This window comes from Rhinatrema bivittatum, chromosome 2 (genome assembly GCF_901001135.1).
Source record: "Rhinatrema bivittatum chromosome 2, aRhiBiv1.1, whole genome shotgun sequence".
Taxonomy (NCBI): domain Eukaryota; kingdom Metazoa; phylum Chordata; class Amphibia; order Gymnophiona; family Rhinatrematidae; genus Rhinatrema; species Rhinatrema bivittatum.
Genome location: NC_042616.1, coordinates 246,822,799 through 246,894,887, shown reverse-complemented (window position 1 = coordinate 246,894,887; position 72,089 = coordinate 246,822,799). Strand labels below are relative to the sequence as shown.

Genomic DNA, 72,089 nt, shown 5'->3' with positions numbered 1-72,089 from the left:
GGCACCTAATAGTGCCCTCAACATGCAAATGCAAATGCATGTTGAGGGCCCTATTAGGTATGTGCGCGGGATACAGAAAGTAAAATGTGCAGCAAAGCTGCACATTTTACTTTCAGAAATTAGCACAGAGCCAAAGGTCGGTCCTAATTTCTTCCGGCACCAGGAAAGTGCACAGAAAAGCAGTAAAAACTGCTTTTCTGTGCACCCTCCGACTTAATATCATGGCCCAAAGAGTAAAAAAAGTTAAAAACAAAAAAAGAAATTTGAATTTGGCCCGTGGTTGTCAGGCCGAAAACCGGATGCTCAATTTTGCCGGCGTCCGGTTTCCGAGCCCGTGGCTGTCAGCGGGCTCGAGAACCGACGCCGGCAAAATTGAGCGTCGGCTGTCAAACCTGCTGACAGCCGCGCACCGGCGAGTGGCCGGTGCGCGCGCCGGGAGAGCGGGCATTCGCCCGCTCTCTCGCGGACTTTACTGTATTGGCCTGTTTGAGAGTTGTTCTTATACCTGTTGAACAGCGAGGTGTTTATTTACTGGAGATTAGCTAGACTGAAAATTTTTATCAGGCTGTGTTTTACTTGACCTATTTTGCTTTTTTTTGTTGCAATTATATATATTGTTATAGAATGTTGTTTTATTAATGTGTTGTTTGCTGTTGTACATCCCATTGATTATTAAATAATATTGTTGTTGAATTGTACGCTGCTTTGTATAGAAAGACAATATGTAAATTGAAGAAAGAAAGAAAGAACCTAATATGCAGCAGATGCAGTGGCGTGTGGCAAGTGTCCTATGCATGCTTAAAGCTTTCCTACAAAGCTCTGGAAGAATTCTCAAATTCGATACAAGAGGTATGGCTCACTATTCATCTGCTTTCAATTAGGGATGTGAATCGTTTTTGAACGATTAAAATTATCGTCAGATAATTTTAAAATCGTCCTAAATCGTTAGAGTGCACGATACAATACAAATGCCCCCGATTTATCATCAGGGGCATTTGTATTGTATCGTTAAATAGGGCACGAGAATTATTTGGGGGAGGGTGGGAAAACCGGCACACCAAAACAACCACTAAACCCACCCCGACCCTTTAAAACCAATTCCTTACCCTCCCCCACCCTCCCGAACCCCTCCAAAATGTTGTTACCTGGTGGTCCAGTGGGGGGGGGGGTCCCGGCGCGATCTCCCGCTCTCAGGCCATCGACGCTATTTTGGCTGCCACTAATTAAAATGGCGCCGATGGCCCGATAAAAAAAAAAACCCACCCGACCCTTTAAATCGACCCCCCTTAGCCTCCCCCACCCTCCCGACCCGACCCATTGCTAATTGTTTTTTAGGGAGGCCCGTGCCGCTAAAAAAAAAAAACCCACCCGACCCTTTAAATCGACCCCCCCTCCCAACCCCTCCCGACCCCCCCAAAACCTTTTAAAGTTACCTGGTGGTCCAGGGGGGCCTCGGGGAGAGATCCAGGGGGGCCTCGGGGACAGGAGAGATCCAGAGGGGCCTCAGGGAGAGATTTCCCGTTCCCAGGCATCAGCTGTTCTAAAAAAAAAAAATGGCGCCGATGCCCCTTTGCCCTTACCATGTGACAGGGTATCCGTGCCATTGGCCGGCCCCTGTCACATGGTAGGAGCACTGGATGGCCAGCGCCATCTTTAAAGATGGCGCCTGCCATCTTTACTCATCAGCCCCTATTATACTATACTTTATAATAGGGGCTGATGAGTAAAGATGGCCAGCGCCATGGTAGGAGCACTGGATGGCCAGCGCCATCTTTAAAGATGGCGCCGGCCATCTTTACTCATCAGCCCCTATTATACTATACTTTATAATAGGGGCTGATGAGTAAAGATGGCCAGCGCCATGGTAGGAGCACTGGATGGCCAGCGCCATCTTTAAAGATGGCGCCGGCCATCTTTACTCATCAGCCCCTATTATACTATATAATAGGGGCTGATGAGTAAAGATGGCCGGCGCCATCTTTAAAGATGGCGACAGCCATCCAGTGCTCCTACCATGTGACAGGGGCCGGCCAATGGCACGGATACCCTGTCATATGGTAAGGGCAAAGGGGCATCGGCGCCATTTTTTTTTTTTAGAACAGCTGATGCCTGGGAACGGGAAATCTCTCCCCAAGGCCCCCCTGGATCTCTCCTCTCCCCGAGGCCCACCTGGATCTCTCCCCGAGGCCCCCCGAGGCCCCCCTGGACCACCAGGTAACTTTAAAAGGTTTTGGGCGGGTCGGGAGGGGGGGGGTCGATTTAAAGGGTCGGGTGGAGTTTTTTTCTTAGCGGCGCGGGCCTCCCTAAAAAAAAAATTAGCTATGTGAATTGGAATCGGAAACGATTCCAATTCACATATCTTAACGATCAGATTCCCCCCCCCCCCCCCCCAGCCGTATCTGATCGTTAAGACGATCTGGCACATGAATCACATCTCTACTTTCAATTACACTTTCTTTTATTATATTGATTTTAGCTGCTCCTTACATCTTTGTCCATTACTTTGTGGTGAAAGCATCAGTCAAATGTTTTCAATTCCAGTCATATCTTCTTTAGTTTTATAATATTTTTCAAATTTGCTTTGTGTCTTTATGGAAACAAGAAAGCAGCAGTGTGGGCCAACAGCTTCAGTGACTGCTCCTGGTACTATATATGACGTATTTCTTGGACTCACAAAGGGAACCAGAGGATGACAATGCCTTCCATAGAGACAGAGAAAGAAGGAAGAGGGGAAGTGACTTTGGGGAAAAAGACAAGAAATGTCATCTTTGACCATGTTAAATTTAAGGAGGTAGTGGGACATCCAATCCAACAATGTCAGGCTGAGATTTGGGACTGGATTCTTGGAGACATTTCTGGTGTAATGAGGTAGAGCTGGGAGTCATCAGCATACATGTGGTACTGAAAGCCAGGGCCAGAGATCATTCTACCAAGGGAAGAAGCATAGATAAGAGAAGAGGTCCCAGGCCAGAGCCTTGAAGCACACTGACCAATAGTGGAATAGCGGTGGATGAAAAAACCATCAGAGGATAGAGTAAAAGTATGATGGAAGAGGTAAGAAGAAAACCAGGACACTGAAGAGTCCTGAATTCTACTGGAGTACAGTCTCAATGAGTAGACGGTGATCAACTATGTCAAAAGTAGCAGATAGGTCAAGGAGGATGAGAACTGAGTAAAAGCCCTTGGCCTTGGCCACGAAAAGTGAACTGGACAAAGCTATACCCAGGCCATTATTACCTGCGGGGTAGTTTTTATAAGGCACTTTCTGTGTTTAGACAGTTCTTTACTCCATGAATTTGCCAGTAGACAGATAATATTGTTAATCAGTAAACTGCATCCACAAACCCTTTTCTCTGCTTGTCCCCTCCCCTCACCCCAATTTAAGATTGCCAGCTGGCTCTTTTGTATCAGAAAAACTGCAGTAGAATAAAATCAGGATTGGATCAGCCTGTTGGTAAAATAAATAAACAAATAAAAATGGAACTAACCTTACACTTTCAGGCTTACATTTTAGAGAAAAATGTGTTAATTTTGGAATCCAGACTGAGACAGAAAAAAGGTGCCATCATGACCTGTTCAGCATATTGCAGGGCTAAAAGATGTAACTTTTAGACCTCTTTGTAATTAGGGTTTAAACCCCAATTCTGTAAGTTTGCCTAATCCTATAAACTCAGTTTAATGCCACCGTTTGAATAATTTGTTTTGTAGAATGCTTGTATTTGACTGATTCAAAGTGTGTTTATAAAGGATTAAAATTAGTAATGGGCATGTTTACAGCAGATAATGACAATGATTGATGCATAACCTTTCAGAGTCTTTGTTACTGTCAGAATGGGTAATACTAGCTTTTGAAAAGAGAAGACAGCAAATGCAGGTGGCATGAATATCCAAGAGAAAGGGAAGATGTGTATGTTTTTGTGCTAATTGAGATACTGGAAATCATTCAATTCTAATCAATGTTTGTAAGCAGGTCCGCGGTACGTCAACACTAAAGATACCTGCCTGGGCTCAAAAGCCATATCCTGGGAAAAGAAAACAAAATGTGAGACAGTTCTGTTTTCCTTCTTCTAAGAGAAGGATCAAAGACTGCAAAACAATTAGGCCTGGAGACAAACCCAAATCCTGATACAGTTTCAGGTGTTGCTCTCTTCATCCCTGTGGTATAATAATTGTAACTAACTAACTAACTAACTAACTATATCAGAGTTCTGTTTTAGATTACCTCCTAGTTAATCCTCACTCTTTTTAGTCTCTGAAAGAAGTAAAATATTGCAGATCAGCAACCAAGGCATCGTGCCATCTATAGGCAGGAGTGGCCAACTCTGGTCCTCAAGAGACGCACACAGTTCTAGTTTTCAGGATATCCTCAATGAATGTGCATGAGATAGATTTTTATGCACTGCCTTAATTGCATTCTATAGCGTATTGAAAATACTGATGCTGAAAACCAAGAGGAAGATGACTAGTTTGGAGCATCACCAGCTTGCCAATTTAGGTAATCAATAATACTTTTTTTTTTTTTTTTTTTAAGAAGTCCCTCACATTTACTCTTCCAACCGTGCAAAGGGAGTCAGAGTTGAGCTCCTCAGCTGGTCAGGATGAACAAGACATTCTTGGGAACTTCTCTCCCTGCTCCATTACTACACTAAAACAGGCTTCTCCATAAAATAGCTTTGAGCCTTCAGCATCTACAGTTTGTGATTCTCAGGCCTGTGGCTTCTTCCTCTGACTTGCTCACAAACACACAGGCTGCTAAACAGTGTGTTTCTGACTCTGCTCTTGGCCATGTTCAATGGGGAAGAGGGGGAACGTTTGAAAACTGCACAGTGTGTTGCAAAAAGCAGATGTGGACAGGATAAGAAAATAATGTTTTACCTGCTTTCTGTTGAGGCCCGCATGCCCTTGGCAGTGCCCTGGCAGTGCCTGCTGGAGAGGATGAGGAAGCCATTAGCAGCCATGGGAGGGCTTCCCCCGCCTCCTGCAGCTCAAGTAGAGCCCCAAAGGAGCAGCTGCAAGTAGCCACGGGAGCATTACCTTCACTCCCACGGCACAGAAGAAGGGCCAGCAGCCACAGGGAGGTCTTCCTTTACCTCCCACAGTCTCCTCATTGGTGGGGGGGGGGGGGGGGGGGGGGGGGGGGGGGGAGAGAGAAGGGGCTGAACGAGCTCTGCTGCCGTGGCTCTTCCCACTAGCTGTGGCAGAAACAGCTCCAGCAGCCACGTGGAAGCCTTCCTTTGCCTCCCGTGGTCTCTACATTGCCTCAGGGAGGGGGGACCGAGTAAGTGCTGTTGCTGCTGTGGCATTCGCTCAAGCCCGTGTTGGTGCAGTAACAGTGCAAGGCCGGCTTCAGAGTGGCAGAAGAAGCGGTGGAGGGCAGTGGGGGAGCTCCTACCACAATGGAGAGGCTTTGGCTGGGCCTTCTGAAAATCCAAATACACTAAATCAACTGGCTCACCTTAATCTACATGTTTATTCACACTTTAAAAAATTCTAACAAATTGGTAAGACAAGACTTCCCCTTGTTAAAACCATGCTAGCTATATGGGCAGACATCTTGTTTTTAAGAATGGCTTCTATCATTTTTCCAGGCACCAATGTCAGGCTCACCTGACCAAGACTCCTTAACATTTAAATATATTACTGGCATGCAAAAGACTAAATTAGAATGAATAAATAAATGAAGACTTAGCACTCTGCTTTTGAAAGGTTGTCTGAACTAAAAGGGATAGAATTTATACAGTAGGGATAGTTTGTATTCATTCAGAAAAGGAACTACAGTCCTTAACTATAGATTCCAATTCTGCTTGGACTGCCATTTAAACTATGCGAGGGAGGAAGCACACAGACTGCTCTCCCCCACAAGCAAAAGCATTTGCGGTAAATGAGCTAAGCCCTGAAGGAAGAAAATGGCAAAAATCCCCCATGCAACAGCACCTGGAAGTCAAATATCCGAACTAAAGGAGGATTAGGTAATAAAAGGATTCATGGGAAAAAGTGGTAAAGAACAACAAAAATCAAGAGAGAACGGCAGAGCATCATCATTATTTTTATTATTTGAGTGCAAAGACTCAAAATCATAACAAAATTGCTGACCTGAAGTTACTATGACAGAATGGAATTCTGAGAGGGGAGTGACCATCCCTGGGTATAATCTCTTCAGAAGAGACCAGACCAAGGAAAAAGGGAGAGGAGAAGCTTTTTACAATAGGGACACAATACTGGCTAAGAGGAATCTGAACTACTGTGTTGGTTCTGCCCTGCAAAATCCAAGGAAGACTTCCGACTACACAGCAGTAATATACAACTTCCAGCACAGGGAAAAGACCTACAATCAGACACAAGGGAGAGGTGGCAGCTTGTAAGGTGACTTCAGCCTACCAGAAATGGCTTGGAGCCTACCTGCTGCAGCTTTAACTAAGAGAGGAGAAATTTTGCATGCCTTACAAGGAGCATTGCTCTGGTAACTACTTGAAAAGCCTACCTGCGAGGAGGCTATGTTGGATCTGATACTGACTAGGGATGTGAATCGTTTGTCCAACGAATTGAAATATTGTATATTTTAAATTTGTTAATATATCGGGTAAAAAAAGAAACGATCGCTTTTCCCACCGAATTTTCATAAAAATCATTTTTCAGGTTAGTGTGCACTAACTCCTGTTAGTGCGCGCTAACAAAAAAACGTTTATTTTTATTTTTTTGTTACTTTTTGCTATTTTTGTTAGCGCGCACTAACCTGAAAAACAATTTTTCACTAAAAAAAATATGGGGATCCGCGGGAAAACGAGATTTTCCCACGGCCAGACGATCCTGAAAGCAGGAACGATCGGGCACCTGATTCACATCCCTAATACTGACAGAAGAAGGGAGCAGACAGCGTAACTAACAGCAGCGGTGGAAGGAAGATAAGTGGACAGCAGTGGCAGCAGCAGTGGGATGTAGCACCATCAGGCAAGAGGGTGAGAAGGAGGAAGTCAGTGGCAGCATTGGGTGGGAGGGAGTTGGTCAGCAATGGCGGTGGCAGCTTTTGGAGGGACAAAAGGAGAGATGGCAGTGGTACCAGGAGGTGGGGATTTTCTCGAGCATGGAGGTTGCTTGTAATCCTGGTAGTTTTTCCTCCTCCCTGTTGCTTTCAGTTTAGAGAGGAAATGCCTGCTAGAGAGAAGCACTTGAGTACTGTGTTCAGTTCTGGAGGTTGTATCTTCACAGGAACATTGACAGGATGGTGACAGACAAAGGCTACCACAATAGTACAGGGCCTGCAACACAAACCATACACAGAGAACCTTAAGGAACTCAAAATGAACTTGATAGAAGTGAGAAAGAAGAGGGGGAATATGATAAATATCTGAATGTTTCTAAGAGGCTCAAAAGATAGGAGGCATTTTCCATACAAAAATGAAATTCAATGACTAGGTGTTACGATATGAAATTGGAGAGAAGGAGGCTCTGAGGAAATTCCAAGACGAGGAAGGATGCCTAATGTAGCCCACCAGGAAATGTAATAGTAACGAAAACTGTGAGAACATTTGAGTTCACTTGGGACAGATACAAAAGGCTGCAGTAAGAGCGATGAATTTTTGGATGTTCTTCTGTACAGTAAATGCATGCTCCACCCGCAGTTGGGAGCGCACCAAGATCCTGAAGAAAATTTCACACGCAACCGGATTTTCTCTGGCCCACCTTGCCTCTCTGGTCCATCTGATGGTATTCTTGGCTTCCACCAGAAGGTAGCTAATAAGGCAGGCCTGGTTACGTGCAACTGGGGGTCTGGATATGGTGTGCCCATAGATTTAAGTGGTGGGGGGGAGGCAACCAAAAACATAAAAACAAATTTTTTAAAAAGTGAGGAAGGGGGTTAGGCAAGGACAAAACCAACAAATATGGGCCATGGACTCCCTCACTTGGCAAAAGAGGCATGCTATGAAGCCCGTGAGGGTTTGTAGAATACTCCCTGTAAATATGGCCCCGTGTGCTACCCTCCACACTAGGTCTCTGCTTCTTTTGGAGGTGGGGTAGGTATAATATGCTCTCCAACATGGTCCTCTATTCCACCCCCCTCGTGCTTCTCTATACAGTGTCTGGGCGGGAGGCAAATGCCAGGAAATGGATGGTGTGCACATTGTCTTCCTGTTCATAGCCTCAAAATTGGCTGCGGATAGGGAACTCAGCTGGCTGAGGCTTTTGGCTGGAGGGGGGTCTCTTATGATGGGGCCTATTCTCAAATTTGGAGGAAAAGGGGTGGAAAACTGGCAGGGACCTCCAGCCTGCAGACACATCCCTGACAGAGTGGAAAAGCAACTGGGTGCCTTAGCCTGGATGGACTTGAGGACTGTGGTGGCAGGCGCGGGGTTTCTTATGCCCATCCACTGCGCCAGCATGCATGGCAGCACCCATGTAGATAGGTCCTCTAACAGAAGGTGACCAATCTTCGTGGTTTTGGCCAAGGCCAGCCGACGGCATTCCACGGAGGACTCCAAAATCCCCACACCCAGAGCGGGGTTGTGGAGAAGAGGTTCTTCTAGGTAGTCCTCCATGGGGATCGACGGCCTCCACATCACAAAAACAATCTCCAAGACTTAAAAATGTCTCACTAGAAAGATGGCAGTGATAAGAGGCCACGTTCGTACCCTCTTGTTCAAATTACAAATAGCTGCCAGTTGAACTGTAACCTGCTCACCTGGCAAAAGAAAAAAGCTAATACAAAGAAAAGTGCATACCAATTTTCAAAACCTTATTTTAAAAAGTAGGACCATCATACCACCCTGCGGCATTTGAACTTGGCTTTAGTTCAATACTAATATCTGTCCAGGGTCACTTATAATCATCAGTCCTAAGAAAGTTAGTGTCCATGGAAAACATTTTTTAATACATTTTTAGAAATGCTTATCACTCTTATCTACGGCAGAGCAATTCAAGAAATCCCAATAGGAAGAAACCCAAGTGTATACTTCCTTTTAAACAGTCCAACAAGAAAACGCCTGATATTATATCATGTTTCACGGTAAACTGCTTCAGGGGCTCCCAATGTGAACTCTTTTATCAATATCCAGAATGACGATCATAACTTTTTAAACGCCAGAATGTTTCAAACGTATCACTTTTACTCGACCCTCTTCTCTCAGCAATCAGTCGACCCAAACACCTGCAGGATCTTGTGGGAGGGCCTTCCCATCAGTCAGGGCAGCAGAAACAAGCTACATATGCCTTTGAGTCTAGTGGAGCTTTCTGAGGCCCTGAACCAGATGCCCAACAACAAAACTCTGGGCATCGACGGTAGGAGGACTCAGACACCTCTGGCATAACCATGACGGAACCGTTTGAGCTGCATTTTCCCCACATCCTACCACTGGCTCCGTGAGGCAAAGTCCAACTCAGAGGTGCACCATTCTACCCAGAACTCCCGGATCGCCGCCTTGAGGCCCTCCTCTTCCAATAAGGAGTTGTTGAAATGCCAATGGGTGGCCTGAGGCCTGGCCAAGTCGAGCCTCACATTCTCGTACACCAGATGGTGGTCCGAGAAGGCCGCCACCTCAATGGCACTCAAAAGGGTCCATGACTTTAAGTAGCCCATGACATAGAGCCAGTCGATCCGAGAGCAGCTGACTCGTCCCTCCCACACCCAGTCATAAGTGTAGGAGGGGGAGTTAAGTCATTCCTGAGGACCACCTCCTTCGCTACATTCATAGTCTGCAATAGGACTGACAACTGATGAAAGAATGCCAACCTGGCGGACCCAGAGGTTGAGGCATACACGTTCATCAAACTGATCATGCAGCCCTCGACAAAAATCTGCGAGAGTAGCATCCGGCCTGGCATAACAGATCAGACTTCCAGCACTCTGCCTGCAGGAATTCTGCGAGCAGGTCAACCACTCCCCCAGCATGTCTGGAGTAGCTGAAGAACACCCTGCCGTGCCATTCCTGGAGCCAGTTGGCTTCAATCTCTGGAATGGAGTGGGTCTCCTGCAGGAGACCTACGGAGTATCCTCCCTTCCGGAGAAAGGAGAGCACCCAGCTCCTACACAGATCCTCCCTGCAGCCGTTGACATTCAGAGTGCTGATCATCAAAGCCATCCTCTGTCGGGATAAAGCTACATCAAATCTGACACCCCTTCAAGGCGTCATTCAGCATAGAACCTTCGGGCTCTCCTGATATTCCTGGAGCCCAAAGGTTTGCTCTTTTCGAGGTGACCCACAAGAGCTCCCACTACCTTGCGGAGTCATTCTGCAGTGGGCCACCTTTCAAGAGCCTTGTCCACTCTGTATTTCCAGCTTCTATTCCCCCACAGTATCCGTTCCATGATGGAATTATGAGAGGGCTGGAGCAACTGGGCCTCACTCTTCCCTGGGCTGAAAAGGACTAGAAGACCTCTGGGTGCGCTGGAGGAAAACACAACTTCTGTGGGTAATGTATCTTCACTGAATGACCCACTATTGTCCGTAGTACATACCCCCCCCCCCCCCCCCTCCCAGGTCTGGCTGTGTTGATGTTCCGGCCGGCGGTTCTCTGATTTGTGACACCAGGTCCACCGGCTCTTGTTGAGGCAGGTGGACAACCAATCCCGAGTCAGCGATAGACTCACCGGTGCCCATGTTGCCCTCCTCCCTGCCATTCAACTGGGTCAGACTCCCCTCCCCCCCCCCCACCAGGGCAGTTAAGCCCTGGGGTCAAGCCTGGCTCTCCGCCTTTACCAGGCTTCTCTCCCAAAGGGGTCCCCCCTCCTCTTCAGATGCCGCAAAAAAGGGTTGCTCCATGTCAGGTGGTGACGAGAGGAAGGGGGAGGGGAGTCCCTTGGGAGGTCGGTTAGGGGTTCGAACAGGAAGGGTGTAGCTATATCCCCGATTGCAGGATCCAGGATCAAGCCAAAATTCAAATCTGGGGGGATCTGTTCATCCCATCTCAGAGACACCGGTAACGGGGGGTCTTGCCCCAAAATAAAGGGTGTGTCCCTCTTGGCTTTTTGCTGGGTTTCGGCCGGCTGGTCTTCTTCGCTGGCCTTCACCTTTTTTTTGGTTTGGAGTTCATCTATAGTTTTCTGATGCCTTTTGCCTAGGCCTAGTAATTCGGCTCCCAGGGTGTCATCAGTGGAAGGTGCTGAGATGACTCGATCCTGCAATTTTTAAAGTTTGCATTGACTTGTGTTTCTTTGCCAGTACTTCTTGTAATACTTGTTCTTCAGCCTCTGCTTTCTTCTCCCCACCCTCTCCCTGCCTTTCCGAGATGGCCTGGGTTTCTTCAGGGGTGATGCCACCTCCACGGTCAGAATCCTGAGGTCGGTGGGGTTTGGGTGTCTGTGGGGTTAACTACCCCAGGCAAGTTCTGTACAGTAGGCTCGCTTTTGCTATCAAGGAGAGGGAAATCCCCTGACTCAGCCTGTATGATAGTCTTAGGGGGTTTTCTTGAAGAGGCTTTAGCAGGTTTGTTCCTGGGAGTCTTCCCTCCCTTAGATGTTATAATTCCCGAGTCTTGCACATTGGGGCTCTTGGCCCGGGATCTTGGGTCTTTCTTCGAGGATTCTGCTTGGGCATGGGAAGGGTCCTCCTGATCCTGGCGTTAGCGATGAAGGATTCGGTAGGCCCTGATCTCCTTTTGCGCTGTTGGGCGCTCTCAGCTGTCAAAGCCAGGGTTGGTATTGTGCAGATGGTGGATGGGTTGGGATACTTTCTTCCAGATGAAACGCTGGACTCCTGACCGCGCCTGGAGGGATCTAGGGCTTTCTGTTGAGGGGCTGAGTGAGCCATCGTGGCTGAGGCATGCAGCGCTGTGGCCGCAGAGGGAGTAGCCTTGATGGTATTTTTGGTCAGGGGGCACCTTGCGGGTGTGCCCTACTCCCTTACAGGAATAGCACCTTGCCTCCCCTGCTGCATAGTACACGCGGTACGCAAATCCGTCATTGGGGATGATGAAACACCCCTCAGCCTCCTCTTGCCTGTTTTTTTTTAGTTTCACAACAGTTTCCCTCCTATACGATTCGATGTGCTTCAGGGCGCAGTTAGTGTATCCCATTGGGATTGTCAAGACTTGAGTCTTCAGTTCCCAGAGGAAGCTGAGGTGTGACGCCAGAGTTTCATCAGGAAGAAAAGGAGCGACATTAGTTGGAATAACTTTGGTCCTGCCTCTGTCCAGGGGTTCCAACAGGTGAAAACCCCTTTTACCACCAGCCCCTCCACGAACGCCTTGTGTGTAATGGCAAGGTTCACCAAAATGATAACAGCCTTCCTGTACATTTTCCCGCAGGAGATGATGTTTCTGGGACCTACCAACTCCTATGAGCTTTGGGCACTTGACCCCATGCTTACGGCCTATACTGGCCCTAGGCAGTGGGTTGGTCCTTGCGGGGGGGGGAGGGGGGGGCTAATAGTAAAGTTAAACTTGCCCCTGCCACTATTGCTGCGAAAGATGGCTTAGCGGACGAGGCATGGTGTTCCACTGGGGTTTCACCTCCAGAACTGTCACTGGCATATACTTTTGTTTTTTCTTCTCCCCGATTTTTGGGGCTCTTCCCTCAATGGAAGGGACTCCAGCCACTTTGGTGGCTTCACCTCCCGATGTAATGAGTGGGGTAGTGGCAGCGGGGAGTAGTAGGGTCCGAGGGTTGCGTTGATAGTCAGGCAGGAAGGTTCCCTCCCATGTCAAGCACGATGGGTGGATTCCCCTCCTGGTTACTATCCAATTGAGGTGGTATTATTGTAATCCATGAATTTATCCCTTCTTGGGTGGTAGTTGCTGATAAGGGAGTATTTGTCACTCCCTTCGCAGTCCCTCCCTGTACTGTGCTCAAAAGTGGTGTAAAATATCACTGTGGGATGATGGTGTTGCTGTCTTTAGTGGGCACTAAGTTAAGTGTCGTGGCTCCCAGGGTGGCAAAAGTGAAGCAACCTGGCCTAGTGTAGGTAGCAATTAGCTTAGTGGTAGTCACCTTAGTCACCAGGTCTGCCATCTTGGTGGTAGGAAATGAAAAAGGGCCCAGATGTTTGAGGGCCTGTGGGTTGCACCAAGACCGTGGCTATTGTAGAGGCAGGGGTGGTTGTCATGTCTCCTAATCCCTAAGCTGGTTGAAAAAAGGCTCCCTGCAGTGGAATACTCGGCAGTAGAGGGAATATATGGGATTAGGGTTCCCTGCCATTGCTGGGTTGGTATTGGGCATGGCTGGCAATATGTGTTCTGTGGCCCTTAGGACATCATGTAGGGCAGCTCCCAGGAAACCTTGCCACAACATTAAGGATTTGAAGGGGCACATCACATACAAGTTGCACATTCAACTTCAGGGTCAATGCAATATGGGTGCAGTCTATGGCACCCAACACATTCAGCATCCCAGCAATTGCCATGAAACCACTGCAGACCTCCTGCAGTTGCACTGGGTCCTCAGGAAAGGCGATATACTTCTTCATCCGTCTCATCATCGCCTTCAAGACCTGTGCAAAATGCCACGAGAATGAGCCCCGAGTCATCCCCACAACGATACCAACTGGATTTTGAAAACTTCCTGTGGCAAAAAAATGTAAAGCGCCAAGATGTTTTGACAACCCAGGCACAGCATGGTTGTGATTGCTCACAGGATCAAGGTCACTGTGCAGGTCTTCATAAAAGGTCAGAACTGCCCACAAGCTGAGCCAGTATCTTTGCACCACATTGTGCTCGGGCAGCCCAAAGAGAGTTGTCTGTGGGTGACAAAAAACAAAAGAACATAAGACATACCATACTGGGTTCAACCAAGGGTCCATCAAGTACAGCCTTGGCCTATCAAATTTCAAGTAACTTGCATTATTAATTTGTATTTGTTATTATTTTGCAGTATTATTATTAGTAGTAGTATTTTGCAGAATCAGCCTGTATGTAGGAATAGCTACTGTCCATTAATCCTTGGAAGGATAAAGGAAGAGGCCATAGCCAGCATAAATTGATTGGACAGTACATGTACAGGCCTTCCTTCATGAACGTCCCAGATTTCTCATTGTCGCATGGACACCTTGGAAAGATCAAGCTCTTTGTGCCCTTCCAGCCCTTCGGCGTCCATTTCTGACTGGTTAAAGCGTCCAGAATAGGCATCTGTAATCTAGGCCATGGATGCTGGATGCCTCCAAAAGTCCGGATGCACGGACGCCTTTCGGTGTCTGTTGTGAGCCCCTTATAGAAGTCCATCGACTACCTCTTTAGGTAGTGGCACCAGGTTTTCTCGTCTTTCATTGTTCTGAGCAATTGCTCTCCTTCGCCTGGCATTCTTTATTCTTGCTTTCATGTGCAAGAGAAAGGCCAGCAAGGCAAAAAATGTACAGAAAATCCATCTTGGATGTAGTCGGAATCACAAGCTTTCCCAATGCGCTTGCCACTAATAGCGCTACTACACTAACGCCAGGGACAGGGTAGGCACTAAATTTTATGGACGTACTACTTTTGGGCGCATGTTACTGTTTCGAGGGTACTAGCTAATCAAGTCATTTACATGTGATGGGCACAACTATCCACGCTCTGGTTAGCATGCAGGTTATGCATGCTAACCATGCACTAATGCACATATTGGACGTCCATCTAGCGTGTCTAAAACACGCGTCTAAATCGCGCGCGGGCCTGAGCGCACTTTACTGTATCGGCCCTGTATGTGCTGGGCCAGGAACCAAGAGAGGGGCTGCAGTGAGCCTGCCAAGACAGTGGAGAAGGTAGAGAAACAGACAGACAGATGGAGGTACAGGGTGGGGAGAGGAGAGAGACATAGAGGGGACAGACAAAAAAGGAGGAAAGGGGAGATAAGACACATGGTGGGGAGCATGGAAAGGCTGAGATAGGGAATGGGGGGGGGGGGCATATAGGGAGGGAAAGGGTCACAAGGTCTCACACAGTCCAGGCGACAGCTGCAGCTGTCTGGGAAGTTGCTCTGTAGGTTGTCCATCCTCTCTCAGGTCTGACGCTGGACCAAAACCATATAGCATGCTGCAGTGACTCCCTTCCCCTTTCTGCCCATGCCTGTACCTCTGCCCCCTGATGAGCTGCGTTAGTGCCCCCCTCCCCCAGGCCCAACACCTTGGGCAGTTGGCTGACCCTCCTGACAGCCCTGGCTCCCCTCTTTCCCCCCCTTCCTGCCCAGCATGCTTCCGACCCTCTGAGATCATGTGTGTGAGAGAACGAATGTGTATGTATACGAGAGAGAGAGGAGAAAATATATGCCCTCCACCAACTCCTAATATTCCACAAAATAAGAAATTGGAAGCAGCTGAGTGGTAGGAGTCCTCTTGTTTTGCCCTGAGATACTGGAAGATAAACTGTGGCCTGTGTGCAGCCTGTCAACTCATTATTGACCTTAATATATACAAAGATACACTGTGTAGGCAGTTCACTGGCAGGATCTAAAATGTATGCAAATGAAGGGACGTCGGCCCCCTCCCGTGTCCAGTCCTGGTCTGTGGAAAAGTTGACAATCCTATCTGCCCAGTACCTTGCATGGGCCCCCCAAAAGAGTCAGGTGGTTAGATTCTTCTGGGGGTGTGTGTGTTATATTTTCTGTAAAAAAAAAAAAAAAAACAACAAAAAACCCAACCCTGGGATTTACAGAGAATTGCAAAAAAACCAGCTCTAAATACGATGCCAGCACAAAACTTCTGGTGGGGGGAGGGGAAATATATATATATATATTTTTTTTTTTTTGGGAGTATCTGCAACCACGTGGAGGAGCAAATCCTGAGGGCTGAAACGGAAGGAAAACCACAGCAGCAGTCAGAGAAACCGGAAACAAACAACCCCGGACACTACACAGGAAACCCCACGCGAACAGGGAGAGGGTCCTGCCCAGAGAGTGAGCGCGAACAATCTACTCCCCCCACCCCCTTCCAGAAAGGAAGGAGCCTGCAAGCAGATGAGAAATATCCCTCCCCCCGCAGCCCAGCTACTACGGCAGAGCTATCCGAGACAAGGCGGGGAGAAAACAGCGAGCTCCATGCGGCAGCCCCAGGAGCTCGCACCACCGCGTCCCTCAGCAAGGTGAGTAGCAGCCAACGCCAGCCGCTCGACTCCTCCTTACAGGTGCAAACTGAAACCGAAACCACGTGAGCCCGAGAGAGACTGCCCAGGAAACCTTAACCCTCTGATCACTGACTGCACGATCCCAAAACTGCTAGAACTGTCGTGAAAAAAACCCAACCACATTTAAGTTAAACGTTCTGGCTGTAATTAGATAGCCCCAGGAATCATGTTAAAAACCAACCCATGTGCTGAGTTCCCAGCTGCTCTGGGGTTTATAGTTTCCCGCAGGAGAGAGATTAAAGCAGCAAAACACGGAATCTTGGGATCTGTAGCCCCCGGCAAGGAATGTATATGCAAGCTGCAAACTACCAAATCCTCAAGGATTATGGGACCACTAACTGCTTGCAGGAAAGGTGTTAATTCAGTGCAGAAAGATGCAAATCCACAGGAACACTGGAGTCTCGTTTGCGGGGAGAGCGGCAAAAGTTAAAGGAATTAAATGTGACAAAAGCATTGAAATTCCACCAGCCCCCGTCCTCTTCTTTTCCTGCCCCCTTGAGTCAGTGCAGGCACTGAATCCCTCAAGAATGCTGGGATCTGTAGTCTCCTACAGGAGTCAGATTTAATAAAGTGAATCAATAGCTTTAGAACGCTTCAATTGGGGGGGGGGGAGAGGAAGCCTTTAGTGATGCACAAATGAAAGCATGAGCTCTGATGGGAAACTCAATGAAACTTGAGTGTATATAACACAGAAGAGTGACCACATACAGTACATCCAAAATGAGTAGTACAAAACCAATCTGTGGCTACCTGTCCAACAGGCCGATATTCAGTAAGGGGTAATAGTGCGTCGAAAACATGCGTCCAATCCCCCTGAAACTAATAGCACCCGCAACATGCAAATGCATGTTCATGGCCCAATAGTTATTCCCACGCGATACAGAAAGTAAAATGTGCAGCCAAGCCGCACATTTTACTTTCAGAAATTAACGCCTGTCGGCGCCAGGGAACTGTACAGAAAAGCAGAAAAAAACTGCTTTTCTGTACACCTTCCAACTTAATATCATAGCGATATTAAGTCGGAGGCCCCAAAATTAAAAAAAAAAAAAATTAAAAATCGGCCCGCGGGTCGGAAGACGGATGCTCAATTTTGCCGGCGTCCGTTTTCCGAACCCTTGGCTGTCAGCGGGTTTGAGAACCGATGCCAGCAAAATTGAGCCTCAGCTGTCAAACCCGCTGACAGCCGTCGCTCCTGTCAAAATGGAGGCGCTAGGGACGCGCTAGTGTCCTTGGCGCCTCCTTTTACCGCTGGCCCTAATTTGCATAGGCCACCCTCCTGAATCGCGCGCCCAGGAGAGCGGGCGCTCGCCAGCTCTCCCACGCGTTTTTCCTTATCGGCCTGTAAACAAGGAAGGTAGGCAGATCCACAGTAGTTCCAGACTGTAATGATCTATTCTGTAGAACCAAGAAATTGACCCACAGATGAGCAACAAGAACAAAGCGATCCAAGGGAAGAAGAACCTACCAGGGAAGAATCAGCCTGAGAGAGGAGGCAGAAGGGGAGAAGCATGTAACGCATGCAAAATAGATAGCTAGAGGATGGCAGGTTCACAGCAAAATAGAGCAAGCCAGAGAGAATGTAAAATAAGAGGTTATTAAGAAAGAAGAGCTTCTAATTGTGCTAAGATGAGAGAGGGAATAAATCTATAATATGTTACTGTGTGTCATAGATCTGTCCTGAACAATGATGACACTGTGTGGCTGATAATCAGAATGCATTGATCATGAAGGGGGTAACGGGATGCAAGAAGATAATGAAATTGCTACTGAGAGGAGAGACGTAAACTGGAAATGCTGTGGCGTAGGAGGATACGGGGGTCCAATCCAGATTTGGACACAGCCACGGGGGGGGGGGGGGGGGGATCCTTGCATGGCTGCAATGATTCTAATATAGCAGACCCATATAACTAGCAAGTATACCCTCACTCTATGAATAGAAAAATGAAAATGGGAAGGAAATTGGAGAATTAAAAGAGGGGCGAAGAACCTACAAAGTGAGAGAGAGAGAGATGGACTTAGACGAGGAAACAAACAAACAAAAAAAAGGGATCTGAGCATGGATAGAAACAGAAAAAGACCACAGGGCCTATCCAGTCTGCCCATCCTGTTCATCTACTCAGCTTTACCTCCCCTACCACTCCCTCAGAGATCCTCTGTACTTATCCCATGTTTTCTTGATTTCATATACTGTTCTGGTCTCCACCACCTCCATGAGGCCATTCATGCATCTGTAAAGAAATATTTCCTAAGATTACTCCTGAGCCTCTACCCTTTTTCACTCTCATCCCTTCTTTCCTTTGAAAGAGCCCTGCCTCCTGTGCCTGGAAACCTTGGAGCTATTTAAATGTTTTTTTTTCTCATTTCTCTCCTATCCCGCCTTTCCTCTAGTCTAGGGTGTACATGTTTAGATATCTAATCCCATCCCAGTCAATATTCCCTCTAATTTTTGACAGGCTATTGTGCGAAAACATTTTCTTTTGTGCAACATTTTATAAGCCGAGTTTGGATTTGTGTGCTACAGACTAATTGCCTGTGCAAGTATATTGTGAATATTGGGGGTTCTGAAAGAGTGAAGCAATTGTTCTAATGAAAATAATTCTACATTGTTGTTTCAGCATATCATTTGTTTTTAAATAGTAAACATCAAAATAAATTTGATTTCATTTTTTATTGTTAGCATATCCATCTTTACTATATAATTCTGCAGATCATGTCATTTTATGTGTGCGCTGTGTTTTGCCGTGTGTGCAGGGTTCACGACCTGTGTGAGCATAAACATGTGCGCAGCTTAGAAGGAACAGTGGTCCCCATATATTTTAGAATGTAGACCATGTACCCTTTTAATAGTCATCATCTGGACCAAAGCCTGCTGGTTTATATTCTTTTGAAGGTGTGCTCTACTGAATCGTATGCAGTATTCCAGACGAGGTATATCCAGAGACTTGTACAGGGGCAATATCACGTCCTCTTTTTTTATGCTGACCATTCTATCTTTCTAGCATTGCTGTCACCTTATCCACTTGTTTGGCCACCTTAAGATTGTCAGCTATGATCACCCCCAGATCCTGCTCTTTTTGTGGTTAGAGGAATTTCACCCCTATGCTCTCCCTTTCGGTTTCTGCAATCCAAATTCATGACTTCATTTGTTAGCATTAAATCTTAGCTGCCAGACTCTAGACCATTCCTCGAGTTTCATTAGATACCCTCCTCGTGTTTTCCACGTCTTCCAAGATATCTGTCCTGACGCAGAGTCACACTAAATCAAATCTGACAAGGCATGATCGTGTTCAATTAATAGATAAGGTTGGCTTTTTTTAAACTCTGCGTATTGTGCAAATTGAGGCATTGCTAAGCATTTCAGATTTTCGGGCCGTACTGCACACCCTGGTGTTCCCCAGTTTGGATTCCTGTAACATGGTTTATATTGGGATGCCAGTCGGTGCTCTCAGAGCCTTACAAATTCTGCAGAATTCAGCTGCTCGGAGTTTTGTTAGGGTTGGATATTGGAGTCCATACTACACCATTCATAAGAACATGCCATATTGGGTCAGACCAAGGGTCCATCAAGCCCAGCATCCTGTTTCCAACAGAGGCCAATCCAGGCCATAAGAACCTGGCAAGTACCCAAAAACTAAGTCTATTCCATGTTACCGTTGCTAGTAATAGTAGTGGCTATTTTCTAAGTCAACTTAATTAATAGCAGGTAATGGACTTCTCCAAAACTTATCCAATCCTTTTTTAAACACAGCTATACTAACTGCACTAACCACATCCTCTGGCAACAAATTTCAGAGTTTAATTGTGCGTTAAGTAAAAAAGAACTTTCTCCGATTAGTTTTAAATGTGCCACATGCTAACTTCATGGAATGCCCCCTAGTCTATTATCCGAAAGAGTAAAAAACCGATTCACATCTACCCGTTCTAGACCTCTCATGATTTTAAACACCTCTATCATATCCCCCCTCAGCCGTCTCTTCTCCAAGCTGAAAAGTCCTAACCTCTTCAGTCTCTCCTCATAGGGGAGCTGTTCCATTCCCCTTATCATTTTGGTGGCCCTTCTCTGTACCTTCTCCATCGCAATTATATCTTTTTTGAGATGCAGTGACCAGAATTGTACACAGTATTCAAGGTGCAGTCTCACCATGGAGCGATACAAAGGCATTATGACATTTTCCGTTTTATTCATCATTCCTTTTCTAATAATTCCCAACATTCTGTTTGCTTTTTTGACTGTCGCAGCACACTGAACCGACGATTTCAATGTGTTATCCACTATGACGCCTAGATCTCTTTCTTGGGTGGTAGCTCCTAATATGGAACCTAACATTGTATAACTATAACATGGGTTATTTTTCCCTATATGCCTCACCTTGCACTTATCCACATTAAATTTCATCTGCCATTTTGATGCCCAATTTTCCAGTCTCACAAGGTCTTCCTTCAATTTATCACAATCTGCTTGTGATTTAACTATGATGATTTCATATCATCTGCAAATTTGATTACCTCACTCGTCGTATTTCTTTCCAGATCATTTATAAATATATTGAAAAGCACCGGTCCAAGTACAGATCCCTGAGGCACTCCACTGCCCACTCCCTTCCACTGAGAAAATTGACCATTTACTCCTACTCTCTGTTTCCTGTCTTTTAGCCAGTTTGTAATCCACGATTACAAACTGCAGGCCTGCAGACCAGTCCAGGCAAATGGACTTCCCCTGCCTGCCAGTAGAACTTTTTCCACGTTTTCTTCTCTCACTCTTCTCTATATCTTCTGGGATAGCTGGGCAGCCCCTCAGTAGTTCTCTGCTTCCAGCTAGTGGTAGGTTAGGGATAGCTGGGGATTACCTCTTTTTTTTTTTTTTTTTTTTTTTTTGAAGAGACCTTTGGTGGTCTATTCTTTCTTTTGGGAAAAAAAATCTAGGTCCCGTTCAGAGCCTGTACTTCAGGGGAAAGAAACAGTGCTCTGAATAAGGCAGTTCAACTAAGCGGTGAGAGACTTGCTCTTAGGGAGCGAAGAGACAGGAAGCCGACAAAAGACCCCCTCCCCCCCCACTCCTTCTGCGGTCCCCTCCTTGGCCGAAAGGAGCCGGAAATATTTGTAGTGCAGGGGAAGGAGACTGAGCTCAATAGTGGGCTCTTTTTGTACTTGATACAATGGCCCCGAGTCCCAGGCGGGTACATCGGGGAGGGGCGGAGCCGAAGAGCAGCCGACTTCTGCTCAGCGGGGAGGGGTGGGAGCAGGCAGTGCGAGCAGAGGACTTGGGGGTGGGGAAGATGCTGCCGATGTTCCCTCGCAGGCCAGGGACAGTCAAAGCCAAGTGAGGACATGGATCTTTCAATAGAGTTTATTCTGTTAATGCATCAGGCCTACAGAAAAATAAAAACCAAGGCTGTAATTCTGAAAGGGGGACCCAGATCAGCGGACGCCAGGACCCAAAGAGGCTCAAAAGAGAAAATGGGTCCCTTCTATTGCCCCCTCTCCCTGATTAGGCTGGATAGTAGGGAAGGCAGCCCTTTGGGAGGCTCAGGGCCAGAAGAGGAGGTGGCGGAGGGGAATGATGCTACAGTTTAGGCTTTTCAGAAGGAAGGAAGGCTCCCTCACTGGGGAAAGTTATGCTAGGCCCCAAGCCTTCAAGAAAAAGGGAACAGGAGAGAGTCTCACAAGCAGACCTCATTTTCCAAGGTATTAGAAGGCTAACTAAAGCCTTCCCATAGCATCCGGCCGTTAGACAAGTTGATCAGGGTAGAAGGGCAGACACCAGATGAAGCCCTAAGGGCAAGGCAGGCAACTGGGCGCTCTTTATCTGCCACAGTGGACGGAGGTGGAAAAGCTGTTTTAAGGTGCCCAAAGTGGATGCACCGGTAGCGGCAGCAACAAGGAAGACCACTATTCCCGTAGAAGGAGAGAGGGGGGTGGGGGGAGGGGGCCTGCCCTCACAGATGCAGAGGACGGGGAAGTAGAGTCCTGTTACAGAAGGCCTTTGAGGGTGCGAGTCTCTCCCTGCAACCCAGGGCCGGCGGAAGCACTAGGCGAACTAGGCGATCGCCTAGGGCGCTGAGCATTAGGGCGCGCCGAGCCGCTGATGGCCAATGGCCGCCGGTGGACGTCATCCAAATGGCGGTGAACTACTGCTATGCTGTGTGCCGGATACACACAGCAAGAAGATCGGCAGGACCGTGGTACAGTCGCGTCTAAACATGCTGGTGCTCCTCCTCCTTCCTGCCCGCGCGGCCCCGGAAGAAAAATGTTGCCAGAGCCGCGCGGGCAGGAAAGAGGAGGAGCATCAGCCGCGTGCAGAAGAGGATCAGCGCGGCTCGAGAAGACCGGGGCCGCTGCAGAGCCCATCCTGCAGTGGCCCGAGAAGAGGAGGCCCAGAGGTGAGAGAGAGACTGAGGGTTTGTACAGTGTGTATGTGTGCGTGTATGATATGAGTTGAGAGACTGTGTGTGAGTGAAGACCTGAATGTTTGCAGAGACAGCATGGGAGAGCCTCTGTGTGTGTGAGAGACAGCATGTGACAGTGAGAGCCTGTGCTTGAGCAGGACAGCATGTGGGAGTGAGAGAGAGCCTGTGTGTGTGAGTCAGCATGTGACAGTGAGAGCCTGTGTGTAGGAATGATTGTATGAGAGAGAGCATGTGCCAGTGAGAACCTGTGCTTGAGCAAGACAGCATGTGGGAATGAGAGTTAGACAGGATGTGCAAGAGAGAGACTGTGTATAAATGATTGTATGAGGGACAGCATGTGAGAATGAGTGCCTGTGTATGTGAGAGAGAGAAAGCATGTGAGAATGAGAACCTGACTGTGTGTTTGAGGGAAGCAGACAGATGGAGAGAAAAGAAATATGTTATAAAAGGAATTGGCAAAAAAATAAGAAAGGGAAGGTGGAAAAAAAAAAAAGCCTGTGACCAACCGATTAGAAAACTAAGATCAGACAGCAAATGTAAAAAGAAATAAATTACTTTTTACTGATTGGAACATGTAATCTTTGGGAATGTGCAAGAGTAGCACTTTCTCTATGTGGATCTCACAATGTACGAGATCAGCATAGAGGAACTGGAAGCCCATGGGGCCTGCACAGAGGAGGCAGTAGAATGGGCTTCAGTGCCAATAGCAGCAATCAGCACCTCCGCAATAGCCATACAGCAGCAGTGACAATGGCAGCAGAGGGATGAGAGAGGCTCTGAGGTTGCTGGCAAAAGAAAGAGAGGGGGTCTCTGCCTTTAGTGTGTGCATGTGTATGAATGGGAGTCTGCCTGGCGGTGTATGTGTGAGAATGCATGGGTGCCTGCCTGAGGGTGTGTCTGTGAATGAGAATGTATGGGTGTCTTCCTGGGGTTTGTATGTGTGAGAATAGGTGCCTGCTTGTTTGTGGTGTATGTGTGTGTGTGAGAATAAATTGGTGCCTGCCTGGGGGTCTGTGTGTGTGAGAATGAATGTGTGCATGCCTGGGGGATGGGGAGGGAGTGGTGTGAAAATGAATGGGAGCCTGCCTGGGGTTCAGTGTGAGAATGACTAGGAGCTTGTCTGTGTGTGTGTGTGTCTGTGTGAGAACGAGTGGGAGCTTGCCTGGGAGTGTGTGTTTGTGTGTATGTGAGGGAGCCAGTGAGAGTGAGAGCATGAGTGTGTATGAGAAAATCCAGGGGAGTAAGAGTTTGTGTGGGGGTGTGTGTGGAGGGGGAGAGAGTGCCTTAGAGCCTGAGTGTGTCAGTGTCTGTGAGAGCGAGAGGTTATGGTGGGTATAAGAGCATGAATGTGTATGTATGTGACAGTGTATGTGTGAGAGAGAATGGACATGTGAGTATGTGTGAGAGAGAGAGGATAACCTCCTAATCCTCGACAATATCAGGGTGACTGGAAATCAAGAGCTCCCATGAATGGACAGCAGGGGCTTTTTAAAATCCTTATTAGTTTTAATTATTGTGTGTTATTTGATATATGTACTGTTTTGAAATATTTTATTGGTGTTTGGGAAATTGTAAAAAATGTATATGATTTTAATTAATAGAAATTCTATTTATCAGTAGTTTTAAAATATTTTATTAGTATGGTTTTACTATTATAACTGATGCTTTGTTTCTTGATTTTATTTGTTTTATGAGGAATGGTTGTTCTGTTTTTCCATTGCTAATACACAGAGTCTGGCTTCTTGGGGTTTCCATTTCAGTTTTTTCTAATTTGTGCTCCTTTATTTTATATTCTGTATTTGGTGAGGGTCTGTCTCTGCTCTGTGTGTGTGACCATGATGAGAGATTCTGCTATCATATAGTGTCTGTATAGAGAGCTATAGCAATTGGATTTGTTTTGTTTCCTCAGTAGGTGGTGTATTGGTATTCTAGGACCCAGTGTAATATTTACCCTTGCTTATTCACAGGTAGGGTTATTGTTGTTTGAGTCCTTGGTGTTATTACTGTTATGTTATGATGGGATTGCAGTATAGATTTTGGCTGTCTCTTTTGTGATGCTTTATGTTAGTTCACAATGTGTCTGGCAGTGGAAGGTGTTTGTGCTGCTGTTACTGTGAGGTGACACCAGAATTTGAAAATATCTTTTAGTATGATGAGCTGTAAGGGAAACATCCAAGCTCCATTGTTTGGGGGAATTTCAGTGGATGCACAGAGATACAGAACTGGAGGTGCAGGATTTGTATTGACATTCTGTCCCTTCCTATAAATTCCAGTCTTCACTCTCATAGCCATGTGGAATTAGTTGAATGAGGCTATCAAATAATTTTATAGTAGTTTTACTAGAAGTGTGAAACTGGCCAGCTTTTTAAAATTATGCAGAGGACCCTTTGGACTTTTTTTAACAACACTTTTTTTTATAACCAATTTTAAAGCAGGATCCATGCTATAGAGGTGGGTGTGATGAAGAAATGTCATTTTGGCTCCCCCCCCCCCCCACCTAAAACAAATTCTTCTGTCTAGAGATGCCACTGATTTTCTGTGGCACACAAATGCATTGGCCCCTGGGCGCTGGAGACCCTTGGTGCGCCACTGGGTGAGAGTCATATGGGGCCGCAAGTGGTGGCAAAGAGGAGTGGAGATTTGGCGGGCCGCAAGCAGTGCCCAATCTGCTCGCGACCCAGAAAACCCCAGTCAGCGGGCGTTATCGAGAATGAGGTAGGGGGGGGGGGGGGCGCAAGGAAGAAGGCTCGCCTAGGGCGCCAAATCCCCTTGCACCGGCCCTGCTGCAACCTGCACGTTTTGTACGGGGTATGTAGCTAGGGCACTAGTGAAGAGGTTAGGGAGGCACTTTATGGTCTGGCCGCACTACCACAAACCTTTACAAAGGTGATGGTGGAAGCCTCCCAGAGAAGGGAGTGCATTCTGGTCCATCTGTGTCTGGACGACTGGTTAATCAGGGCCATGTTGAGGGAGGAGTGCAAGAGATTTACTTAAGAGGGTAAGGTGTCACTTTTTGAATCCTTAGGATGGGTGGTGAATGAGACCAAGAGCCATCTGCAAGCTCCCTAAACATTATTAGGATAATTGCTTTGCTCCCCAGCTGCTCTGGTTGTCCAGGTCTCCTTACTTTTATTTAGACTGGAAAATGTCGACAAGCTGATCTTGATAAGCTGGTTAGCCTTGTTCAGGCTGGCCAAAGTTCTTATCTTGTTTCTTTCTGCTGAGACGGTCTTGGCTGGAACATAGGTATCGTCATCCATCTTTTACAGCCTGTGTCCCTCTGGGCTCCATATTCATAATGTTGTTACTTCTAGCGATAAAACATCGGGTATCTCCCGACAGTCCCCTGCAACAGCCTGCCAGACAGAACCGGCTACGTGAGCGCCTGCCTTTCTACTTTCAGAGCTTGCAGCCTGCCAGATAGGCCCAGCTGCTAGTAAGTTCTCCCATCCTAGCCTGCCAGACAAGCCCAGCCATGTGGTTGGCTGTGTTTCCACTAGGACCTCTAAAATTTCATATTAACTTCTTTGCCCTTCATTCTGGCAGCCCTAACACTTGCTGTTGAATCAAGTGAGTGTGGCGCTATGAGCACTTATCAGGAAGCCTGGCCGAGTGGCAATGTGTTTTTATTTCTTCACTTTTAGTAACCAAAGATCCTCTGCTGTTTAATCTTCGCAGCTTTACTGTCGGATGAGAGATTTGGTTTTGTTTTGTATTTTAAGATGGTGAATTCCTGAGATTTTTAGTGGTTCAGTCTGTGACCTCCTCTAGCCCATCACTGCGGCAGTATCATTTATTCCCAAAAACAAAGCAGGATATGCTTTGCAAATCTTCTGCCTAGAGAGTAGAAGCGTCTCCATTCTCAGAACAGTTCCACGGCTTCCTGGTTCTTTCCGGATGAATGCTTAAACTGAATTCCTCTGCTCTCATGATTTTCTCACTCGTAATCAGTTGTTATGACAGCGTTTTTCACGATTATGTCCAGCCTTTTCTTGCTGGATTTTTTTTTTTTTTCCTTTCATCTGGTGGTGACTTTCTATTTTAATTTTTAAAATTTTTTTTTTATGGGGAACATATGTACATACTAATGGGCCGATTCAGTAAAGTCCACGGGAGAGCAGGCGAACGCCTGCTCTCCCGGTGCGCGCACAAGCCACTCTTCCTGTGCGCGAGATTCTGTATTTAAATGAGGCCCGGTGGTAAAAACGGGCAAAAGGAGGTGCTAGGGACACTAGCGCGTCCTTAGCGCCTCCTTTTGGACCGGAGCGATGCTGTCAGCGGGTTTGACAGCCGACGCTCAATCTTTCCGGCGTTGGTTCTCGAGCCTGCTGACAGCTATGGGCTCGGAAACTGGACGCCAGCAAAATTGAGGGTCCGGTTTTCAACTCGACAGCCGCCTTCAAATTTTTTTTTTTTTTTTTTTTTTACTTTTGGAAAGTTTCGGGACCTCCGACTTAATATCACTGTGATATTAAGTCGGAGGCTGCACAGAAAAGCAGTTTTTACTGCTTTTCTGTGCACTTTCCCGGTGCCCGAAGAAATGAGTGCCTACCTTTTGGGTAGGCGCTAATTTCTGAAAGTAAAATGTGCGGCTTGGCTGCACATTTTGCTTTCTGTATCGCGCGGGAATACCTAATAGGGCCATCAAAATGCATTTGAATGTTGCGAGCGCTATTAGGTTCGGCAGATTGGACGCGTGTTTTCAGCCCCTTACTGAATAAGGGGTAAGGAAAAATGCGTGTCCAGTGGCGGGTTAACAGTGCGCTCCGTCGGAGTGCACTGTACTGTATCAGCCTGTAAGAGAGCCATTTTTGTTTTTCATAGAAATTTCTCATGCATTGCCAGCAGAGCCTAAACAGCTATTTTCTATTCTTTCTTTCTTTCAAAATGTTTGAGGGCAATTTTCAAAAGGTATTGACCCAGGTAAATTGGTCTAAGTTTAAAATTACCCTCCTCACCTGTGGCTAATAGAGGAGCATAAGGCTTCCGTATTGCATGTACTTCTAGCCATGGGGGTGGGGAAAGGCATTCCTCTTGGTGTATTTAGGTCTGGGGAGGGAAACAGAGCATGAATATTTTGATTTTCAAATACATGCATATTCATTTTTCTCCCCCTGCCCCATCCACACAAACAGAAAATGCTAGCTAGCCAAATGCTTTTAATGTGTGTGCTCAAAGGTAAACGCCCTGGTGGTGTTCCTTTGAAAAATGTTGGAAAGCATGCACCACATTAAAGCCACCCATGTGCTTTGCTACTGCGTGAGCTGTTTCAAAATTACTCCCTTAAAAAAAAAAAAAAAAAGTTGCTTCACTTATGGTGAGGAAGGACTGATAGCGGCTAACCTAAGAATCTAAGCAACGAGCAGCTGACCCCTGCTCAACCTCGCCATGGGACCATGACACTTTTTTGGGGGCCAGCGGCCCTTTAAGGCGGTGGCAGTTCTTTGAGGATGGGGCTACCATTGCGTTAAAGGGCCACTAGGCGTGTTCATTTGTCTCATGGTGTTTGGCTGCAAGAAAAAAAGGACGTGCCATAGAGCCGCAATATTTTTTTGGGAAAGGAGCTCCATTATCGTGGTGACCATAGTGGGACTAGACCCGCAAAAAAAAATCAAATGGCAGGCTTGATGCATCTAGGAGTTAGATTGTAAGCCCTACCCGAGTTTAATCTGCTTATTAAACTCTGATCGCACAAGAAATGATGTCCTCTCTGCGTATTCAGCCTCTTTGAGAGTCTGTATATTTTTTGATGTTTAATATTTTGACAGGTTAGTTTTTGTATAACGTATTTCATTTTATATGAGTGTTTTGCTGTACATCACTTAGGCCTCTTTAAGTGATCAATACATTTTAATAAATTAAATGAAATAAAATAGGGAAATACCTACAGCACTTGAATATAATCTACTTTGAAGTGTGGAAAAGTGGGGTATAAATAAAATCTGATTTTTATTTTATTTATTTTTTTATTTTCAGGGTTTTCTGGCCAAAAGCACTAAGAGCCCCAGTATATGGTATTCATGGGGGGGGTAGGTTAATTGAATGTGCCAGTTAATTGGATTATGCTGGTTATCGAATGCCCCCTGCTCTAGGCAACAGCCTACAGGGAGCAGGAGGGAACCGGGGGGGTGGTGATGCAGGAGTAGACAGAGTTGAGTTCCCTCTTGTTGATCAGTATTCGGTTTCAACCCTCTTGGCAGCAATACAAATAATAATAATAATTAAAAAAAAAAAAAAAGACTCTGCTGCTAGATACTGGTTAGTTGAACTTTCTGGTTGGCTGACTGCCAGATATTGTCGCTTTTATACTTCTTGTAACAAAAATCGGCAAACTTAATTAGCCTGCATGACTTTTTAAATTGATTGCAGGTCACAGGAGGGAAAGGTCTTAAAACCTGCTGCTCTTAACACAAAAAATCATTGCCAACACTTTTTTTTTTTTGTTATGGCAAAACGTACTTTTAAGGGGAGAGAGGGCAGACGGTCCTGGGGTTGATTCTCAGGTCTGATCTTCTGCTCCTCGCGTTGGCTTAGGCTAGGGATGCTGCAGAAGTAGTGCTTGCAGCTCTTGGGGTGGGGGGGGGGGGGAAGAGTTGTAATCGTGCATTAGCGACACCTAGTGGCTGGATTTGGGACTCATGATTGCAGGGTTCAGGAGGGAGCCCTGATGCCTGGTCCCCAGATGAGGACTGTCTCTGCAGTGACCCGGAAATGATATATAAAGAAGGGGAAAAACCTGAACAAAGGCTCATGGTCCCAGGATCCCAGCAGTGGTTCTGATTTGAGCTGGAAGCCGCAGGAGGAGGAGGAAACTCTCACTCTCTAGCTGAATAACCTGGGTGCCTCGTCTCCTTCCTGGAATCCTGTCTGGTTTGTCTCCTTTGAAGACTGTTCTTACTCAGACCTTATCATTCTGCTAGACCAATCATTACGTTTGGGATTTTCCTCCTCCACAGCCGACTCAGACAGAGTACATACCTTTTTCCTGACCTCATTCAGAGGCAAGGGCTGGCAATCTCTGCTTCAGCAGCTCTTAAAAAGTAAGGAGTAGATTTTCTAAAAGTACACACGCGCGTGATTTTATAACATGCTCTCGCTGGCGCATGCGTGTTATAAAATGCCAGGTCAGCACAAGCTAGGGGGGATATAATTTTGCAAAATCGCACGGTGACGCATCGGAGCCTTCCCCAGTTCTCTCCCAGTCTGCTCCAATTAAGGGGCAGACTGGGAGGGAACTTCCCAACCCCCTATCCCTAAGCCTAACTACTCCTGTTTTTTTTTGTTACACCTGCAAAAGAGCAGGAGCAAGTTGCAGCGCGCATCCCCTGGCACAGCAGCAAATGGCCGCTGTGCCAGGCGCCTCTAGCCCCGCCCCCAGACCGCCCCATTTTAAAGCCCCGGCACTTACACGCATCTTGGGGTTTACGCACGTGGCTGGGCCCGTTTGAAAATTGGCCCGGCGCACGTAAGGCCCAGCCACATGCGTAAACCCCGGGATTTTTGCGCGCCGGGGTTTTAAAATCTACCCCTAAGTGTACAATTCATAACCCTGCAGTGTCACAGGCTCAGGTCACATGTATTCAAATAAACTTGGAATACAGAGGGGAGCCAAGAATGCTCTGGTTTTGAAGTCAAGCAGGGTCATAGCCTTGCAGATGCCTTCTGCCCCCAAAGTTGTCCTAGTGGGGAATCTCTAAGGTGGAAAACCATCATTCGGACCCTCAAGCTAGGTAAAAGCTATTAAGAACAGAGCTGTTTGTCTGATCAGGGCAGACACAGCAGGACCATCCAGCCCTGGATTTGTCATTAGGCACCCATTATGTCTGTGCCTAGGTTGTGAGACATTTAGGGGCATTAGACTGGCTAAGATTTGCTGCTTTCCAGCTCTGTTTAATCTCATTCAGCGGAGATCCTTACAAGATATGTGCTTTTTTAAAAGCACCAAAAGTGCTTAGGGGCGGCAAAATCCTCAATCTGTCCCTGGGACATCCCCTTTTTTTTTTTTTACCCCCAAAAGACCCAGGAGGACTGTAAGGTTACCTGACAAGGAATCCTTGTCCGAGAGTTTGAGGTTAAGGCATAAAACTTACCTTGCAGTGCAGGAACCTACACATTCTAAGTATCTCTGATCCCTAAGGATTAATATTTGTCCCCAGGGCAGTCGCCAATGGAAAATCCAGAACTTCCTTCAAGCCCCAGGCCTCTGGCCACCCTGAAGGAAGAGGGAGCTAGCATTAGATCACTCCAATATAATATGGGTAGCCCTCGTTTCCAGGATGGTGGTCACTAGAACGATGTCTCTCACGCTTGCAAAATTTCCTCCCTTTCTCTCCAGCAGAAGGGGATTCTTCCCTCTCAGGTCACTGAGAAGCCATCAAGGATATCTCCCTCAGAAGCAGAGTACTCACTGAAGTGGATACCAAAAAACAGAGAGGGAAGAGTGGTAGGCAAAGCTATCCTCGGCCATAGGAGGAAAGGAATAGCCTACGCACAATCTCCCGAGCTGGTGCCTGGTCTTGGCAGGCACACTGAAGACCGGCATCATGGTAGAAGGGAGGGTCAGCACTGAAACTCAGAATATTGGAGGGGGAGCCCATAGCTATTCCTGGAAACGCAGTGCCTTATAACCCATGAGATGCAGGTTCAAGGCCGAACTGTGCCTGATGCTTGTTAAGCTCTACATGATGGATGGAATGAGTTTCCACTTGAGCCTCTTGAACTCAATGATTATAAGCTCTAAAGGCATCCCTGAAATAGGCCCTTTTAGGCAGAGGTTCTGCAAGCTACCTTTGCAGAGGCGACAAGGCCCAAGCCCCTCAGTATGGGGTTCAGTAGGTTCCTGTCAACCCAGATGGAAATAGCCATAGCATTCTGGGCAAGAAATAGGCACAACTTGGTGAGGATATCTTCAAGGACCTGATCTCAGAGGCCCCAAGAAGAGAACAGTCTTGGCAACTTGTTAATAACAGGGTATATTAAAATGAAAAATGGAGGTGTCAGCAGTTCCCTACATGTGTCCCACTTCTGGAGGGAGGCTGTTGTCAGGGATATAGTGAGCAGAAGCTCATTACCATATTCACATCCTGCAAGTATCACCAAGCCCAATCAGGCTCTGTCTATGGGGTGAGTATGCCCAGTCCCAAGAGTGACTTTCAACCTAACAACAAATACTGAACCTTCTCCAAGGCTGAGGTGGTGATGCCAGCAGCCCGGCATATGCAAGGCACCATGCCACACCTATACCTAGATGTTTGGCTTATAAATGCCAAGGTAGCTCAGGGAGCCATTATAACTCCAGAATAACACCCCACCTCCTTTGACAGTTCGGTTGGGAGGTGAATAGAAGGGAGGTGAATAGAATGGGGTATCTTTTGGATGCAAAAGTCCTTGGGCAGATGCCTTGTGGGCCATTAAAGTGGGCATCTATGAAGGGCCATTTCTGAAAGCAGTCTTACTCGAAGGGATTTACTTGGCTAAGAAGCATCTTAGAGTGGCAGGCTCAGTCCTGTAGAGATCTGCATCTAGGAATCTCTTAAGGGCAGGTTTCATCTTTACTACCTGAATTAGTATCAGCTTTCCATGGGAAGCAAAGGTTCATCCAACCCTCAGCATTGGATCTGCCAGAGAAACTTTTTTATTTTTTTTTTATCCTACGTTTATTAAACATAGTCGGATTCTCTTGTTTATACTTAACATTATAGAAGAACAGATGAGTTGTTCATGATAATTGGTGCCCAAAAAGGATTAGGTGGCCTGAAGGACTCCATAATAGGTGGATCAAGGAGGCAATAGCATTGGCCTAACTATTGTCAGGATAGCAGGTGCCGGTAGTGCTCCGGGCTGACTCTACAAGGGCACAAGTCTCATCCTGGGCAGAGGCACTTCAGCCTTGTTGGAAGAAACTGGATTTTCAGAAGGCATTTGACAAAGTTCCTAGGAAAAATAAAAAGTCATGGGATAGGTGGTGATGTCCTTTCGTGGATTACAAAGCTAAAAGACTAAAAGACAGGAAACAGAGAGTAGGATTAAATGGACAATTTTCTCAGTGGAAAGGAGTGGACAGTGGAGTGCCTCACGGATCTGTATTGGGACCCTTACTTTTCAATATATTTATAAATGATCTGGAAAGAAATACGACGAGTGAGGTAATCAAATTTGCAGATGATACAAAATTGTTCAGAGTAGTTAAATCACAAGCAGGTTGTGATAAATTGCAGGAAGACCTTGTGAGGCTGGAAAATTGGGCATCAAAATGGCAGATGAAATTTAATGTGGACAAGTGCAAGGTGAGGCATATAGGGAAAAAACCCCATGCTATAATTACACAATGTTAGGTTCCAGATTAGGTGCTACTACCCAAGAAAGAGATCTAGGCGTCATAGTGGATAACACATTGAAATCGTCGGTTCAGTGTGCTGCAGCAGTCAAAAAAGCAAACAGAATGTTGGGAATTATTAGAAAGGGAATGGTGAATAAAACGGAAAATGTCATAATGCCTCTGTATCGCTCCATGGTGAGACCGCACCTTGAATACTGTGTACAATTCTGGTCGCCACATCTCAAAAAAGATATAGTTGATATGGAGATGGTACAAAGAAGGGCAACCAAAATGATAAAGGGAATGGAACAGCTTCCCTATGAGGAAAGACTAAAGAGGCTAGGACTTTTCAGCTTGGAGAAGAGACAGCTGAGGGAGGATATGATAGAGATGTTTAAAATCATGAGAGGTCTGGAACGGGTAGATGTGAATCAGTTTTTTACTCTTTCGGATAATAGAAAGACTAGGGGGCACTCCATGAAGTTAGCATGTGGCACATTTAAAACTAATTGGAGAAAGTTCTTTTTCACTCAACGCACAATTAAGCTCTGGAATTTGTTGCCAGAGGATGTGGTTAGTGCAGTTGGTGTAGCTGGGTTTAAAAAAGGATTGGATAAGTTCTTGGAGGTGAAGTCCATTACCTGCTATTAATTAAATTGACTTAGATAATAACCACCGCTATTACTAGCAACTGTAACATGGAATAGACTTAGTTTTTGGGTACTTGCCAGGTTCTTATGGCCTGGATTGGCCACTGTTGGAAACAGGATGCTGGGCTTGATGGACCCTTGTTCTGACTCAATATGGTATACATTTATTTATTTATTTATTTATTTATTTATTTATTTGGCAGCAGGCACGATCATGTGGGCACCCTCTCGAACATTATAGATTGTTCACAGTACAAGACGGTCGCTGCCGTCAAAGCAAGGATTGGCAAAGGCAGCCCTGTCTTCCCCCGCTCCAGTAAGGGGAAGCTTTGGTAAATCCTGAATATGATGACTGGTCTAGCAGGATGTTAAGGAAGGTTAAATTATACTTGCCTGATAATTTTCTTTCCTTGAGTCCTGCTTAGACCAATCAAGATCCTGCCCTGGAAGACGGTGAGGGGGGATTAGAGAGACTAAGGGGCATTCTGTGAGGTGCGCCTGGCAGTGCCATCCTCTTTCTGCCTACATCCTTCCCTCATTTTAACTGTTTTGGCTTGTTCAGAATGGGTTCTGGTACCCCCTTAAAGTGTGTGTTTCAAAAATATGGCATAAAGGGGTTATCTAATGGTAGCATCGCTTTGGTAGTAGGCCACTGGTATTGGCCAGGGCTACACCACCTTTTTTGGCTCTGAGTGAGGTCATGAAAAAGGTGTGTGTCCTGTCCCAGTCACATGTGGAGGAGGGAAATCCCAAATGTAATTAAAGATTGGTCTAGCAGGACTCAAGGAAAAAAAATTATTATTTATTTATTTATTTAGAATTTTTATATACCGACATTCTCGATAGACATATCGAATCAGGTCGGTTTCCATAGAACAAAACAGTCGCTGATATCAGGTAAGTATAACAACAGTCTTCCTTACCTGAGTTGGTCAGGATTCCCTATAATGGCTGTCCTAACACTTCCCTCTTGGGCACATTGCCCTGGAGAGACATCCTCCATGTGAGAGCAGAATTCTTCACCTGGAGGGCAGGTCCTAGTTACAGGATCACTTCCTGCCACACCAAGATGATGATCTGCCAGGTGACCTTGCTCCATCAAAGCAGTACAAGAAATTGCTTAACTGGAATTGAGACTGCTCTACTGTGTCCCTGAAGGTCTCTTCAATATACCTCTCTGTCTGCCTCAGTTCCTCCAGGTCTGCCACTGTGGCCTCCAGAGATTGGACTCGTTATCTGAGAGCCAGGAGCTCTTTGCACTGGGAGCACACATACAACACCTTGCCAACAGGAAGATAATATATGTGACACTCGGTGTAAAAGACTGGATAGCCTCCAACTCACTGCTGGACTTCTATTAGCATCTTAATTTTATTACATTTCTAAAGTTGTTTTTTTTTTTTTAAACTAATTATGGAGTAGATATGTCTCTCAGTTTTTAAATTATTTGGTGTCTTAAAATCTAAGTTTTGGGTTTTTTTTAATTAATAATAAGCTAACTTATGCTAGTTTGTGAATGACCAGCAACAAGACTAAAATTAGTCAATCACCTAAATCAGGGTTAATTGTATATTCAAAATTGCTAAGAGACTCCTATTTTGAAGATTTTCCTCCTAACTTGGGGGGGGGGGGGGGGTGTTAGTTATCAGTATTGGGTTAAGGTAAGCAGAAAATCGTGTGTATTATTTAGAAAGTGTGCTGTTACTTGAAAACAATCTCTTGCTAGGAATGTTAAGCTGTTGATTTAGTGATGCAAACATTTTATTCAAAAATAATCAACTTGTCTCTAGGGGAAACGATCCGACTCTTGATAACAATGCTCCATGTTATGTCACATTCTAAGTTTTATCAAAATTTTATCAAGCAGCTTGTTTATGTAATTCCTAAAAGCAGGGCAGGCAACATTATTTTTCAAACTTGGCTGTTTATTAATTTAATTTTAGTTATCTGTCTTGATTGACCGCTATTTTACAATAAATCACAGCAGGCTACAAATCAGATGTCAGGTTGGGAGCCCTCTGCAGTGCAACCACACAGATATTGGTTAATCAGTGATGATTTATTATTGACAAGGCAAAAACAGGAACGACAGTACACTGCAGGCAACTCACAGTTTTGGATAAGGCTTACTTCTACTTCAATCCAGAGCAGGCCCCTTTCAGTATCTATGCATGAAGTCTCTGGTGGATTTTCTACTTGTGTGCTAGAGTCAGATTCTCCTCGGAGCTTCTCCACATCCCCTCCTGTAGCTCTTGAAGCAAGGCTCATAGGTCATTCGCTCTGGTTTCCTGTTGCCTTGGGATCCCCTGGATCAACGTTTTGAGGTGCCTTCTCTTGCTATGAAATGTCCATGCTTGCCACTCCACAGACAGCACAGCAGCAATTTTTGATATATATTTTTTTTTTCTGATCCTAACTATCCCCGGCGGGAAGTATTGATTTTTAATTATTTTTTGGCATCGGGACTGGTGCATCATCCCCAGGGGTAACAAGCAGGGGATTTGTTCAGGGCGTACGTGGCCATCCTGACCAATCTCTTCTTTCCCCCCCCCCCCCCCCCCCCCCCCCTTACGCTCTCCCAGTTGGGCATCTGTCCTGATGCTGGTGTCTTAATTTTTTTTGGCAAAGTCTCGGGTGGTTCTGTCTGGGCCAGTTCTTCTTTAATTTCCTCTTGTAACCCCACCCTAAAGCAGGTTCTCTCCAGTCAAGGTCTGCTGCTGATTGACAGAAACTGAGTGCATAAGAAAGGATAGAGCCCCTCACTGTTTCAGTAGGCTCCGTTCATTAGTATATTTCAGATGTGGGTCTGCAAACATCTGGGCAAAGCCTTTATCAAATGTTGCCCAGTTTAGTTGCTGGTGTGGATAGCGTTACCACCAGGCAGTGGCCTACTTTAAAGCATCTCCTGTGAAAAGATTTATCACCCAGTATAAGTGGTGGTGGTGGTTATGATTATTAAAATAGTCCTGGTATAACTGAAAATGTATGTCACATTGTTGGGTAAACCCTTGAAAGTGTTCTCTTATTTCCCTCATACTGTTTGGCAATGGAAGATGGGGAACCAGAGGACAAGCCCGCCTTAATGCCTTAAACTGCTGATTCTCCTCTAGCAACCTTTGGACTTTGAATTGAGGGTTTATCAGTATGTCCTTGGAAATAATTCTGCAGCCTTTGCATCTGAAATCACAGTTCCTCTATAGTTGCCATGATAGGATGTAGTGTGTAAGCAAAAATAAATAGAAGAAAGATGTGTGTTCCAGTTAGTAGAAACTTACTTAGAGCCATATTTCTTTTATTCCAGTGTAAAGCAGGATCTGAATTTTAAGTAAGATTGCTGCAAGACATCAAATCGTAACAGGTTGCAGGTTGTGGCACATTACTTAGGCAGAGAGTTCAGATGCAAATATGGCTGCAGTCTAGTATCTTTGTAGCTCACATCAGTGGAATGTCTTCTCTCACCAGCATCACATACAAAAAATAACTCATAAAATAAAACTCTAGTTCTAACTGAGCACTTTTACACTTGAGTTAATTCTCTAACTATCCTCAGATCAGGGCTAGATCTCTTTTAGTCTGAAAACAAAAGAACAGAGAAGGGTGACCAAAATGATAAAGGGCATGGAATGGCTCCCCTATGAGGAAAGGATAAAGAGGTTAGGGCTGTTCAGCTTGGAAAGAGACTGCTGGGGGGGTGTATGATAAAGGTGAGGTCTACAAAATCATGAAAGGACTTGAACGGATAAATGTGACTCAGTTATTTACTCTTGGATAATACAAAGACTAGGGGGCACTCCATGAAGTTAGCAAGTAGCATATTTAAAACAAATTGGAGGACATTTTTTTTTTCACTCGACGCAAATTAAGCTCTAGAATTCATTGCCAGACGATGTGGTTAAGGGAGTTGGTAAAGCTGGGTTTAAAAAGTGTTTGGATAAATTCTTGGAGCAGTCCATTAATTGCTATTAATCAATGGGGAATAGCCATTGCTTGCTGCTAGCATTACCATAGGATTTATTTAATGTTTGGGTACTTACTAGGCACATGTGTCTTGGACTGGCTACTGCTGGAAACAGGATACTGGGCTTGATGGACCCTTGTTCTGATCCAGTATGGCATATCTTATGTTTTTATGTACAGGGATTGCAGCTTAGTGGCAAAATTAAGGCAAAACATTTGAAGAATTCCTTTGCAGACATTTTCCCCCCCTCTGGCCAGCTAGCTGCAAAAGCTGGAAGCAGAATAAAAAGTTCCCAGCATGTTGTCAGGCTGAGGGTCCTCTGCAGTACAGCCACACAGACATTGCTAATTCACTGATGATTTATTAATAAGGCAAGAACAGAACAGCAATACTCGACAGGTAATTTTAAGCTGGAAATTTGCAGATTTTGGTAAGGCTTACTCTGAGTTCAATCCAGTCCATGTTAGTTTCATGATAGCTTCCCTCCTTCAGCCCCCCCCCCCCCCCCCCCCCCAAGCCCTCTAAATGCTGGAAACAACTTCCAGGTGTCCCAATATGCCTTTTGAATCTCCCAGGGACCAATTGGGACCCTGAGGGGCAGGACCAGTGCAAGGGTATTAGGAACCCTAGGCAAACCTTCTGCCTTGAATCCGCTCTTCCCCCCCCCCCCCCCCCCCCCCCCCGGGTCTAGGTCCCGGCCTCTTTCATTCAGACAGGCCCCATCTCTTACACTTAGGTTCCTCGTCTCATTCACACACGCACCCTTACACAGGCTTCCTTCCTCTCTTTCACGAACACCATTGCTCTTTCGTGCACACACACACACATAACAGAGGTGCCGCTAGTGGCCCTCAGAGTGTCTGCTTTTCTCGGCCGCGTGCAGGATGGATGCTGCTCGTGGCCCGCTGAGTCCCTGCTTCTCTTGGCTGCTAGCAGGATGGGCACTGCTCGTGGCCCTCGGTGTCTGCATTTCTCGGCTGCGAGCAGGATGGGTGCTGCTCGCAGCCTGCTGAGTCTCCGCTGCTCTCGGCCCGTCGGGTCTTTACTCCTCTCGGCTGTGAGCGGAATAGGCTCTGCTCATGGTCCGCTGAGTCTCTGCTCTCGGCCGTGAGTGGGATGGGCTCCGCTTGTGGCCCCCACTATGGCTGCTCTTTGCCACCCCCTAGTGGTTGGCTCCCTAGGCGACTGCCTAGTTCTTCTATTGGGATGCGGGGCCGTACAGTAGGCCATCTGCAGTTCAAAAGCTGGCTTTCTGCAAGCCAATCTGTGGCTCCAAGTACTGGACACCCACCTCTGCTTCATAGTCAGACTTTGACTAATACATACAAAATTTAGAGAGCATACATTCTATAAAAAAAAAAGCAAATTAGCCAGTATATATGTAGCGGACCCTATGGTCATGCTACCTGTAAGTCCTGGGTTCTCCTGTCCCAGCTAGAGCAGTGTAAGTTAGTCTGGAAGTGGAGGTGCCATTCAAATGCAGTCCCTCTCTTCGAGGGTGCTGGAGTTGCCATCCCCTTGGAGAGGTTTTATAGCAGCGCTCTGCTTAGAGCACTGGGGACAGTGTGATTTTGATTTTGGAGCTAGAGATGTGAGGAGTTTTTCCTAGGTTGATTTTGGGCCTCTTCTAGGCGCTCTGGCCAATCTGTGAGTAAGGTTGGGATTTCCCTGTCTACTCCCTGGTGGATAAGGGTTTTCCCTATGGGTTGTTTTGGGGTTTTATACCTTTTTTTCTTTGTTTGGTAGGAGCCCTGCTGGACGTCTGGGTCTCTCCTGGACTCCTGTGTTTAGGGAGCTCAAGGATAGGGAAGACTGCCCATCCAAGGTGGTGACCCGTTGCAAGGGGCAACTCTGATGGTATTTCATTTTGGGGACAAGAAACATTTTTTGCAAGGATCTGGGAGGAAGTGGCTTTTTTTTTTTTTTCCCTTTTTTTTTTCCTGCCCCTCTTCCTACCCATCCAAGGACATCAGGAGTGCTGGTTCCAGCTTGGATCTCTCCCAACCTACTGCAAAATAAAGAACCAATTAACTGTGAGTAAAGAGCTTTTAATGAACTCTGAGGACCCCCATCAGGCATCTTTTTACTCTGGGGTGAGAGAGAGGTTGAAACTGCAAGGATAGGATTTTTGACCAGCTTGGAAGGGGTTTTCTTGCCCATCTCAAGGATACCGTGACCACTTAGGAACTCCGCCAAAACCTAACCCAGGAGGATGGAAGTCTCTTTCTTTGAAAAGTGTAAAGACTCCTGCATAGATAAAGAGACTATAAAGGGAAGAGACACTAAAAAGGAAAAAGCTGTGGTGGTGTGAATTAAATTATATTTGACTTTTCAAGTAAGTAAAGACTTTAATTTTGGACACTAATCAAGTGACTCTGGTGTTTTATTGGCACTACAGTACACACTGTGAAGATAAAAGTACCCATTTCCCAAGGAAGAGAATTAAAATAGTCACCCTTAGCACCCTGGGTCCAGAAAGTAAATATTTCCCCCTTCCTCCCCCCCCCATCAACAAAGGATCCTGACCCTGGAGAAAAGAGGGACGGAGTAAAAGTTAGCCTGTGAGGTTCCAGCCCCAAAGAGTAACATTTCTTTGATGGCCCCAGTGGGTTGCAGTCCGCACCCAGGGATGTGTATAAAAATACATAAAACAAGGGGTCACGTGACATGGTGGAGGAGTAGGATGTCCTCCTGCAGAGCTCCGTCTTCCCTCCCTCCAGAACGCTATTATTTTTACTCTTTTTTTTTTTCTTCTCCTGAACTCCTATTTGGGACAGAGATCCATGACCGCACGTTGCAGACCTCTCTGTGTATAAAGCTAGCAAGCTGGAGTGGATGGTGTGAAACTCCAGAGATGCGGCCCGGATAAGCTTAGATGAACTGAGCTTAAAATGGCACCGGCGGCTAGCGCACCCCCCCATCCCCGGAACGGCGAGACGGGAAAGTGACCGAAATGGTGGAAGCAGTGGTGTTGGCACTGGATGGCAAATTCGACAAGCTTTACCAAAAATTCAAAGAGATGAGCCGGTGGCTATCTGATTCGACACTCAGGCTGACGTACGCGGAAGTCACATTCATGTTGCAATATCCAGCCTGGTTGAAGGTAACATGGCAAAATGAAACTCACATCTATGACTCCGTGGAGGCGGCGACACAATTTGTCAATACTTTAGATTCACAGCCAGGAGAATGACTTTTCTTCACTTAGGATTTTGGTGGTGGCTTGGGCCTCAGTCGCGGATGCATGCTATAATGGGAGGCAGACTGTTTGGTCTGCGGAGTTTTGATTATAGATGGGCACTGTTGGAATGTTTTTCTGGTTATGGACATTGCAAAGAGATTTCATTGCTGTGAAGTCTTCGCGCCCATGGATATCACCTTGGTGTGAGGGGACTCTGCAACTTGATCGCTTGTGGACCCAGCCGAGAGGATCCTTGATGCCGAAGCAGTGTATGCATAGAAGTACTACGTTATCGGGCTGTGTTGGAGGATTGCGGAGACAGCTCAATGAGGTATCCCTCTCAAGGCGCTGGAGAATCAGCTTAAAAGACTCAGCTGGGCTGGTAATTGTTATACTGTATGGCTGGACTCTGCCAAATACCTGCATTAAGGATAGAGGGGTTTTTTTGTTTTTCTTTTCTTTCCCTACTTTCTCTCTCTTCCCATCCTTCTTTTCCTCCTTTTCCTTCGCCTGTGACCCTTCACACTTACCCCTTGTACCCTTTTTTTTTTTTCTTCCACTTCTGGAGGGGGGGATTGCTTCATGCGGGCAAGGGGTGTAATTCTCTAAGTTTAGAGATGAGGGGACAGAATGCAAAATGTGGCTACATGGAGAGGGGTTAGGAAAGTGAGGGAAATGGATTGCTGATGCTATTTTGAGTAATTGGGGACCTGAATGCCAGCTATCACATTGCCACAATAGTGTGATACTACATGTACCTGGGTTTGGGCTGGGAGGCTCAGGTAAAAAAAGAAAATAGGGGTAAATCTATTTGGTCTCTATCCTCACTTAATTTTCTAGAATGTCACAGAATTCACTCAGATTGTGGTCATGAAACGTTTTCAGTATAGGCTCGGTGCTTAAAAGATATAAAATCCTGCCGTCATCACAGCGCCATCATGCACATATTGCTTTATTGCAGGAAACAAAGCTAGATAAGACAGAGCACCAGAAACTTCGCCGAATGTGGGTAAGCCAAGTGTACTCTGCACAAGCCTCCACTAAAACAGCTGGGGTAGCGATATTAATTGGTAAGCAAGTTCCTTTTTCAAATGGAGCAAGTGATATCAGATGATGAAGGTAGATATCTCATTCTTATAGGTCAGATACATGGACAGAACTTTACTATATGTAATATATATGCGCCCAATGACTACCTTCATGTATTTTATACTCGCCTTCTCACACTTCTAGGGACTCCTGTTAGGTAGGGACTTCAACTGTGTCCTGTACCCCGTACAAGACAGAACAACCAAACGGGCAGGACCGGGTGATTCCCAAGCAAAAGGAATGTCCTTGGTCTGTCATATGCTGGAGTTGATAGATGTATGGAGAACGCTCCATCCGACAGATGTTGAGTGTATGCAGATATCTAGAACCCATGGAACAGGGTCCCGTATTGACTATATGCTGGCTCAGGAAACTGACTTTGCTTGGATACTTCATGCTGAAGTGGGTCCTTTAGAAATAACAGACCATGCCCCAGTGATTGTGGATTTCCTTCTAGATCGACTTTATTAATACTCGACTTTGGAGGTTTCCGCATTATCTGTATGGTGACACGGGATTCCGTATTTTTTTAGCTCAAAAATGAGAATACACTGCTACCAATGAAGCCCATAGATCCCAGCCCCTTTTATTCTGGGAAACGGTGAAAGCCATGTTAAGGGGAGACATAATTGCTTATATGGCAGCACGCAGTAAAACCCTACTCCACCAAATCTGCAATCTGGAGAAGAGGCTGAAAGAAGCAAAGCATAGTTTTGAAAGACAACCCACTAAAACCACTAAAACTTTATTGCACACTGTACATCATGAGTTAAATTCTTTGCTACATCTGAGAGCGCAAAAAACTGCCTTGTATTTTAAAACCAAGTACTGTCATTATGGTAATAGATCAGGGAGACTTTTAGCAAACATGACAAAAGCTTGGGGCAGACGGAGACATATAGTGGCTGTGCAGTCCCCTACGGCTCCTTGGTGAACACTGATCAAGAGATGGGGGAGATCGTTTGCTTATATTATCAAAGTTTATATATAGCAGATCCTGTTGACCAGGAGGCTCTTGGGGAATACTTGGCCCACTCTGGTCTACCTCGACTTTCGGCAGCCCAATTAGCAACTTTGAACCAACTAATTAGAGCCCAAGAAATCATAGCTAATATAAAGAGTGCTAAAATGATGAAAACTCCTGGCCCTGACGCCTATCCAGCAGAATTCTACAAAATACTATTGCCCCACATGTCCTTACCTTTAAGTGCTATGCTATCTCCCATCCCAACTCATCTTATTACCATAATATGGTGCATATTGCGGTTATACCCAAGGAAAACAAAGATCCAACATGACTGGAATCCTAACACCCTATTTCCCTTCTTAATTTTGACACTATTATTAGCTGAAATCATGGCCAACCGACTGTCGACAATGTTGCCTTCGCTTATTGGAGAAGATCAAGTCGGCTTTGTTAAGGAGTGGAATTCGTCAATGAATGTCCGTAAGATACTGTCGTCACTGGAAACCTGTCATTGGCAAAACATACCTTCCATGCTAATCAGTTTTGATGTTGAGAAAGAATTTGACCAAGTTAGCTGGTCTTTCATGTTTGCAATGTTGGATTCCTTGGGTGTAACTGGTTACTATCGCCAAGCATTACAAGCACTATACCACAGTCCTAAAGCTTCAGTGCTGGTCAACTGTTCCCTATCCAAGTCCTTCGACCTTCACCAGGGAACCCATCAGAGTTGCCCATTGTCCCCACTGATTTTTATTCTTACGTTAGAGCCCTTATTAAACTACATCAGGAATAACAATTATAATCAGGGAATCCCCCCAAGGCCAGTTGAGCTAGCACCATATAAGTTAGTGGCCTTTGCTGATGCTCTCCTAGTTCATCTAAGTTCTCCGCAATTGTCTTGGGAAGCTCTAATGCAAGAATTTTCTCGATACGGGCAAATATTAGGTTTGAAATTGAACTTGGGGAAATCCGTGGTGCTGCTAACCATGCCTGAACTACACACATGGATCCCAGCAGATTTTCCACTTCTCCAATCTCCACATTTCATAAAGAATCTGGAAGTTCTAATCCCTCGCATCCTGGCTTTAGTGCAGTCTTTAAATCATAGAGCCATTCTACGTAAGACCAATACTCAAATTACAGCTTTAGCGAGTCTTACCACTCAACCTGGTAGGAAGGATAGCACTTTATCAAATGGTGGTTCTCCCCTAGTGGCTATATGCGATGCAGTTACTTCCAGTATATTGGACAGAGAGAGAGAGAGCTTAGAGTAATGGATACCCAGGTGAGTCAATTCTTGTGGAAAGGTAAAAAACCACGAATAGCCCTGTCTAAGCTTTGTTACCCTAAGAAATATGGGAGCTGGGGATTAGCTAATTTAAAAGTATACAACGTGGCCTGCCAACTGAGACATGCAGCTGATTGGATTATGGGTACTCATTATACTCCCCTGATGATCGAACACCTTCAAATTTAAACCCTTGAGACGCTCATATATCTTACATAAAACACTTCAAATACTCCCCTTTCATCTTTGCCATAGTGTATTAATAAAACCTACTCTAGCGGCCTGGCATTGGGTGTGCAGGAGATTGCAATTTTCTAGACAGGTTACTCATTTTTTACCCATTTTAGGGAACAAAGATTTCCTACCTGGTATGAAAAATAAGATATTCATGGACTGGTATGCCAAGGGCATTATAGGCAATAGTTCAGGTAGTAGATGACTTTAATGTCATAAATTCTTTTCAGACCTTACAAGAAACTCCCATCTCAACATTTTTATGCCTATTTGCAAATGTGTCACTATGTACAGTCCTTAACTCTGCCAGATCCCCACAATCAGGCTTGGGAACTTTTATCAGATTACTTGGACATGGATGACCCTCCCACCCCCCACCCTTCACAGATTAGCTTTTTGATATAAATTATTAAACAAATATCAACCTGCTCTCTGTTGGAAAGTTAGCTGGAATAAAGATGTAGGCACCAACTTAGCTTCTGCTTATTGTAAGGGATGTTTTGCACGTGCATTATCTCTCTCTGTACCTATTCTTCTTCAGGAGATTCAATTCAAGTTCTTCCATAGATTCTATGTAGCTTCTGCTCAAGCTAGCAAGATGCAAAATCAAGGAAATGGGCAATGGGCACCAGTTTTGGTCCTGCCCATATATTCGTGTGCACTGGAACCGATGAAAATGTGTGGGATTTCTTATGCTTGTAGTGCCAAGATGTTTCTTTGGGATGATACTAGGGGTTTATCCTTTCCCAGCATATATGGCCCGTGGTGGTGTAGATTAGCGATTCTACTTGCCAAAAAATGTGCGTTGCAAAAATGGATTTCCCAGGATCCACCAACGATAACACAATTTTGTAATTTGATGGACCGCACTTGTATCATGTATAAATATATAGAAAAAATGGAATGGTTTAAAAAGAAAAGGAACTTTGTGAAAAGTTGGGAAATATACCTTCAGTCTTTGGCCCCTGTGGCTTCTAGTCTAATTCTCAATGACTTAACTCTCTGAGTAGGTTTTTTTTTTTGTTTGTTTTTTTATTACTCTTGACGAACTGAACAATACAGAAGGAGTGGCATTTGTAAAGTTCTCCTTTATTTTTATTTCAGGATCCTGCAAATTAGGAGAGGGTGGAGGGAGGGGGGAAGTGCAGAAGCCGGTTTCCTTTCTGTGAGACTAGGGTTATTCTTTTAATAGAGTGCTGCACCAGCTGAAGAACTACTGCTGGCAGATGGCTAATAGTCTTCTGTGGATCTGTACAGGTTTGCACTAGAATCATTGTTTGTTAGTTAGCTGGTTTATGTGGTAACACTGCACGACCATGTGATTAAAAAAAAACATATGTGTTGGATAATTGTCTTTGTTAACTTTCAATGATTAATAAAAAAGAATTTAAACAAAAAAACATAAAACAAAATATTTAAAATAGTATTTAAAACAAAAATACTAAATAAAATACAAACTGCACCAAAAACCCTTTTTTTTAAAATTTTCTTTACTATTAAAGGTACCCTCAGATGGAATAAACAAGGAGGCAGGAAAAAAAGAGGTTAAACAGCAAAGGCTGGATAAAAAAAAGCCAAACGTTAACGCCTTTTCTAAATTTTAAACAGCTGTTTCCTTGTCTCGAATATAGAGGAAGAGTTCCAAAGAGAGGTACCAAGTAGGAAAAAAAACCTTGCAACAAAATCAGGTCAGTTTTGTCCTGTTCTATGTTCTTTTCACAGCTAAGAAGGTCTGTCCACACCACCCTTTTGTTCATGGTGCAGAGTTTTCTAGCTGGGAGCTCTAGGTGAGTTTCTTTCAAAAATACCTCACTGTCTGAATTTTGCTGGACGAGCAGTTCTATTTAATCTGTAGTCATACTTTGTATGCATAAAAATACAACATAATTTTAATATCGCACTGTGCTGACTACTACCTATCAGGCCACTGCAGTAAGGTGTTCTCAGCAGAGAGAACAGTTTAAAACTCAAGCTGTACGCACTTTTTGTGTATGTGTGTGCAAACTTTACTGCTGATGCAGCAAGGAGTTGCACGCACAAAATAATTTGCACATAGAACTGCATATTTCTTAGCGCTATTCCTGGGGGAATTCTGCACACAAAAATGCAAAATTTTGCATACTTTGTGTTATTTTGACCATTATAGTCTTTTGAGTAATTAATTTTAAAATGTAATACAGAAAAGTTATTACACAGATAAGGGGTTTTTTCTCCCTGCTCCCCTTTCAGTCTGCCCTCTCAGGCCATAACTCCTCTGCTTTCCACTATTTCTTCCTGTCCCCTCGAAGCTCAACCCCTTCCACTCTATCTCCATGCCCGCCCAGAGTTTGACCCCTCTGTCATACACAGGCTCCTTCTATCACTTTCTCGCGTATACACCCTCACACGGGCTCTCGCGGTCTCTCACGGAGGCTCTCGGGCTCTCTTGCGCTCTCATTCTGGGCCTCTTTCTCTTTAGTTGCAGGTGGAATGGGCTCCGGCTGCGACTATCCCGGGCCTTCTCTCCTCTGTATCTTTGGCTGCGGGCAGGATGGGCTCCACCCACGGCCCTGCCAGGCCTCATTTTTGTCCACAGTCAGGATGGGGCTCCACTCGTGGCTTGACTGAGCTTCTCTGAGTTTAGCAGCATGCGGAATTTGATCTGCCCACCGCTCCACTGGGCCTCTGTTTCATCTGTGAGCAGCAGGATGGGTTCAGCTCACAGCCTGCTGGCCTCTCATCTAATCTTTGGCTGCGAGCGGGATGAGCTTGGCTCGCTCCTTGCCAGGCTTCTCTTCAAATTCTGCGCCAAATATGAAAATTCTGTGCAGGAGGGGAATTCTATGCCTGCAGTTGCACAGAATTCCCCCAGGAATACTTAAAGTCCTCTTCAGTGCTAATGAAGGCGTTAGCTATTATCCTCCAGTGCAGAGTGTGCAAGCTTTCCTCATATTTTCTTAGAACAGAAAACTTAATTTCTGGTGTGACGTGGGGGGTAGAGATTCCAAGGCTAATGTTAGTCTACGGACAGAAGCTGGAGTTCCGGTTCTGGGATCTGTAGTCTGGATTTTATGAGCAGAAAACATGATTTATGCCCAAAAACATGAATCATGTTTTACTGTGCGCTAAGCCTTTTCTTTGCACACATATTCTGATTTTCTGTGCAAATTTATTGACTCCCAGTGTATTAGCATACCATTAGCTTACTGCATTGGAAGTAAAAAAAAAAAAAAAAAAAGCTTGTGTGTTGAATTTTAACGCTCAGCTTTTTGCATCGGCCCCCATTGATTGCTGCTTTTGTCCACAAAATCCACTTTTCAAATCCTGATGGAGTGAAGGGGGGCGGGGAGGATCCCCTCCTCTTCCTCCTCCTAACCCCAGCATGTTTTAATACTTTTGTGCAAAGTGTGTGCCTTAAAGATTGGTTTCTGTTTTACACAATTTGATGACTATTGTAGCGCTATAAGCTCTTTCAAAGAGGGAATTGCTAAAAGCCTCATAGATTTTCCTGTGTATTTTTTTTTCTTTTTTTTTTGGAAATCAATATTTTATTGAGCATTTCTACATTCCATAAAGTATACAGAAATGGTTCACAAACCTTTTTGTTCAATTATTTATAGGAAGAAAAAGAATAAGGGGTCCATTTACTAAGCCGGGTTATTCCAAATGTGTGTGCTGATACGTGTTAAAATGCACAGAATGCACATGTTCCATAGCAGGGATTTACTGAGGCCAACATTGTGGCGTTAGGATCCCCAACATGGCTGCATTAAAAAAAAAAACCAAAAAAAAAAACAAAGAACGATCACCTTGTTTTGTAGCACAGCAAGCAATCTGAATATGCAAATACCGTGGTAATGAGTTTGTGACTCGTTACCACAATCTTTTCTAAACCTCATTACATTTTACTTGGGTTGTGTTGCCAAGCTAAATTTTAATTACAGCTTTGGGTGTGTAACTTAACTACTTGTGCACCCAGCCAGGTTGGCATACTAGCAATGATCTGGAGGGGGGGATGTGGAGTCCAGGGTTTCCACCTCTTCTACAGCCAAAGAACTCCCGCCCATTGACTTCAGGACCCAGCCAGGCTGCTTTCCTCGTCCTGTGCAGGGGGGGGGGGCGGCCTTTGGGGGTGGAGGGCTTTGGCAGCAGGAGATGGAGGCTTGTTGATGTCAGTGTGAGAGGGGAGGATTGGCAGACTCGGGGGGAGGGTGTAAATGCCCCCCATGCTGGTGCCCCCCCCCCCCCGGCTCACTCTTGCCCTGTTAACTTGCAGCCCATGCTAACCTGGCCCACATCTCTAAACCGGTTAACACAGAATGCAGCTCTGGCCGCAGTTGCTTTTAATGTGGCCACGACCTGCATCTCATTAGCTTTCTGAATACCACATTAAACTGCCTTTCAACACGAGCGTTAAAATCGATAGGTAACACATTATCTGCTGTTTTTTTTTTGTTTTGTTTTTTTTAATATTGCTTAGTAAATATATCCCCTAAGAATCTACATTGATATCTCGGGGGGGGGGGGGGGGAGAATGCATCGCCCCACAGGTCTATATACAGGAAGAGTTGATAGATATTTCTTTTTCTTTTCTATTATGGTAAAACCCACCTAGATGATAAAGGTGATTCCTCTGCCTTTCCCAGTCACTTGGCTTGGTGGGGGGGGGGGAAAAAAAAACCCCATACTAAACTGAACAACCCACCGACAATAGAAATACACCACTAATAATAATAATAGATGCATGCCATCATATTTGTTTCAGCATGACTGCCCTTTGGGGTTTTTGAAAATACTGCAGCAAATCATCCTGCAGGCAAGGCTGACCTCTGGGGTCTAACAAATTGAGGTGAGCCATCTGGAGCGACGGGGCACCGATGCCAGACAGAGCATGCTCAGAGCGGAGAGAAGGAGAGCGAGAGAAAAGATAGCTTTGTCTGCAGATGGTGCGCTGGTTACTGGTCTGACAGCTATTATTCTGAGAAAAAGACAGTGGGAGAGAGATTTGCTTTGCTTCCTAAAAAGCAATTAGGAATGGCGTATCCTTCTTTCTTTCATTTTTTTAAAATTTGAAATGAATGAGAGAGAGAGCTGCAAGTAACATTTCCTTGAACATTTATTTAAAAGCCTAAGCTGCTAGAGGAGAGACTTCAAGGATTAAGGAGGTTGCAGATGCTCTGAATGAATGTGTCCCCCTCTCTGGTGAGTGTTCATTGTAATCTCGCTTTATTCGCTGCACTGAGCATGGACAGCTTTGACTCCAGGTTTGATCTGGACACTTTATTTTCTTTTTTCCACCACCTTTCTTTTAGCGATCCTCTTGATTAATTTATTTTTTTTTTGATATATGAAGACCCCTCACTGTTTCCTAAATGTTTTGGCTTTAAGATTATTGGGTTTTTTTGTGCATGTGTGTGATCAGCATTCAGTCGCTGCTGTACATACTTTGCTCTCTTTTATTGTCCTTTTTTTTTTTTTTCCCCCATTTGTGTTTTTTATAGACAAGTCCATTTCTTTGGGATAGTAGAATTTATTACTTTTTTTTAATATTATATCTTTTTCAGAGTCTTCAGAATGAAAGATGCCATAGAATATATTTTATACTATTTTTTGATTTTTTTTAAATTGCCATTTTTACTATTCAGACTGCAAATGCATCTAGCTTTCTATTTTAGGTATAATTACCATGTCTTGATTTAATAATGAAAGACTTATAAGGGTAGTTTTGCAGTTTTTAGAAATCTATCTGAATTGTAGAAACTTTTTGAGAGGTACGATTGAAATGTATAGTGTTCCAGCAACTGACCTGTCTATTAGCCAGAATAAGAGGGCAGTTTCTTTTGTACAGGCTTTGTGGGTGGATACTTTAGCAAGGCTTTTGGGGTGAGGAGAAGGAGGATATTACTTTTTCGCAACTGTAAAACAAAGCAGAACGTGAAAGGGGAATTGGAGATGAGCTGCTACTGCCTTCCTTTCCTCTAGTCCTGTTTCTACTTTTTTTTTTGGGGGGGGGGGGAGGGGATACATTTTTGTTACTCTCTTTTGCTTCCTTAAGGTTTCTTGCTTATATTATTATTTTCCTGTCTCCATTTGGCTACTGGACGTGATACTGTATTGTAGGGGGGAGCTTCAGAGCTCCCCCCTACAATACAGCTTTTATTTGACCTGTGTGCATTATACTTTTTCTTCCATGAATAATTATGTTAAAAGAAAGCTATAACCTATGTGTACAGATCCATATCTGAAAACTCTCTGCGACATGTAGTAGTTGGAAATTTAATTGGCAAATCATTGTTTTGGAAAATCTTTTAGCTGCCTCCCCGTAATTCCCCAGGGCCATAATCAGGATAGCTCACAAATTACTTGCCATGCTTTGAGATCTGGTTGGTTCTTGCGGTGGATGTGATGTTCTCTGTGACATCATGACTGGTATAGTCCAATGAGGTTCAGTGAACGTGAGGTAATGTCTGACCTGCTGACATGGCTTCATCTGAGGGTTTATTGACATTACAGGTGAGTTGTTTAAAGGAACTAGAAATGACTTACCAGTAATATCTGTAAAGTCTACATAGTATTAGTGCTTGCTGTCTAATTCTGATATAATGCACAATACGTTGAAGACAGTGCTTTTGTTTTAAATGGTTGTAATGTTTGATCTTTTCTCTTGTAGGAGATGAAAGCAGTGTGACCTTTTTGTGACTTGCTTTTGGTTAGAGGATAAAAGGTCCTTTTATACTGTGACACATTTATTCTTTTAATAGTTGTAAAACATTCTATTAGACAGACATTTTACTACGATGAACATTTTTCTTAATTTGTTTTGAAGGATTTAGTCATCTAAGTGCCAATCATTCTTCATCTGATTTTTGCAGTATCAGATAAAGTCAAATGAAATAAAATTCAACTGGCTTTCCTTCTTTCTTCAAGTAGAGAAATGATTTATTTACTTGAAGCAGAGAAAAGTTTTCATAAAGTAAAATGTCTCATTAATCTTGCTATCTTTCTTGCTTCTGGTAGGGAAGTTTCATGATCTTTACTTTTTATGGCTATGAAATGGGGACAATTTACAAGAGCCTGACTCCCATAATATCTTGCTATGGCTGGCTTTACCATTTGGCACCTGAGGGTGCCAATATCTTGGGGGCAGCAAAAATGGTGCACTGGCGAAGACCAGGCCAAAGTAATGTGGCTGATAGGGTCCTCTGTCCCTAGCAGCTGAAGGCCAGGGGGAGCCCACTGTCCTGCTGCTCTGCCTCCTCCTTTGCTGGTACTGATAAACATGCTCAGAACTCGGGTGGGGCCATCCCTTCCTGCTGCTGATCTCACAGTGCATGAGCTCAGCAGTAGGCAGGGCCAGTTTGCCAGCTTTGAGCATGCTTGTGGTGCCAGCACAGAGGAGGCAGTATGACTGAGGGGGGAGTTCAGGATAGGCCCCTGATGTTCATCTAGCTTACTTGATGGGAAGCGGAAGATGCTGGGGAAACAAGGAGAGGCAGGGGTGATGGATACTCAGGGAGAGGCAAGGGGGGATATATACACTGCAGAAGGAGGCAGCCGGGGAGGGAAGAGTGAGGGCTAGATGCTGGGGACAGGGCCGGTGCAAGATAGGTTCATCTAGAGCGCCTAACATACAACCTGGTGCCTCCCCCCCCACCCCATCTCTTTATACACAAAAAAATTATGCATTTATAATAGATTTTACATGAAAAAGGACAAAGTACAGACTTTTCAGGTAAAAATATTATTTCAACAGCATATATTATATTTACATGCATTTCTGTGTTGCCAACCAAAAAAAACCCTGCAAAGACACTTGTAATCCATATGGTATTGGATCTATTGTAATGTATGTTGGGTGTGGGTTTGACCTTCAGAAAACCATGAGTAAAGTGAATTACAATTACAAAACAGTAAACCTGCCACACCAAAACAGCACTAAATGCCAGCACTCAAACAGTAACAATCCTACCTATGAAAAGTTAACATTAAATATTACAGCAGGCCCTAAAACACCAATAAACCTATTAAGAAAACCAAACAAGCCAGACTTTTATAGATCCTTACAGAGCAACTACATGCTATTAGGATACCTAATCTTGGTCACGTGCAGAGCACACACAGGTCCTCAACTAATACAGAATTAAAAATCTAGTTCTGGCATTCAGAGTGCTTTAGGGGTATTTGTCGTCCCCCTCCCCCCAGTTGAGGGGCAGTTTACACTGGTATGAGGCTAAAATAAATCTCAGATCAGCAGAAAACGTTTTTTGCAATTGCTTGCAAGGAAGACATTTCATCACTCATGATTGTTCAAGAGATCATTTTCAACTATGATACCAAGTTTATGGAATGAATTGCCAGCATTTCTGAGAGTGATCTGTTGAAATTTTGTAAAGCTTTGAAGACCTGGCTTATGTCAACTGGTGGTGGGGTTGTAATTTAATACTGTATTGGAGATTCTGTTAACCAGGTATGGGTAAGATTCTTTGATCATGACTATTGTAGTGTTGATTGTTGTTTTATGAAATTGACTTTTTTTGTGACTTTATTGTACATCACTTTGGGTGATTTTTATCTGTAAAGCAATTAATAAATGAAGAAGAAAGAAAGAGAACCATAAAGTATAAATAGAAATGTGCAGACAAAAACCTAACCTGAAATTGCAACAAACCAGACTCTATGCAGTACAACAATAGAAAAAAACCATCACCAGAAAACATCAGGAAATATAAATCATTAATTATAATAGCAAAATCATCCTAAATAATAAAAAATATATATTTCAAAATAGCAGATGAATAAAATTAAAAACTCATAAATATTTTACAAATACCAATAAAATATTTCAATATAGTAGACATCAGATAACACATGATTTAAAACAAAGGATAAAAATTATCACCCTTTTTTCATACCTGGGAACTTTTGATTTCCAGATGCCTTGAAATAATCATGGATTAGTGGGTATTGCATATAAACTTTTTCCTCCCCCCTCCCCCTCCATACAAAAACATTTTCAATCACACTCATGCCCATAGAAACATAGGCCTTATATTCTATCTAGTCTGCCCATCTACCCAACTAATTTAGCTTTATAGTTCCCATCTCTCCCTCAGAAATTCCTTGTGTTTATTTCATGCTTTCTTGTCTTTATCACCTTCATTGTAAGGCTGTTCAATGCATCTGCTTCCCTCTCTGTAAAGAAATATTTCCTAAGGATACTCCTGAATCTACCCCTTTTTATCCTCATATCATAGCCTCTCATTCTAGAACCTCCTTTCCACTGAAAGAGCCTAGCTTCCTGTGCATGGAAACCTTTGAACTATTTAAATGTCTCTATCTCACCTTTTCCTCTAGAGCAGGGGTCGGGAACCCATGGCTCGCGAGCCAGATATGGCTCTTTTGAGGGCTGCATCTGGCTCGCAGACACGTGTCGCCATACTTCGCGGTTCCCCGCTGACCCAGCTGCTCCCCGGTCCTCCGCCGCCCGGGCTTAAAATGCTGTCAGCCTGGGCGGAACGCGGCAGGACAGCTGGAGTCAGCGGCACCGGCGTGCTCTCTTCTCCTCCCCCCCCCCCCCCGCGGCCCGGAAGAGGAAGTGGAGAGCATCGGGTGCCTGCGCGGGAAGAAGAGACCACACTAGCGTGGTCTCTTCTTCCGCGCAGGCACCCGATGCTCACCACTTCCTCTTCCGGGCCGCGGGGGGGAGGAGAAGAGAGCACGCCGACTGGAGTCATCCGGGTGCCTGCGCGGGAGTCATCGGGTGTCAGCCGGGTGCCAGTGCTGGAGTCATCGGGTGCCTGCGCGGGTCTTCCCGCGCAGGCACCCGATGCTCTCCACTTCCTCTTCCGGGCCGCGGGAAGAAGAGAGCACGCCGGTGCTCTCTTCTTCCCGCGGCCCGGAAGAGGAAGTGGAGAGCATCGGGTGCCTGCGCGGGAAGAAGACTGCAGCGCGGCTCGGAGGAAAATGAAAATCTTCAACCGCGGCTGATGGGACTCCGCCTTCGCCTCCGCGAGGGCTGAAATTAAGGAGGTTAGCGTTGGGAGGTGGCTGCTGCTGCCGCGAGTTCCCGGGGGGGGGGAGAGAGAGTGAATGAGCGAGCAAGCATGTGTGTTTGAGATCCTGTGTGTGTGAGTGAGAGATTGCATGTATGTGAATGATTGAGAGCCTGTATATGTGAAAGAGAGTATGTCTGTGATTGAGATCCTGCCTGTGAGAGAGAGAGCATGAATGTAAGTTTACCATTGGGAACCTGTATGTGTAAGTTTGTAATTGAAAACCTGTTTGTTTGAAAGAGTATGTGTGTATGATTGAGATCCTTTGTGTGTGAGAGAGATCATGTGTATGTATGATTAAGAGCCTGTGTGTATAAGTAAGAGAGAGATCATGTGTGTCTGTGTCTGATTGACAGCTGGTTTAGGTGATGGAGCATGTGAGTATGTGATTGAGAGCCTGTGTTTAAATGAGAGAGAGAGACCATGTGTGTCTGTGTGTGATTGAGAGCTGATTTAGGTGAGGGAGCATGTGAGTATGTGATTGAGAGCCTGTGTGTAAATGAGAGAAAGAGAGGACATGTTTGTAAGCATGTGAATGAGAGTCTGTGTGTGAGAGAAAAAGACAGAATGTATTTATGTGATTGAAAGCCTGTGTGTGTGTAAGCGTGAAAAGATAGACAGCATGTGTGTAAATGTGTAATTAAGAGCCTATATAAGTGAGAGAGAAAAAACATTTGTATATGTGAGTGACTGAGAGCATGTGTGTATAGGTGTGTCATTGAGAGCCAGTGTGAGAGAGAGCGCTGGTATGTGACAGAGAGGAGAAAGTTCCAAGCAAACCACCCCACCTCCTGCTAATTCAGAACAATCTCAGGACACCTGGATATCAAACGTTCCCAGGTATGCAGAGCAAAAAAATTTTTGTATCCTTATTATTTTTCATTACTGGATCTTTGTGTCTGCTATTTTGAAATATTTTGTTGGTATCTGGAAATGTTTTATATGAGTTTTTAATTATTGGATATTCCACTCATCAGCTGTTTCGAAATATGTTCTTTTTGTTAGTACAGTTTTACTGCTGATGATTTTATATTTCTTGATTTGTTTTATAAGGATGTGTGATGTTTCTTTTTTCCTTTGTTACACTGCATACAGAGACTCTGGCTTGTTGCAGTTTCCAATTCAGTTTTTGTCTGCATGCTTCTTGTTATGCGTTTTGGTCTCTTTATTCTATGTTAGGTGAGGGACAGCACGTGATTCAGGTGAGGTTTTCTGCTGGCGTGTAGTTTCTGTGTAGGACTCTATAGCAGCCTGACTTGGTCCGTTTTCCTAATAGGAGATGTATTGGTGTCTTAAGGCCTGGTGTAATATTTTCAGAGACTTATTGTACTTTAAAAGTGTGATCTTACATAAAATGCACACATTTACTTGTATTTAGTTTTAAACATATTGTATGGCTCTCATGGAATTACATTTTAAAATATGTGGCGTTTATGGCTCTCTCAGCCAAAAAGGTTCCTGACCCCTGCTCTAGAGTGTACATATTTAGATCTTTAAGTCTGTGCATATATGCTTTAGAATAAAGATCACTGACCATTTTAGTAGTGGCTTCTCTGGACCACCTCCTTTTGCAGGTGTAGTCTCCAGAATTGTACACAGTATTCCAAATGAGGTCTCACCATGGACTATTAAAGGGATAATATCACCTCCCTTTTTCTGATGCCCATTCCTCTCCTTGTGCAGTTAAGCATCTTTCTGACTTTTGCTGTCACTTTATCCACCTGGTTTATCCATTAGATATGATCACCCCCAGATCCCACTTTTTTATGCTTAGAAGAATTTCACTCCATATGCTGTACTTCTCCCTTGGGTTTTTGCAGCCCAAATAAATAACTCTGTATTTTTTGGCGTCAGATCTAACCTGCCAAACCTTAGGCCATTTCTCAAGCTTCGCTAGATCCCTCCTCATGTTTTCCACACCTTCCTGGTTGTCTACACTGTTTCTCAACAATACTTTCACAATGTAGCTTATGAAAATATCAAAAAGAATTAGTCCAGGGATCAATCCCTGAGCATTCACCGGTAGTAAAAGCCCCTTTCCGGGAGTGAACTGCATTTACCACTACTTTTTGTTCTCTCTCACTCAGCCAGTTTCTAACCCAGTCACTCACTCTAGAGCCTATACCAAATATGCTCAGTTTAAGTCACCTATGCAGAACAGTGTCACAAGCCTTACTGAAATCCAAGTACACTACATCTAGAGCTCTCCTTGATCCAAGTCTCTGGTCGTCCAATCAAAGAAATTGATCTGATTCAATCTATTGGATTCCAGAAACTGCACTATCCTCTGTTTTGTTTTAGCAGCAGTTTCATTTATTTGCTCACCACAGAGGATAGACTAAACAACCTGTAATTCATAGCCTCCTCCTTCTACTTGTATTTATAGGAATCAAATCCACCCATCTCTAGTCTTCCAGAATTACTCATGACTGTAAAAAAAAAAAAAAAAGCATATAAAAAGGATCAAAAGTTTAACAATCCAAACAACCCAACTTACTTACTCAAAACTCCAGCCCAGAGCTCTATCCTACCAGTGGTGACTCTGGCACAGCACTTCCTCTTTAGTGATGACAGTGTCTTTGGTACAGCATCCTCTTCCTTTTTCTCCTTATTCTCTTCTCTCTTATTCTCATGCTTTCAATCACAGTCACTCCTCCCTCCTACACCCCTTCACCCCTAGAAGCACATTTGGCAGCAGCAGCCACCACTTTCTCCAGCTTCCACAGTTCACGGAATTTCTTTTTTTTTTCCCCAGCGGCAGGCGTTGCCGATGCTCTGCCCATGTGCAGTTCACTGCTTCTGCTTTAGACTGCAGGAGAAGAAAGGGGTGGTGGCATCCCCTGCTTCTCTTCTTGTGGTCAGGCTCCTCTTTTGTCTGACCCCACATGGGCCTGCTGCAAGGCCTGCTCCTCAGTGCCACACTGGCCAATCATCCAAAGTACTTGGGTTTCCTCTCCTAACAGATGTAATACGGGCACTCAATTTAAATAAATAAATAACCTGAAGTTCGTGGTTGACCTGCAGTGGGGGACCTGCAGCCGTGGTGACAGAGAGACGCAGTGAGAGAGAGAGGCTGAAATGGCAGCTGAATGCTGCCAGTGTGAGGCAATGGCATAGCTGGGGGCAGAATCCGAAGGAGGCTGGAGCGGCAGTAGGCCGCAAAGAGAGAGAGCAGCAGCGAAGGAGGGGCCCAGGCGAGTAGACTGGCATCGGAGCACTGCCATGGCCGGGACCTCCTGCCATTCACTGTGCCACTGCCGCCTCTGTTTTATTCACCCACGCTGGGGAGGAGCAAGCAGAGATGTTGGGACCTTTAAGAAGCTCTGACATGAAGGAGGGATGCCATCTTTTCCTGGTTGTGATTTGGCCACGATGGGGTGCATGCCCAATCCTTGTGTTGCCTCAGCTCTAATAAAATAAATAAATAAAAATGTGGCAATTGGCATGGGACCTTGGGGAAGCCCTGACATCATGATGAACACTAGGCCGTAGTCCACTGATACTAGCGATGACATCAGAGCAAGATCGCTGACTCTTTTGGGGGGGGGGGGGGGGCGGCGGGAGGGTGCCTGTTAATTTTATTAAAAAGGAAGACAGACAGAATTTAAATAAAATAAGTATGGTGGCTAGCTAACAGGACCCTGGCCACCTGACTGACCCCACCTCCCCAGCTTCGGAGCCAGTTGGGAACACAATTTTCGTTGAGTTAGATCTGACACTTGTGTTTGACTAACTTTTGACATCTGAATCCAAAAATGACCCCAGTTTTTCTCTATCACGTCAACATTTTAAAGTACAGGATACCCTCTCTTTGTCCCAAAAATCATACAAAATGTACATACAAAGGAAATAAAAGAAATAATTACCTGAATATGCTGTTTATTTAGTCATTTTATTCATTCAAAGGCTATATATTGTTACTGTAAGTCAAATTGTGTACAAGTAGTAAAGTTCTGCTACCAAACATACATATTGAGGTAAACATTTACGCTTATAGCTTTTCCAGCAGTGTTTAATCTGTGGACAGTCTCGCCTGATGCTCTAACAATAGTCAGCCATCATATGTACATCCCATCTACCCTGATACCGTGCCTCCAAGACCTTCAAATCTTGGTGGAATCGTTCACCTTGCTCATCACTGACTGCACCAAGGTTTTTCGGGAAGTCAGCAAGATGGCGATGCAGAAAATGCACCTTGATGCTCATGTTGCATCAAAGCATTTTGAAGCTCTCCAAGAATTTCTGGACAATTTCGGTGTAATTCTGTGCTCGTATATTTCCAAGAAAGTCCTTGACAAGGTTTTTGAATGACAAGCAAGCATTCTTTTGGAGTTCTGACATTGTCCTGATGAAATGTTCATCTTTAATGAGCTGCCGAATCTGTGGACCATCAAACACACCGGCCTTTATCTTTTCAAACGACAGGCTAGGAAATGCCAAAATGAGATACTTGAAACAGTCTCCTTCAGTTGGCAAAGCTTTAACAAATTGCTACTTGAGACCCAGTTTTATGTGCAGAGGTGGGAATATAATGTTCTTTCTGTCAACAAGTGGCTCATGTAGAATGTTTGGATCACCAGGTTTGAGGTCAGATCTTGGAGGCTAATTCGACTGCACCCAATGCTTCTCACGAGCTCTGCTGTCCCACATACACAGAAAACAGGGATACTTGGTGTATCCTCGTTGCTGACCAAGAAGGAAGCAGACCATAGGCTGTAGAGAAAAAACTTGACGTGATAGAAGAAAACTAACCGCGGTTTTGAAATCAGCATGCCTATTTAAGTCTAAAACAGCTGAAAAATCAAACTCAACAGAAATTATGTTAAAAATTGTTCCCCAGTGTTATAAATGTGTAATTTACTCAGATTGGAACCCTGCCAATTCTGGGGTTAAAATCCCCAAAATATATATTGAAACTGGGGAAGTTTGATGATGGCTGCCAGAAGGGGCCATTGGAACCCCTGCCCAGTAATTGTTTTGGGAATGAGGGCAGCGGATTTTAAGGGACAAATGCCTGACTTCAGTGCCAGGAAAAATAGTGGAAAGTGTTCTAAACATCAAAATCACAGAACATATAGAAAGACATGGTTTAATGGAACAAAGTCAGCATGGCTTTACCCAGGGCAAGTCTTGCCTCACAAATCTGCTTCACTTTTTTTGAAGGAGTTAATAAACACATGGATAAAGGTGAACCGGTAGATATAGTATACTTGGATTTTCAGAAGGCATTTGACAAAGTTCCTCATGAGAGGCTTCTAGGAAAAGTAAAAAGTCATGGGATAGGTGGCGATGTCCTTTCATGGATTGCAAACTGGCTATAAGACGGGAAACAGAGAGCAGGATTAAATGGACAATTTTCTCAGTGGAAGGGAGTGGACAGTGGAGTGCCTCAGGGATCTGTATTGGGACCCTTACCGTTCAATATATTTATAAATGATTTGGAAAGAAATACGACGAGTGAGATAATCAAATTTGCAGATGACACACAATTGTTCAGAGTAGTTAAATCACAAGCAGATTGTGATAAATTGCAGGAAGACCTTGTGAGACTGGAAAATTGGGCATCCAAATGGCAGATGAAATTTAATGTGGATAAGTGCAAGGTGATGCATATAGGGAAAAATAACCCATGCTATAATTCCACAATGTTGGGTTCCAGATTAGGTGCTACAACCCAAGAAAGAGATCTAGGTGTCATAGTGGATAACACATTGAAATCGTCGGTGCAGTGTGCTGCGGCAGTCAAAAAAGCAAACAATGTTGGGAATTATTAGAAAAGGAATGATGAATAAAACGGAAAATGTCATAATGCCTCTGTATCGCTCCAGGGTGAGACCGCACCTTGAATACTGTGTACAATTCTGGTCGCCGCATCTCAAAAAAGATATAATTGCGATGGAGAAGGTACAGAGAAGGGCTACCAAAATGATAAGGGGAATGGAACAACTCCCCTATGAGGAAAGACTAAAGAGGTTAGGACTTTTCAGCTTGGAGAAGAGACGACTGAGGGGGGATATGATAGAGGTGTTTAAAATCATGAGAGGTCTAGAACGGGTAGATGTGAATCAATTATTTACTCTTTCGGATAGTAGAAAGACTAGGGGGCACTCCATGAAGGTAGCATGGGGCACATTTAAAACGAATCGGAGAAAGTTCTTTTTTACTCAACGCACAATTAAACTCTGGAATTTGTTGCCAGAGAATGTGGTTAGTGCAGTTAGTATAGCTGTGTTTAAAAAAGGTTTGGATAAGTTCTTGGAGGAGAAGTCCATTACCTGCTATTAAGTTCACTTAGAGAATAGCCACTGCCATTAGCAATGGTTACATGGAATAGACTTAGTTTTTGGGTACTTGCCAGGTTCTTATGGCCTGGATTGGCCACTGTTGGAAACAGGATGCTGGGCTTGATGGACCCTTGGTCTGACCCAGTATGGCATTTTCTTATGTTCTTATGTAAATGCCTCCCACAAGCTGAAAAGTGGTTTTTAAAACTGGTAACGACTTGTATGTATTTAGATGAGTATGGAAAATATTATTATTGTTGCCCAAAAGAATACTCAGTGAGCAGTTTTAAATTTAAAGACTGCAGAAAATTGGGCAATGGTAGCATCCATCCACCCTAAAGTCAGTGGTCCATCCTGAAACATTCTAGAAAGGTTAAGGCTCCAACAGCATGGCGCCGACAAGAATTCCGAAGCCAAAGCCCACGGTTACATAGCCATGGCTTCACTGGCAACCAGTGATGAGGTCAGCATAGCATCACTAAACCCAGTCAAAGATGTGATTTAAATTATTAAACACTGCTAAGAGGAAAATGAAGTTATGGGAAACTTCCTGAAGACCTGCTTATGTGACCCAAAGGCTTAGGAGAGCTGTCATTTGTTTAATAAGGAAATGCTGTCCAGGATTAGGAAAAAATTGAGACTTGGTGTCAAGGGGCATGGATATGCAAAAGCTAGAAAAGTCAGCTGGCAGTTTAGAATTTAGAGAGAGAGAAACCCTGGCTAGTTACTGAGCAGATGTGCTGTGCTCACAGGCCACAAGAATGCCTTAAAGTATAAAAACACCACTTTAGGGGAGAGAACAGTTATGAGAGTATGATTTTTGTTGAGTGAATGAGTTAAACAAAGGCTCTGTTTCCAGTAAAGGTAAGGGAAGAATAGAGAAGAGAAGAACTTAAATGTTGCTTTGCGTGTTTAGAGCAGTGTAGTATAGAAACTGAGAGACTATTCAATGAATGAGATGTAAATCCACTAAAATTGGGTAAAGCAAAAATAGATATAGATAGCGCTATATGTATATATCAATTAGCTGTGGTACACACAGTAAGCAAATGGTTCTGCTATAGAGGAGGAAGCAGCTTTGAATTTCCTTAGGAAAATCTCTTTGAAAGCAAAATTATCTAAAGAGAAGATTTTCGATAACCGTGAAAGAGGAAAGCTGCTGAAAATAAGAAGCTGCATACCCTCTAAATTTTAAGCAGAACCAGGGAGTGTATATCGTATAAAAAAACCAAAACAAAACAGTGACGACAACAGCACTCTCAAGGAACGGAAACAATGTCAACAGCTACAGAAAGCCCTTTGCACAGAAGGAGAGAGAGAATAAATGTGATAGGGGAAACTTTATTCCTCCAAGAATAGAGTCCAATTGCTTTTATTTTGCTTAGTTAGAATAAACACAGTTTACAATAAGATGTCTGTGACATTTCGCAACGGGGAACTTGCTCACATTCGGGCCGATACAGTAAAGTCCGCTGGAGAGCGGACGAACGCCCACTCTCCCGGCGCACGCACCGGCCCTTTGCCGGTGCGCGCGATTCTCTATTTAAATTAGGTGACGCGGTAGATCCGAGTAAAAGGAGGCGCTAGGGACACTAGCGCGTCCCTAGTGCCTCCTTTTTGACAGGAGCGGTGGCTGTCAGCGGGTTTGACAGCCGACGCTCAATTTTGCCGGCGTCGGTTCTCGAGCCCGCTGACAGCCACGGGCTCGGAAACCGGACGCCGGCAAAATTGAGCGTCCGGTTTCAAATTTTTTTTTTTTTTTTTTTACTTTTCGGGACCTCCAACTTAATATCGCTATGATATTAAGTCAGAGGGTGCATAGAAAAGCAGTTTTTACTGCTTTTCTGAGCACTTTCCCGGCACTGGAAGAAATTAGCGCCGACCTTTGGGTCGGCGCTAATTTCTGAAAGTAAAATGTGCGGCTTGGCTGCACATTTTACTTTCTGTATCCCGCGCGCATACCTAATAGGGCCATCAACATGCATTTGCATGTTGAGGGCGCTATTAGGTGCCGCGGGTTGGACGCGCGTTTTCCTCCCCTTACTGAATAAGGGGTAAGGGAAAACGCGCGTCCAAGAGCAGGCTAACAGTGCGCTCCATCGGAGCACACTGTACTGTATCGGCCTGTATAGACTTTGGAAGATTGGACAGTGTAGGGAGGTAGCCTTTCTTTTTAATTTTATTAAAGATTAGGTTAGTCGGTAAGGAAGGACATCATTAGCGATGAGTCAAGAGTTTCGGCCAGTGCTCCCCAACTACATCCCAGCAGCGCCAGATCCCAGGGCACACGCCAACATAACACAACACTGAACAGCAAGGATTTTGAGGCATAAAAGTAGGGGAAAGAAAGAGACACTACAAGGAAAGACAATATAAATTGGGACCAACGTAAGAGAGAGGAGAGAAAATACAATAAACATTGTTTTACTTACTTGAGAAAAGAGACACCAGGAGGAAAATTCATGCGGTGCCATGCATCTGAAAGATATAAAGTTTTCACAAAAACTCAGTTCTTAAAAGAATAGGAGTTTAGTATTAACAGAATAAACTACTGGTCAGAAAGTGAATGTTTAGAAAATACTTATCTGAGAGAATTCTTGTGAATAGCAGAGATGGCTCTAAGGGTACCATAACCCGATAGCACCGATAGCAAACGGCTATCAGTATAGAAGAAACTCCAAATTAAATAAATAAATAAATAGCAGGAAAATAAGATTACTAGTTTACATTTCATTTTTGTTTTTATTAGAGAGTTCTTTTAATAATTGTTTTTAATAAATTGAATTTTAGATGGGAATTGAATATGGTGATTCCATCTGATTTATCGTTTAAACACCTGCCTTTCCTCTCTATCCCTAAGTGACTGTACGGGTGGGTACAATCCTCTTTAGTCCTTGTAAGGTGTCCCGATTGAAAGGAGAGTATTCCTCTTAGCTGTCCCCTTTGTGAACATCTAGTGGCACCTGACATGAAGCATATAAAAAAAAAAGTGAATTATTACATTCAGCCACCGAACACGGCAGGGTTGTCACACTGCCGTGACAACACAGGAAGGAGGAGATAGCATCTCCTCCTTCCTGTGTTGTCACGGCACACAGGAAGGAGGAGATAGCATCTCCTCCTTCCTGTGTGTGGGCCCGCTACACCACTTCCTCTTCTGGGCTCCTGCGTGGGTAGGAAGGAGGAGATGCTGTTCCTGCGCCTCTTCCAGAAGGGTGGCGCTCTGGGTGGCCGCCTGGTTCACCTTGTGCTTCCACTGGCCCTGGCTAGGGACAGGAGAAAGAGAAAAGGGTAGATGATGGGGAAGGGGAGACAGAGACGGGAGGTTGGATGCTGAGGAAAAGGAAGCAGGGGACATGCTAGGGAAGGAAGAAGGCAGAGGGGAAGATGCTTGAAAAAGAGAGAAATGGAGGTTTGATGGTGGCAAGAGGTAGAACTAGGAAAGGAAGCATTATATAGGTAAAAGATGTGATGAAGGGTATAGGAGACAAAGAGAAAAGGAAATGAGTAGAAGAGAGGAAAATGGAGTAGAGAGGTAAGTAAGAGAGCTGGGAGGAGGGAAAAGATGGAAGCTGAGAAGAGAGGTGGAGAGAAACGGGGAAAGGAGGAGTTTGTATCCCCATTGGTGGCAGCGGTGGTACTGCTTTGGTAGAAATAGCTGAGTAGGGGAGAGGAAATAAAAATAAAACAAAACAAAAAATAGCATAAGCTGGTAGAACCCTCCTCTGCTCACTTGGAAAAACTGTATGCACATCAGTGGTCCTGGGCTGGGCAGAGGGTGAGGAGAGAAAAGGAGGAGGATGGGCAGGGGATAGAGAGAAAATGGGGTATGCTGCTGAGCAAGGGGGAGAAGAGAGGGAGCTTGTAAGAAGAGAGTAGGTGGAGGCAGAAGTGGGGTACTGTGCGGGAGTCGTCACTAGTAGGGTTGGAGCGCTGTGCTGGAGGGGGAATAGGTAAGTTGGCTTGTTTTGGATTTTTGAACTTTTGATCCTTTGTATATTATGTACCGCACAATTACTGGTATCCATTTTCAACTAGTATTCCTTTTATGTACTTTGGCAGGATTGGAGAGCTGAGTCAGCTGCGTTGGGATATAACATAGTAACACAGTAAATGATGGCAGAAAAAGACCAAATTGGTCCATCCGGTCTTTTGAGTTGCAATTCTTCTGCTTGGGTTAGATGAGCACCCAAATTCCCACACTGATCCCAACAACAGCTTCCCACCCCAGCATTACAGAAACATCTGGTCTTACAGAGATATTAATGTCTGAGGTCCCTTGGGCTACTGAATTGTCCCTACTAACTACTTATTGGTTTAATTGTTGCTGAACTGTTGGAAATGCAAACTGCTGGGATAGTCAAAACCTTGTCCCTCTGACTGTCTTCAACTAACAGGGTGATATCCAATAGATGGGTGATAGATATGTTTATATTAGAGCAATGAATGAATGAAAAATGTCAATTTTTCAGTATATGGAAGAAAGTGTTTTGGCTGCCATATTACTCCACTTTAATATGTAGAAATAAGGGTCAAGAAGAAAGCTGTAGGTGATATTAAGTTAGTCCAATAAAAACATGAGCCGAGCTTTCAAAACTATCCGGGGTATGCCGTTTGTGTGCATAAGTGGGCCATGGAGATTTCTGCTCGTACTCTATGAACCATGTGGCAGAAGCCACACTGTTTGTTACATACCACAGATGTCTGCCCTGAAGGTATGCACATACATTTCAGTATGCATTTAGACACTATTTCTAATACAGGAACACACCTACTTTCTCTATCCCGTTTATAAATTTTCATAGACCTATTTTACGCACGTAATAATTATATCGATCGACGTGCAATAGCCCAGATTAAATGCGCAGGCAGATATTTTATAAAATGTACGCGTGCTCCACTTCTGAAAATACTTTCGCACATACTTGGAATCACCAGTTTGCCGGAACTGCCTCCCATTCACCCAGGTCCCCCAGCAATCCTGTTCTCCCAGACCTCCCACCCCAAAAACTTCGGACAAAAGACCAGTGCCATTTCAATTGCATGAGTCAATTAATAGGTGTGAAACTGTTTGGATGCATATACCATTTATGAAATAGCTACTTCTACATATACTTCCAGACCCTACCCTGGAATGCCCTTAATTCACCCCCTCTTCTCCCTGATCACATTTACGTGTGATACTGTCAATATGCATGTACTCTCAAGGTCTGTAAAATACCATATATACAAATACATACTACTTACATATGTATATGCTAATTTTGCATGTGTAACCCCTGCGCAACTCTTGGAAAATTATCTCCTCTACCTCTGAATAGTTTTTGAGTTATTCTCCCTTCATCAGGTCAGAAAGGTCACTTATATGCAAATAGAGCAAGCATCATGAAGCAAACTAAATCTGGTTTAGCTTGTCAAGAAATCCATATTAATTGATTGCAGACAACTAGAACAGAGCACTTTAAATTGATTTTGCTACAGGTTTTAAAAATAAACTCTTCTCTGAAATGATCCATTGTAGGCTTAAAAGCTAGTAGCAAACCAATCACAAATTGTCCTCAAGGTGGTAAAATATCAGATGGTACCCACTGGGGCTTTGTAGTTTACTTACAACAACCTGCTTAAAAGAGAGAGAATCTTACAAGAACGTCTTTGAAATGTACAGAATTTCAGAATTATGCAGACCTGCATTTAATACTTTTCCTGTATCTATAAAATGCTTTTCTGCTATTGTACGGTTTTTGAAATTTTTTAAACTTCCCTCTCCCTGCAATTTTCCTCAATCCCTGAGAGCAGTTAAATTTAGTCCTGTCACAAATTACCTCACATATGAAACGACATTGGTTAGAATCATGCAGTGTAGGCACATCAATGTCCGTATGAACTAGCTGGATTCAATGACTGTGAGGTAATTTTATGAATGTTGCAAATATGCATATTACAAGGATACAGGGGAGGTACTTTTAAAAATAAATGGTGACTGGCATTACAATGGAAGCCTCTACTGGCCAACCAGTGGTGCCGAGGTGCACCTTGGACAAAGTGCTCCTCTAGTTCTGGGGCAGTAAGGTTTTCCTAGCCACTTGGGCCTGATAGTCTAGGGAAGGAGGATCAGCGGAGACCACCAAGGGCTTTGAGAATAAATACGTTTTTGTATAATTTAATATTTAGACTTATTAGTATTTCTATACCTTTTTTTGGTCTGGCAGTTTTCTCCTGCTGCTTTGGGCTTCCAGCTCAATTGGGTCTAGCCTCCTTCGGGTACGATGCCATGAGTCTATTTTATGTCCCCTCCCAACTCACCAGCCATTGAAGCAACAGTCTTCAGCCAGGGGGCCAAAGATGGGAGCTTCATCTAGAGTATGGTGATATAGACTCCTAAGTCTCACAACTAGGTGTTGCTGTTGAGAAGCTGGGGATCAGAACCTAGCATACAGCACTGCCACTCCAGCCACCAGGTCAGCCCTACTTGTGTACTTTTTTAAAATATTGCTTTCTTTTGAAAATAAATTTTTATTGATACTCGAGCATTTTAAAGAAGATGTTAGAGAGAAAAGTTACTTGGTATGCTATGTGAAGTGGGCACATGGTGCTATTATAACCCCTGTATATTGTTTTTTTAGATCATGATTTGCAGCTTAGCTTAACACAACTGATGTCAAGGTTGGGTGGGTATGGGATCTGAACTACCCCTCCAATTAGGAACCGGCTAGTTGTAAATTGGCATGGAAATATAAGAGGACTTTGCACAGTTAAATTTCCTGCTTTCTCTTTGGGTACAAATGGAAGACTTAATTTCTCATTGCTGTCAGTCCAGCACCTTTCATAAGCATAGATTCCCGCCAGTGTGTGAAGTACCTTACCATGGAAAAAATTTGAGGAGCTCCTTTCATGTTCCATAATATTATTCTAAAAGATTTTGTGCCAACATACTCCTACTCATCTGAACAATTTATGCCAGCAGAGAGTACAGTAACATTAATTCATTTGGCAACATGAAATGATGGTTCTTTGATTATTATTCTGTCCTGATTTGTGTTTTACTTTAATTTCTTCTGTGGTGCTTCTGGGGTTTTTTTGGGTTTTTTTTAATATTGTTACTACTGTCCTAACGTCAGCTTTCATCTTTTGTTCTTAGCCTCATTTTTGCCCTATTCATTTTCAAGCTCCAGTATTAAAGCCTTTTCTAAAAAATTGCTTACCGAACACATCTGGCAAGGCATGGGCTTCTCTCTGTATGAGGTTTTATGTATTTACCTATCTCTGCTCTGTGTTCCGAGTGTCGGGGTATCCATCATTATATGATTAAACTTAACCTATGGAGAAAGTCGTGGCAATAGGCAGCTGGTCTTTTTCTGCTGTCATTACTATGTTATGTATGTTTTGTCGATGACTAATATTAGGTAGCTTCTGAAACGCTGTCCACAAATAAAATTAGAAAGCCATAGTGTTTGAAAAAGAACTGTGAAAAATGTGATGGAAAATACATTTGTGGTCAAATTTAACAAAAGGATTTAGCAGATTGTTTCCTAAAGCTGCATTATAGCTCTCATGCCTATGTGGTAAACACAGTCTGAAAGCCTGGTACAGTTTGATTTTACAATAAAGAATAAAAAGCTGATATTTGTCGATGACTTTATATACATTTTCTATACACGTGCCTTTTTTTGACAGAGAATGAAAGGTAAAAATGTTAATCCTTTTTGAGTACATACTTGGGAATAAGACGTTTTAATTTGATTTTTTTTTTTTTGTTCCTTTTAGGTTTGTGCTTTCACCATGTCAAGCAGGATTTATGATGCTAGCCCATTCCTTTGTCTTCCCCACCTGTCATCTCGCTAAAATATAGCTACAGAATGAACATAGCAGTGGTGTTTAATGCCCTGCTTGTGTCTGTCCTTGCAGCAGTGCTGTGGAAATACATCAAACTGCGGGAATACGTCTTTGTGATTGAAGAAGAGCTTGTTCTCACCCGTCAGTCCCAAGAGCTATCCCAGGTCCAGATTGATTACCATGCAGCACTCCGGGCGCTGGTGGAGGAAGGCACCAGGATGGTGTGCACAGGCAGGATGCACACTGATCGCATTTGCCGCTTCGAGTCACTCTGTTACTCCACGGAAGCAGAGGAGTTTGTCTTTTTCCACAGTAACGCCTCAGTTATGCTGCCCAGTTTGGGTTCCAGGCGATTTCAGCCTGCCCTGCTGGACCTCTCTTCAGTGGAGGACCACAACACGCAGTACTTTAATTTTGTAGAGCTACCTGTCGCGGCTTTAAAATTCATGCCCAAACCAGTCTTTGTACCAGATGTGGCACTGATCTTGAATCGATTTAACCCTGACAATTTGATGCATGTTTTTCACGATGACCTCCTTCCCATTTTCTACACCATGCAGCAGTTCTCAGACTTGGACTCAGAGTCACGACTGTTCTTCATGGAAGGTTGGAACGAAGGTTTGCATTTTGACCTTTACAAGGCTCTGACTGGTAAGCAGCCTCTCTTGAAAGAGCAGCTTAAGACACTGGGGAGGCTTCTTTGCTTTACCAAGTCTTATGTAGGGTTATCCAAAATCACAACTTGGTACCAGTATGGATTTGTTCAGCCTCAGGGTCCAAAAGCTAACATATTGGTTTCTGGAAATGAGATTCGACAGTTCACAAAATTCATGATGGAGAAGTTAAATGTGACTTCGGAAGAAAGCTTAAATGAGGAGTACATTGTATTATTTAGTCGAACGATCAACAGGCTCATTCTAAATGAGGCTGAACTAATTCTAGCACTTGCACAGGAGTTTCAGATGAAAACTATTACGGTTTCACTTGAAGATCATTCATTTGTTGATATTATACGTCTCATCAGCAATGCATCTATGCTAGTCAGCATGCATGGTGCACAGCTAGTTATGTCTTTATTTCTCCCAAGAGGTGCTACTGTAGTGGAGCTATTTCCGTATGCTGTAAACCCTGAACATTATACTCCTTACAAAACACTGGCTATTTTGCCAGGCATGGATCTCCAGTATGTTGCCTGGCAAAACACTGCAGAGGATAATACAGTTGCGTATCCTGACAGGCATTGGGACCAAGGAGGAATTGCCCACTTGGACAAAATGGAACAGGAACGTATAATAAAGAACAAAGAAGTTCCACGTCATCTCTGTTGCCGGAATCCAGAGTGGCTTTTCCGAATATACCAGGACACAAAGGTGGACATCTCTTCACTAATTCAAATTATCAGGCAAACAGTGAAATCAAAGCCTGGCTCCAAAAAACAAAAGTGGATGAATGGCCTATACCCAGGCAAAGTGAGGGATGCTAAATGTCAGGCCTCTGTCCAGGGTGCTAATGAGGCTAAGTTATCGGTTTCTTGGCAGATCCCCTGGAATCTTAAATACCTGAAAGTCAGAGATGTGAAATATGAAGTGTGGATACAGGAGCAAGGTGAAAATACTTACATGCCTTACATCTTGTCACATCAAAATCACACCTTTTCGGAAAACATTAAACCATTTGCCAACTACCTGGTTTGGATCCGTTGTATCTTCAATAAAAATTTCCTTGGACCATTTGCAGATGTGCTAATGTGTAGTACGTAACCCCAGTGTGAAATATGAATAGCCATATCTCCTACAGGACCCCATAACAATGGGTGAAACCTCATTTGTAGGATCCTAGACAGTTGAAGAGGAATAGACCATCCCAGGGCCTGTGTTCTTAATACAGTCATGTAACATAGTTTCCACAAGAACTTGTATGTATTATCAAGTCTCTCAAACAATGAATTCAACAATTCAAACTATGTGATTGGAAAAGAGATCTCAGCTCAGTTGAATACAGTGCTAGTGACTAATTCATCAGTATTGAGTGGTCAATTCCTGTGTAGACTAAGCCCAGCGTTATTTGTAAAGCTGTGACTGGCCACTAAAGCTTGGATCAAGGACTCCTCTTCTTCATTGCAAACAATTCTTTTGGTAAAGTTGTCAACGGCTGAAGTTCTTGGGCCATACTGGAATCTGCAATTCCTTTTTCTAGACATTTTAATTCTGCAGTATAGCAACTGAAAAAAAAAATCCTGTGGAGAATCAGCACTGTCAAACTGGTTGTACTATGATCAGAGGGTAACACATAGTTTGGGCATATTTGAAAGCATAAAAGGACTGCTTTCTGGATTGTTTGACACCCTGCACGCTGGGAACTGTTCTATAGACTTTTTTCCAAAGCTGAAAAAAGAACCTGTAATAAAAGATGGGTAAACTAGTATTGTAGTTCATCATAATTTATTTTCTAGTCCATTTAAAGCCCATGTCTGCATGTAGACTTCTCCTATGAAGTCTCTAGTATATTTGTTCAGTTTATTAATAAGCACTTTTAATTATTTTAGACCCTTGTAAAACACCTACTAGGTATGAAGAAAAGGTTAAAAAAAAAAAAAAAGCCAATGATTTAAATTACAAAAATATGCAAGCAGATATTATTTATTAACTTAAATTAAAACTGGTTACATATTGTACTAAAGTTGTATAGTACTGTGTTGCATTATGCCAGATTGACAGCTGTGTTAATGTTGACACAGTTTCATACATGTGAAGCAGATTTTTGAATGTCTGAGGAAAATTATACTAGTGAATCTTTTTTTTTATATAATGATTCTTCCTGCAAAATCAGATGAGAGCACTTTAGCCTTCATCTGTGAACTAAACTCAAACAAAATACAAACCTTATACATACTGTATGACAGGCAAAACATTTTGTGAGTCAGAGCATGGTTTATTGTAATTTTTTTTTTCTTTTTGTCTGTTTTTCAGACTTTGTATTTTTCCTTTTTTTCTTGTTTTCTCTTTTCAGGTTCTATTTAAGTTTCTTAGGGGTGTGGGTTTTTTGCTTTATTTTTTGTTGTCATTTATGGATTTTTTTAGGTAGGGTTGTTTTTTTTTTTTTTAATTTATTTTAATTTTTCTTTCCTCTTCCAGTGAGAGTTTCCCCTTCCTCTCTTTAGCGCTGCTAGGGGGCAACCACAAGCTATTGTGGCTCCAATTGGGCCACGCCTACCACAGCAGCGGCAGATCCTTCTAACCGCTGACCTGCTGCAGTGATGGCTGTCTTCTAGTCCCAGGCTTGCTGCTGCACCTCAGCTTGGGCCTGGATCAGCAGCAGGCATCAATTTTTAGGCACATGAGTGACCTGATGCCCTGGACGTTTTCCACCGCAGCTATGGGATATAGATAACATACTTACAATAATTAAATTCTTTCTGGTACACTTGATGATCACAGCTGTAAATTATAAACTTATTATTTATTGGAAATGGTTGAAATGGTGGTAAAAGCTTATGCTAACATGATGTTCTCATTGAAATAAATAATGCTATTTGGTTTTCACTATAAAAAATTATTTAATTACTAAATACTTTATTTTCATGCACAGAAATAAATTGGAAGGAAATTCACTACATAAGGTCCTAAATATGTATTCCCTGGATGAGGGGGGGTCCCTCAACTTTTCATAAGGACCACTTAAAACATTTTAAAATCACCGAGTGGGCCAGAGTGGGGTCATCCTCCTTTGAGACATTGCTGAGTAGGGAGAGGGTGACCCTGTCTAGCCCTCTCAGTGATCTGAAGTGCTGGGGAAGAAGAGGTCAGGCTTCTCAGAAGTATGGGAGTTAGTG

General features: G+C 44.3%; 1 protein-coding gene across 2 annotated transcripts; it reads left to right on the top strand.

Moving 5' to 3' along the window:
• The first annotated feature begins 15,680 nt into the window (after window positions 1-15,680).
• POMGNT2 (protein O-linked mannose N-acetylglucosaminyltransferase 2 (beta 1,4-)) lies at window positions 15,681-70,855 on the top strand. Of its 2 annotated transcripts, none has more exons than XM_029589374.1 (2): window positions 15,681-15,975; window positions 68,189-70,855. In XM_029589374.1, the coding sequence occupies exon 2, from the start codon at window positions 68,281-68,283 to the stop codon at window positions 70,015-70,017; it is 1,737 nt and encodes a 578-aa protein (XP_029445234.1). In that variant the 5' UTR covers window positions 15,681-15,975; window positions 68,189-68,280; the 3' UTR covers window positions 70,018-70,855. The 2 variants fall into 2 exon arrangements, with proteins under 2 accessions (XP_029445234.1, XP_029445235.1); XM_029589375.1 differs by having other exon boundaries at window positions 15,682-15,975; window positions 68,330-70,855.
• Window positions 70,856-72,089: the final 1,234 nt, after the last annotated feature.

Excerpts from the sequence above, each read along its gene's own strand:
- POMGNT2 (XM_029589374.1), top strand. The coding sequence starts at position 68,281 with ATGAACATAGCAGTGGTGTTTAATGCCCTGCTTGTGTCTGTCCTTGCA.